The sequence below is a fragment of the Pseudochaenichthys georgianus genome, chromosome 16 (assembly GCF_902827115.2).
Source record: "Pseudochaenichthys georgianus chromosome 16, fPseGeo1.2, whole genome shotgun sequence".
In the NCBI taxonomy this organism is placed as follows: domain Eukaryota; kingdom Metazoa; phylum Chordata; class Actinopteri; order Perciformes; family Channichthyidae; genus Pseudochaenichthys; species Pseudochaenichthys georgianus.
The window spans coordinates 33165635-33237227 of NC_047518.2; the positions used below are offsets into that span (position 1 = coordinate 33165635).

At 39.8% G+C, this 71593-nt stretch overlaps 6 protein-coding genes and 2 long non-coding RNA genes across 10 annotated transcripts; 7 read left to right on the top strand and 1 right to left on the bottom strand.

Moving 5' to 3' along the window:
• The first annotated feature begins 3603 nt into the window (after positions 1-3603).
• LOC117461411 (interleukin-21 receptor-like) lies at positions 3604-8421 on the top strand. Its single transcript, XM_034103257.2, has 9 exons — positions 3604-3623; positions 3867-3960; positions 4729-4861; positions 4968-5137; positions 5380-5531; positions 5635-5803; positions 6066-6162; positions 6296-6380; positions 7433-8421. Exons 2-9 carry the CDS (start codon positions 3891-3893, stop codon positions 7907-7909), a joined length of 1353 nt encoding a protein of 450 aa, XP_033959148.2. The 5' UTR covers positions 3604-3623; positions 3867-3890; the 3' UTR covers positions 7910-8421.
• A 13783-nt stretch (positions 8422-22204) lies between these two features.
• LOC139435503 (uncharacterized) lies at positions 22205-22842 on the top strand. Its single transcript, XR_011644748.1, has 3 exons — positions 22205-22240; positions 22344-22512; positions 22775-22842. It is a non-coding gene; the product is annotated as an uncharacterized lncRNA (long non-coding RNA).
• Positions 22843-29126: 6284 nt separating this feature from the next.
• On the top strand, positions 29127-33084 carry LOC117460858 (uncharacterized). Its single transcript, XM_034102457.2, has 4 exons — positions 29127-29720; positions 30632-30931; positions 31375-31465; positions 32128-33084. Exons 1-4 carry the CDS (start codon positions 29378-29380, stop codon positions 32594-32596), a joined length of 1203 nt encoding a protein of 400 aa, XP_033958348.1. The 5' UTR covers positions 29127-29377; the 3' UTR covers positions 32597-33084.
• An 871-nt stretch (positions 33085-33955) lies between these two features.
• Positions 33956-41809, top strand: rpz (rapunzel). 2 transcript variants are annotated; one of them, XM_034101929.2, is made up of 4 exons: positions 33956-35014; positions 35884-35961; positions 38552-38639; positions 39434-41809. In XM_034101929.2, the coding sequence occupies exon 4, from the start codon at positions 39476-39478 to the stop codon at positions 40157-40159; it is 684 nt and encodes a 227-aa protein (XP_033957820.1). In that variant the 5' UTR covers positions 33956-35014; positions 35884-35961; positions 38552-38639; positions 39434-39475; the 3' UTR covers positions 40160-41809. The 2 variants fall into 2 exon arrangements, with proteins under 2 accessions (XP_033957820.1, XP_033957819.1); XM_034101928.2 differs by having other exon boundaries at positions 33956-35961.
• Positions 35968-43849, bottom strand: LOC117460491 (uncharacterized). Its single transcript, XR_004553644.2, has 4 exons — positions 43618-43849; positions 42922-43036; positions 37155-37215; positions 35968-36366 (listed from the first exon to the last, which is right to left on the bottom strand). It is a non-coding gene; the product is annotated as an uncharacterized lncRNA (long non-coding RNA).
• A 90-nt stretch (positions 43850-43939) lies between these two features.
• Positions 43940-48101, top strand: LOC117460489 (protein rapunzel-like). 2 transcript variants are annotated; one of them, XM_034101926.2, is made up of 3 exons: positions 43940-44121; positions 45424-45942; positions 46075-48101. In XM_034101926.2, exons 2-3 carry the CDS (start codon positions 45449-45451, stop codon positions 46763-46765), a joined length of 1185 nt encoding a protein of 394 aa, XP_033957817.1. In that variant the 5' UTR covers positions 43940-44121; positions 45424-45448; the 3' UTR covers positions 46766-48101. The 2 variants fall into 2 exon arrangements, with proteins under 2 accessions (XP_033957817.1, XP_033957818.1); XM_034101927.2 differs by having other exon boundaries at positions 45446-45942.
• Positions 48102-61088: 12987 nt separating this feature from the next.
• rpz5 (rapunzel 5) lies at positions 61089-65287 on the top strand. The gene is made up of 2 exons (XM_034103098.2): positions 61089-61176; positions 62760-65287. The coding sequence occupies exon 2, from the start codon at positions 62827-62829 to the stop codon at positions 64006-64008; it is 1182 nt and encodes a 393-aa protein (XP_033958989.1). The 5' UTR covers positions 61089-61176; positions 62760-62826; the 3' UTR covers positions 64009-65287.
• A 266-nt stretch (positions 65288-65553) lies between these two features.
• rpz4 (rapunzel 4) lies at positions 65554-71243 on the top strand. The gene is made up of 3 exons (XM_034103099.2): positions 65554-65659; positions 68636-68697; positions 68840-71243. The coding sequence occupies exon 3, from the start codon at positions 68866-68868 to the stop codon at positions 70039-70041; it is 1176 nt and encodes a 391-aa protein (XP_033958990.1). The 5' UTR covers positions 65554-65659; positions 68636-68697; positions 68840-68865; the 3' UTR covers positions 70042-71243.
• The last annotated feature ends 350 nt before the right edge of the window (positions 71244-71593 follow it).

Genomic DNA, 71593 nt, shown 5'->3' on the forward strand with positions numbered 1-71593 from the left:
GTAACGTTGGTGTAACATGGATGTAATTTGGGTCTAATAACGGGTGCAATAACAGTAAAATCGCTATAACATGGGTATAATATGGGTGTATAACAGGTGTAATAATATTGTAACATGGGTGTAATAATAGTGTAATATGGGAGTAATAAGAGTGAAATTACGGTGTTATTTGGGTGTTATATTGCTGTAAAATGGGTGAGATATGGGTCTAATAACAGTGTAACTATGGGCTTAGGGTGCGATGTTGGTGTAATTATGGTGTAAAATGGGTGTAATAATTGATTAATATGGCTGTAATACAGGTGTATTAATGGTGTAATAGAGGTGTATTCATGTGTTATATGGATGTATATAGAGTTTAATATGGATGCAATGTAGAAAATAGCAAGCAATAATCTTCAAAAATATTGAGTGCCCATTTAAGGTTTAAAAGATGGACATAATTGTTGACATTTCCATAAAATACACTTTGATTTGAAGTAAATTGGCAGTATCAGCTCAGCATTTACTTCTGTATACTGTTAATCAGTTAGTTGTGAACTTTGTTCTTTGTATATAGTGTGTTTCTTAAAGAAAAAGAAGCCCCCCAGGTTAGACATTTTACATTTCCAAATACAATGAACTGATTTTCCCCTTTTTTCTGCATCATTTAAAGTTATGTATTGCTTCTTTTATAAAGAAACACAATTTATTGATAGATCATAATAAAGCATCAAGAAAGAGAACATTTATTTGTGGGCACTCATAGATTCATAGATGTGTATTCAAAGTGCTGGAGGAAATGTTCTGTTTATTTTATCACTGTCTAAAGGAGCTTCATTTTCTCATTGTCTTGCATGCTTCATTCACACGCATGAATGTGGCCTTATCAAGATGTCAGATTATGTCTGTTTTTCTCGTGCATGCATTTTCTCACTAACCACTGTAACCATCCGTCCTGTTATTTTTGCAAAATCAGTAAAAAAAGCAAACTTGTAGCAAGTGTTCATTATCTGTAAAAAAAACAAGATTATTATTTCTCTGGCCTTTACCCCGTTCATCAGAAGGAAGTGGAAAAACACTGGCTTTGACAATCTATTCTTGAACATTAAGTTATGAAGAGAATATTTGCCTATTTGTTGTTGTTTTTATTACCACATGTCATGTTTCAGATGTATATAGTTAATTCACGTACACTATGGTGGAGTATTTTCGTAATTCAACTCAGGAAAGATTATTATTTATTATAGACACTGTAGTTGGTACGACAAGAGCTGCCAGCCGGCAAATTGGTGCTGTGGGAACCAACACACGGGCATCGGTCACGAGGACATCCCGCACAAACATACGTGGATGTACTCAAGAACAATGCAGGAGCACAAAGTACCAATGAACTGGCCAGATGTATGGAGAACCGGGATGACTGGAAGCGACGATGGAGGGCTCGTCTGAGGACGACCTAGAGAGACATACTGTAGGTATATTTAAGAGTTTTGCACTTTTGGTTCTGATAAACATGTTTCTAACAGTGTAAGATTATTTTTCCTACTGAAATTCCCCTTATGGTTGTTGTAGTGGGAGGGGGAACTGTTCCTCATTTACTTTCCAAGTTCAGAGTTTCCCTGACAGCTTATTGTCTGACTGTGTTGATTGTTGTTGAAATACAAGTTTGTCACCCTACAAACATTACATAACATTACATTACATGTCACTTGTTAGACGCTTTTATCCAAAGCGACTTACATACATACATACCCTACAACACTCTGCCTGCAATTCGTCTATACTTTTAATTACCTTCTGGTGCAATGAATATTGTTTTTTCATTAGTAAGATCTATATAAATATTGACACGAGTATTTAAAAACGGGGACATACAGACAAGGCAAATATCAACAATCAATTGTCAGAGGTAAGAAAACAATTTGGGTTTATATTACCTCGACAGGTTTAGGAAAAGATAAGAAGTGTTTATGTACAGATTCTTAGATGTGAAAGCGTATAGATCCCTCTTTTTGTTGTATTTGTCATACTCCAGCTTCTGATGTTGTGGTAAACTAATGTCTAAAACTCTAATAACTAATCATTCACAGTGAAGGTCAAACATACACAATAGGCAAAGCACTTCAACATTAAATGATTAGATATTGATGTAAAAATAAGGTTGAAATGCAGCTACATTTTAGTGGTCAGATCTGAAATTAATATGCAAAGAATGTGACTTTACTTTGAACAGCTGTAATTATATTACAAAATGAGTTTTAAGAGCAATGGGACGTCCTTTCCTCCGGAGCGTCACGTGAAGCGATGTCCGTTTGTGATGTTTGTGATTGCGCGTTCATGTGTGTTAGAGGAGGTGCTCTGTAAGGAAGTCTGAAGGAAGGATAACAAATATATCCAATCAATATCTTAAATCATTTGAGTCGACATTGAGAGATATGTTCCTGTGCAAAGGAATCAATATATTAATGGCTTATTATGTGACCAATGGAAAGCATGTAGATTTAGAAAGTAATGGGGCCCATAAACAACCCTTGGGGTGCACCACAAGAGAGTTTCACATGGAGAACAATTAAACTACCAAGTTAAGTGTACTGCATGTAGCCTATAAGTATATGTGTTCATAAGGTTTGTACATTGCATGATGTTGATATGTGTTTGATTACCGTCCACATATATATTATTTTGCACAGTAACGGTACGTCCACACGGTTCCGTTGCGTTGAAGCTTGCCGGTGGGCGTGTCTGGCGCAGGTGTCTCCCGCCCCGGACACACAAGCACACGGTTTGATTGGCTAGCGCTTGTACTGGCATATGATTTGATAGACTGGCGCTTCCATCGACACTTGAAAAGTTGAACTTTTCTCAACTTTTGAAGCGAGCAACGGAGGCAAAGCGATGCGACGGAACCACAATGCAGTTCACCACATTCAAATGAATGTGAAGCGTCTCCGTTGTGGACGTTACGTAATATTGGTCCAGTTGTTATTTCAGCAGAAGCTATTGCTTTCCCATAAATTCTTCTAGTTTTCTATTTCTTTAAAGCAATCAATCACTCAATAAAGAGTAAATGTAATAATGAGTTTTTTGGGTTTTTTTAGGTATTATTTGTATTACTTTTTTGTGTGTTTTGTCAGTATATGTAGGTGACAGATTAAGGAATTAATGGAGGTTTGAATTCAGATGCTCTCACAAAATTAGTTAGAATCACTGACTGGTTTGTTGAGTATTATATAAGTTATATTTTGTGCAGTACACAATTTAGTTAAAACTCTTTCCCACCTTCATCAAAACATCAAATTGAGAAATAGGCAAAGGAAGTCTGTTTTTTTGGGCTTGAAAAATCTGAAATTACAACATAAAATCCAGTACAACAAAAACATTATTACAAAGAAATGACACAAAAGGACAACCATTTAAAATAATATTAGTAAAAGGTGGCAATGCTGCAAATAAATGTTTCACTGGCATTATAATCAAAAGCAAGAGCATATGCCCATAACCACACCAAAAAGGTAGAAGATGAAAAAGAACTGTGACGTAAAAATGGTTTGACTTCCTGTGACGCTACCGGTGAATAGGTGAACCTCAGTTCCACCACTCATTCACCATCTGAGAGATCAACACGTCAAGACATCCCCGAGGTAAAAGCACTTTTCCATACACTATACATCATGGAGCACATGGCAAATGTTATATTTCTTGTCTTTTTCAAAAAATCTAAACTTGAGGTATATTCTTTTGTAAATGGGTTGTATTGAAGGTGTATACAGAGAGATATATTACTGCTAATGTTGGTGTACTGGAATGATACATGATTTGTTTTACTGATACTAATACATTCAAAAAAGACACTATAATAAGAAAAGTAAAATTCATATCCACAGTGTGATACTTTCATCAATGGAGACATGACGTGTCTGAAGCTCCTGTTCCTGTGTTGGATCTCCAGCATCTTGACAGTGACCAGCTGCATCGGAGGTACCGCTCACATGTCTGATCACATAGATGTTTTCTATTGTGGGAAATTATTTAATAAGGCAGCGTATGGCAAATTAGGGGATTTGAGGGAAATGTCAAACGTTAGAAATGATTTCATCATTATATTATCTGGCTGTCATCTATGATTAAGTGATGTGATGTGTTTTTGTTGCGTCAATGATGGGAAGTACATTTACTCAAGTAGTGTTCTTAAGAAATGACAGCTGGGTCGACAAGTTTATTTATTGAGTTACCCTACTAAAGGTTAGTCCAGAGGCTCCGACCTTTTTGGATGATGATAGTTCAAAAAGCAGTGAGTAGTTATCATATTTTAGATCTCCGTGGCATTTACCCTCTGAAGATACCTGATAGTGTCATGTAAAATAACTACACCAAAATAATACAAATGATCCAATATGGATTGCGGATACTTTTATTTTGTAGAAAATGTTCGTTTTTAATTATGTCCTACAAATAACAGAACAAATAATAACAAAGTTCATACCCATAAAATAATCATATAAGCAAAAAACGAAGGGGTAAAAGAAAAATCCAACAGATAAAAAAAACATGTCATAAACATTTTTAAAGTAAAGGGTTTGTGTAAGTCAATGTGTTATGTTGCTCTGTTGCACATGTGTGCGACAGCACTCATTTGTGTTACAGCACACAGTTGGGTAACTTCAATCCCTTTTTTTTTAATAACATAAAATGTGTCAAAATGTACATGGCGATTAAATCTTTTTTCTTCCCACTTTCATACTCTAGTTGATGGATACTCATGTGTGAGTTCCTATTGGGACACAGTTACTTGTGTCGTCAACATCACTGGTATTCCTGTGGGACAGACAAACACCAGCTACAACCTGACATTCACTGACACTGACCCTGACCCTGAGGGGTAATTGCACTTATTGCAGGATTATATGGATACATATTATCTTCTTTTTACTGCAATTATTGTTGTGCCAAATTCATACATTAATGGTCTTTTGTTGTTTTTGAAGTTCTAGGCCGACTGACCACTGTCCACTTGTGGAGAGAAATCACACTTACAGTTGTGTCTGTAAAATAACGGAAGGCTTATATATAGGCGGTGATTATTATTATGACATAGCTCTTTGTCATGAATCTGGCTGTCATCCTGTAACACAGACATTTAATCCATCTGATAACAGTAAGTATGAGTTTATTGTAACTTATAACTGATGCTAGAGTGACCCATATGTGTGTTGATGTCTTTTTTCAAACATGCCTGCGTGATATTCGAACATTACAGAACATCAAGAAACTAGGATATTTTACAGTACATTACTTATATTAGGGAGAGATACCAACATCAAATAATAGGAAATAGCTGTGTTATAAAATGGGTTGTATTGGAAGCATTCACATTTTTATAAATGTGTTTGTAATCAGTTCAGCCGACACCACCGCATAAACCTGAGGTCGAAGAAACACCAGAGACTTTCAACATCACCTGGATAAGTGGGTACGAAGATCACATGTACCTCAAAACTGTCTTTGACTTTGAACTCTTACTTCAAAGATCTCAAAGCACTGAGAGCAAGGTAAGACCAGTATCATAAATAATACTTTGACAACATGTTTTGCTATACTGTAGGATATATCTAAAAATGATTCATTTGTTGTATTGCTTTAACCCTTCCCCAGACCCTTGAAGCTACTTCACAAAAGATGTATGAACCGATTCCAAGGTCTGAACTTAAACCAGGTGCTACATATTGCATTAAAGTGAGATCTAAAACTAATCATGCTGATTATGATGGAATTTGGAGTAAATGGAGTCCATCGACATGCTGGAAAACTGAAGCAGAAGAAGGTGACATGACACTCTTTCAGTATCACAAAGGTTTTGCAGCACTGACTGTCACTGATATTCAGATATATTGTACATGTTAAGTCTGCTCTTAGCTGTATTGCGCTATGTGTATATTTTATGAATAACTTGAGTCTGAGTCTCAAAGATCTGTATCAATAGCTTTGTAGAATAATGCAAAAGATTCACCAGCCCCCTTATAGACTTACAGTCATCTCTGTAGTATGATTTACTAATTCTGTATTATTTCATTACACTTTCTCAGAACAAGATAACACATTCGTCATTTTGATCAAATCTCTGGTCCCGCTGTGTGTGGCTGTTGGAGTCATGCTGTTTTTACTCTACAGTCCCACTGCAAGGTAATGCCTCTGCACTTTCAAATGTTGGTGAAAGGAAAGTTCAAGATCATCATAATTGCCTAAATGTGCTCTGCATAGTGGTTGCAATTAGATGGAATGTACTCAATCTAATCTTATTGGATTTGTGTGACAGAAAGAAGATAAAGACATTGTCGCACACACCATCCCCAGCACCTTTCTTTCAACCTTTATTTCAACAACACGGAGGCAATCTCCAGGTGAGGTGCTAATGCAATGTCCTTATTCTTGTATTAGTGTCTTATTTAAGGAAAGTGTTAAGGAAAATCTTAACAACAGTCTCTACTTTAGGTAAGGAATGTAATCCAGAGGTCTGTTGTTAACATGACATTTAATTCAATTTCAACTTTACCACAGTGGAAATACCTTGCAATACAATGGTAAGAAATACTTGGAAACAAAATGATGCAAATTACTAAGGAAATAACAACACATAAATTATACATTTTGCAATTTCCTTTCTACTCAACTGCTGTGTTAGGTAAGAAAATGTGCATGGAAAAAGTCACAGAGAATGCCCGCAAGCATTCGGTTTACTAAAAGAGTTTGTGTAATAATCTGTAAGGTATTTCATCTTTAAAAAGACCATAGGGAAGTTAGTGTCTCTGTGAGGCTGTACTTAGACACTGCAGTGCTTTCTGCTAAATGCATTACAGTGTTACACTTCCCTGCTCAGAATGAAAATGCTAACATGCCGATGATTGGCAGTTTCACTATTCACCGTGATCATCTTAGTTTTTTGTGTTTACTTGCTAACACTAAACACCATGTCAAAGGAATGCCTTTGATTTTCTTCGTCTTTCACTATACACCCGTGTTGACCTGGATGAAAAGTCAGGGGATCATTAGCAGGGGCGGAACTGAAGTGGGCCGGTCGGACGATGTGGGCCGGTCAGAGAAGTCACTAGCCCCCCCCCCCCCCATTGACAATTTACTAGCGGTAATTACTTGCCGTACCGAAGTGGGACGGTCGAGAGTCCCGGGCTGATTTGTAGTCTCAGTCCGCCCCTGATCATTAGGGATTACCTTTAGTCCACCATGGATATGTGAACCAAATATCAGATATGTTAGTGGTTTACTGACCAACAGACAACATTGCAATATGGCTAAAAATATCAACTCAATTGATCCAATGTATTAATTATGAATATATAATTGTGATTAATGTTAACATTAGCTGTACGTTTACTACATGTTTCAGTGAAAATGACTTTATCACGCCTGATGTATCTCCATGCTTCTGATTTTTTAGGAATGGCTTTCACCTAAAGGCAAGTATGTGTTAGCATACAAAACTGAGGAGATCTTGACAACCGATGATGTGATTGTTGTGCCGAAACCCATTACAAAGGAGCCAGAAGAGAACTACCACAACCCTACAGTCCATCTGACCTTCACTCAGGGTCATAGCTCCTATGTTGGTTTACCCGGTGTGCATGAGGCTTCCCCTCCTTTAACTATGATCTATCCAGGAGACATGTCTTACACCCAGCTCCCTTCCTCTGTGTGGGGGCTCGACGTTGGAGAGAAAGATGTTGCCTCCTCTCCACCTGAAGATTTCCTAAACATCAGCTGTGCAGACTCTGGCTGTGAGGATCCGACCCAGAGCCCAGAGTGCAGTTTACCAAACAGTCCTGTGGAGGACATCCCACCACCGTGTTACTGTAATGATTACTGCATTCTCAACAAAACAGCAGAAGGCTTTGCTCCTGTTTTAGTATCCAGATGAAGCAGCAAATTGTTGATTCCCTGCAAGAAGATGAGAGTTGGTTCATCCAAATGTGTCTGACTATAATGGCTTTATATTGCATCACAGGAAAATAAATCAGTCTTGATGCTTGTGTGCCCGCATACACACGTTTGACCGCATACACACGTTTGACCTGTCCCAGATAGCACTTTTTTTATTTTGCAAGTATGTGTGTGTTTTATGGTTTGAATTTCCTGCATCATAGATGAACCAGTTGCATTTTATTGTTGTATACACTCCCTCTGCTTTGGCTTACTTACATTCGTTACACTTGCCACATTAGCAATACTGACCGCAGAATGTAATGACCTGAATGTGTGTGGTTTGAACAGCTGACTTTAAACAAAAACAAAATAGCAAAATGTTTTTTTTTTGCCTGTGATTTTACTTTATCTTCACTTATTAAAGAAGATAAACGATGAGAATAAACTACACCTTTATTTTTGACAATATGTACTGTTTTGAAGATATAATGCTCACGATAAATAGTTTTTTCCCAAGGAGATCAATAAATAATCATTTCAATCAGTCTATCAGTATTTCTGGAGGTGCTTGTATCATGTCTTTCTGATGATTGCTGGAGGGTGACCTTACACTTCTGAGTTATTATGTTGATTGTTTGGAGCATGTGATGCAAGACACATGGGAAGTTGTACCCTTATTTTAAACAATTATTCAATTATCAATTAATACCAATATTGTTTATGACTGTGATGTGCCGAAGAAGTACACGACACAGGAAGCAAACCTGCTAGTGTTGTGTTGCTGATTCAACATTAACTAAAGACACTTCTGTAGCGTTTACGCTTGTTTACACCACGGGATAGCCAACCTGTTAAGCCCTGGAGCCCCCCCACAGGGGGCCCCGCAACGGTTTTTTTCGAGACTGTGTCTCAGGGCTTCTTAACATTTATCAAACTATTAATGTGTAGCACCATATTAACGGGAAGAATCTCAGCTAACTGAAGATATGAACCATTTTTACCAAAACAAAACACAAGTCTCATAAGAAGCTAAATGACCCCTGAGCGAAAAAAATGCAAACTGACTTTGGCACAGAACTCAAGATAAAGATACCCTTATTACTTATCGTAGCTGCACATACAGATGTAGCACTCCAGATCAGACTCAAATGGGTGTGTCCCAGTCAAAAGCCCAGCGGATGCCAGTGGCTGGGGGTGTTGCCAAATTGCTAGAGGGCGTTGCCCAATTTCCCCATTTGTTCAATTACAGGATTTAACCATGAGATGGCGCTTCATTCACAAAATACACAATGGGCGTTGTAGAAACATATTTTAGATCAAATAAAGTATATAGTTTGCTTTATGCAGTATATTTCTTGTAATATTGTACAGTAGATTGAAGTAAATCAACTTATACATTAAGATAAGATAAGATGGACCTTTATTAATCCCGTGGGGAAATTCAGTAGTTCAAACAGCAACAGGGTGAGAGTGAAAAACAGGACAGCACAGATTCACACAGATTAATAAAATCAAAAATAAGATGAGCGATAAAAATAATAATAATGAGAAACTATGAAATAAGAAATGAATAAAACTAAAGTGACAGACAAACATTGAGAATTTAGATATAGTTAGATAGATTTAGAGTTTTGAAGACTCAACTATGATGAAGAGAACTCTGAACGTGAGTCAAGCTTTAAGCTTGTTTTTTGACATGGAGGAGGAGGAATCTGTGATGTTGCCCTCTGTGTCGTAGTTGACAGAAACCGCTTTGAAGCGTGGCACAGATAAAGACAGAAAAAACAGATTGTTGTACATAATGTGTATATATATATATATATATATTTGTATTATATTTATAATAACACTTTTGCCTTATCAGAATGAAATCCCATGCTACCTCAATCAAACTTTCACATTATCATAGTCACATCCCATGTATATATTTCCAGCTTTTAAATGGTTTCGTTGTGTATGTTTGTGTTATGAAAAATAAAATCATTTTCAAAATCTGTTTTTACGTTTTTTTTGTGATTTTGGGTCCAAAATGTTCATATAGTAGAAGATCACTGCTCTAAACAAAGTCAAAAATCCTACATCCAAACGAAATAAATATAATTAATTATGATGAATACGTTAAGTCTTGTTCATTGTTTTTCACTTTTATTAAATGTTTGATATTTCCGGTGGAAATGGTGGACTATCGGACATTCAAAATGCAGCATATTTTCACTCTTACACACATATATTCTCATTTTACATACATACATTTTCACTCTTACACACGGATATTCTCCTTTTGCTCTCATGCGAAATCTACTAAAACAAAGTATGTCATGTATATTTAGTTTTCGTTGATGAGACGAGACGGACTAAGGTGTTAATGGTGGACTATCGGACATTCAAAATGCAGCATATTTCCCCCAAGTGTCTGTCAAAATGCATTTTACGTTTCTAACTTGCAATATCATTATTTCCGCTCTCTTCAGAAGAGCGATCTCCCTGTGTCTCTCTGTGTGCGGGGGATCACAGGAGGGGGGAGAGCTGTGGAATGTGACACACATTCCGATGGCCAATTCGTTTTAAACAAAGGGTCCCCAACATACATATAGGACACATGGGGGTTGGGCTGGGGCTGAGGCATTTAAAAAGTGAAGACAATACATTCTGGAAATGTTCACATCAGGCACCTTCAAGTTAAACAATACTACTGTACAGTAAACAATTAACACAGTAATTTATGTGGATTAAATCACATTTATTTCGTTAAAAATAAACGAAATGACTCGGTTTGCATTCATAAAGAATGCACAAACGTGTTTAATCGTTAATGTCAGATATGTACTAAGTAAATAGCCTACATTAGTTCCTGCTCAAGATTAGATTCAACTTTATTGTTATTGCACAGATTACAGGTACTGAGACAACGAAATGCAGTTTAGCTTCTAACCAGGTGCAACAAGCAGTAAAGTGAAAAGTAATGTTCACAATCTATAGAATACAATATATAATTAATTGAATGATGAATAAACAGTGAGGGGTATGAATACACTAGATATCAGCCTGTGAGCAGTATGAACAGTGTGTTAATCGTTAATGTCAGATATGTACTAAGTAAATAGCCTACATTAATTTCATGATGGATTAAACCACATTTATTTCGTTAAAAATAAACGATGATTAAAATGATTAAATGTAGGGTGAATTGCCCTAATGTGGAACATTTTTGCATTTCAGACTTCGGGAATATATTGCGACATGAAGCCGATACAATAAATCAAAATCCAGTAACATTCTGAAATCCCCAGGATGTGTCCTAATCAAACCAAAAGAGAACATGCAGATATTAAACTCATAAAAGAAATGGTAGACATATTAGTACTCTTAGTGCCAAGTTGTCTCAGACAATCTGTTTTCCTAATGTGGGACAGTTCTGTGCAAAATGTGGGACACTGAAAAGTCTATATTAAAAAGCCTCAGTCACCTTCATTCATGTAATAAAAAAATCTCAGGCCAGTAACACTCAAAGCTACAGTAAATGTGCAATACCATGCTATGTTACTATTTATAATGTTATTGTTGTTACAACAGAAGATGTTTTTATTTAAATTGAAGTTAAATGCATCAATCTGGTGCACTGAGGGCAAAATTAGTAGATTTGTGGATACGGCTCTCAACACTCATATGAAACAGAACTGTTCTTACAATGTGTGTTGGAACTTGGAAGGTATTAAATTACTATGCATATTTTATTGTGTAAACACACAGCTGATCACCTGAGAGCTGCCGTTTCATTCAGAGCGTTTAAAAAAAACGATGGTCTGATTTCAACAACTCAATGTGTGATTATTGTAGCAGTAATATTAGACACTAATAATACAGTACACTATTAACACTGTACATATTATTGTTTGCCCGTGGGATTAGGATGATCGGTAGTGAGAGCCGCTGCATTTTCCTCCGTCGGATGTGATATAAAAACAAAGCGATTATTGTTGTTGTTGTAAACTCACGTGGATTAAATGTAGTGCATTCATTTAAACTCGCGAACATATGATACATTAAATGAATGCGAGGATGATCAAACATCGTTTGTTTGACCCTGGATGCATTTCCTGATCTAAAAACATAGCAATGGTTTTGTACTTACGCCAACGTGAATTAAACATTATTTTGTTAATAAAAACATGGTGATGTTTAGTAAATGATTACATGTCTCTTACTTAAGCACAGAATATGATCCTATCCGTGACATATATGGATCTTAACAAATATCCGCTATAGAGAGGCGAAGTCCCTCCCTTTCCGGGAGCCTCCATGGGACCCCGGAAGCGTAAAATTATACATTGAAGTCAATGGAGAGAGAAAGGTTATCTTTTGATCCCGTTTGAATTGTGCCACGAATGACACATATGATGTTTGTCAATTTAAAAGAATATTTTGCAAGTCAAAAAAATAAAAATGTGTCGTAAAACTGTGAAGTTACACATTTTTTTGTGTGAAACCGCTGAGTGAACTACAGGTCTCTCGTCTCGCACAATACGCGTCACCATCACAAAGACGGCCGTCACGTTAGCAAATTTCACCTGTTTCTTTCAGAATGAGAATAAAAGTATAAAATGAGGTGAAAATCACTACAAGTCTGGACACGTTGAGAGCTGTACATACACGAAAGGGGAGTTAGTCGGTTCTGTAAGAGCAGCGGGACCGGCTTTACAAGGTTTCGGTGAGTAATATTAGTGCAATGTGTAACGTTAATGTCAGCTAGCTAACATTAGCTAACAAGGTACACTAACGTGTTTTGTTTCAGTAACTAGTTTTCTCCTTAAGAACTTCGTGGTCTCTGTGTATGCTGTGGATAACATTAGTGTTCACAAGAACAAGGTACACTCCCGTGTTTTGTTTTAGTTGCTCTTCAGATTGAAGCGGCCAGTTTTATATCGACTATACAGGATATTCTATACTGTATGTGTGATCTCCTTTTACATCTCGTTGTGTCATTTGAGTTTATTTGCTGTGTGTAGATTCAAGGATTTTGGTGACATGAACATGACCATCGCGGAGGCAGTCCAGTTACCATCCTTCTGTCTCCGTGAGGAGGGTGGGTCATATATCACCCATACTGGCACCAGGTCCAAGGGCAGCTGCACATCACAGACCGGAGTCTCTGCTACTTTGTTGTGTGGACCACGAAGGAGGCGATCATCATCCTCATCCCCAAAGACCCTGCATGGCATGGAAATCTCCTCCTCCTGGAAAAATTCTACACCCAGCATATGCTCCCTGTGTTGGCCAGTAGAGAGGAGGACATTTAAATAAACATACTCTTAACACCCTCAGACTCTGCGTTGTGTTCCGTATGTGTGATGGGGTGTTATGCAGAGGGGAGGAAAACAGGACACAGCAGATTGGGATTGTGGTGGAGACGCTGAGCAGTTATTTCATTGTTGCATGTAATTATTATTATACTGTGTGCTTCTTAGTTATTCCATCTTTTGCTGTAACATGGATCTGTATGTAACTCTATATTTACTTGTTATCTACCACACTTCCTTCTACATCATACACCATCATTATACATGATGGTGTATATAGGATATATATATTTGTATACATTACATATCTGTAAATTGTATAATTTAATTTTTCGTATTTGGGATTGTTGGATACGTCTTTTTGATCTCTCTGTCTATAAACACAAACTGAGTAAGATTGACAATAAAGTTGACTTTGAAAATATATATATTCTTTATGAAAATAGTTGCCTGTTGGAGAAATGAATCCAAATGAAACGTTGGACTGAACTACAACTACGCCTTTAAATCTCTACGGACTGTTCTTCAGTGGGATGGCAAGTTCCTATCTTTAAACATGTATTAGTTTTTTCTCAGAACAGATTTGATTGAAGTTAATTTAACTTTGCCGACCATGTAAGGTCATTATTAAAAAGGTACAATCAATTTGTTTAGGGTTGACTAAAATAATGATAAACATTTCATTTGGATAATTTACTGACAGAATAAGAAACTCAATAATGCTCTACTCACCTGTTCCTTTTTATAAAGTGAAACAGTTGAAACGATAGATTTTTAGTAAACTTAAAAACAACCTTCTCCAAAAGCTATCAAGGAATATACCGAATACTTATTTTAGAACTTTATTACATATTATTTGTATATAGTTTGAATGATCCATAATTGACAGAAGCTTGTGTTTACACTGACCTGTTACTCATATATTAATGTCTTTGTAACTTCAGTAAACCACTACCTCACTCATTTCTTTCATTCATCACGGTTCAGTAAACTAAGTGATACATGAACCAGTTTAATCATTATAATAACGTAGGATTGCAACTCTTTGAAACTGTAGGTGGCTCTTAAAAGAGCCGTTGTGTTTGGGTGTGCTGGTCTCGGGTCAGTCTAAACCAGGGGTCTCCAACACATCGATCGCGAGCTACCGGTAGCTCGCGGGCAGCTTTTCAGTAGCTCGCCGCTCGATTATCGATTATAGCGTAGTGAGGTTGCTTCTTGATTTTTCGGCCGCGGCCGGACAATAAAGTGTTTTTATTTTAGAATTGTTTCTGTCACACGAATATCAAATTGGTCCGTGACGCAGAGATCAAGGAACAGGACGTAACATCGGCACAGCGACACCACACATGGAGCAGTCTGCTTTCTCCAGCAGCACCAGCAGAATGACCCGCTCTGAATCAGGCCGAGTCGCTGCGGCTCAGAGACACAGGGAGGGATTTGTGTTTTTGAAAAACACTCGTTATCGTAATGTCAGGTTTTTGGTGGATGTAATCAAGTCTTGGATGCAGAGTGTGAAAGTCCTCTCGCTATTTTCAGTTAAATACGCGTGTAAAGGTTGTGAAGGCAGGAGGAAAGCTTCCGTGATCACCGTCTCCTCTCGGTTCCTCCAAGCCCCGCCCCCTCCTGAAAAATAACTACTAATAAGAGTGACAGGCTGATAGAAACTTTATTATTCACTGATTGAGATATGATGAAGCTAACTTAATCTCATACATTCATGGGATTCATGTAACAGTAAGACAGAGAATGTGAGTGTGCACCCACATGCACTATTTTTGTTTGTATACTCCTGTTGTCTGCTGTGTTCAGACTCAAGTCCTGTGTGTGATGCCTCATTCAGGACATTCAGTGTCCTTTCCTTAACAGCAGGCCGTGGCTTGAAGCTGCAGCTAGACTGCAGAAGTATTAGTTTTTTGTTTTTGAGGATGGACAAATGTCACACACAGATATAGGGAGGCTAGACCTACAATTGATTAATTATGGTTTATAATTTAATGTCAAGACGAAGAAGAAGAAAAGATGGCTGCACTGTTCAGTGTCAATCCTGTGGAGATGGAGGTTATAAATCTCCAAAATCATGCTCAGCTGAAGTCTCAGCAAAACTCACAACATTTCTGGAGCCTTGTAGACCCAGACAACTATAAGAACATTCACCAAGCAGCACTGAACACGTCTGCTTTATTAGGCTCTACATCCCTTTGTGAAGCAGCTTTCTCCGGCATGAATGTCATGAAATCTAACTACAGAACAAGACTGACTGATGAACATGAAAATGACTCTATTATAGTGAACCTGAGTGGGTCCAGCATACACCTGTATGGTGACTCCATGCAGCGCCAGTCATCTCACTGACTGTAAAAAAGAGTGAATGCACTTATTTTACACACGTGCCATAAGATGCTTGCAAGGTGGTGATTAAGGCGATGTATTTACTATGTGGGCCATAAGAAGAAGTGAAAACATTGTATTTTTCTCTTGGACATTTATGTGAATCTTCAGTGAAGTACTTACTATGTTGTCCATATTAATATGTGAGAAATTGTCGTTTTCTTGGACCTTGATGTGAAGTTAAGATTTTAGATGAGCTTTAGGTTTTGCAATTTCACACAAAAGTAGCTTAATTCAACTGATGAGTGCTATGTGAATAAATGTAAGCGATGCGATGCAAGTAGCTCCTGGCCACTTTCATTTTTTCAAAGTAGCTCTCAGGTGGAGAAAGGTTGGAGACCCCTGGTCTAAACCCTCTCTCCGCGGATGCAGCTGGAAGTCCTTGGGCATGATGGTGACCCTCTTTGCTTGGTTCATCTTACTGGGGGGGCAGCTACATGGATGTCGGTGCAGTCCACAGTCATTGTGCAGTTGAAGGCAGAATGGATGAAGGCAGAATGAATGTATTATTGACTCAGAATGAAGCACAACTTCATGTCATACAATACATTGACTTTATTTGTAATTGTGTGAAAACATATGAGCATAATGATTAGCAAGCAGGACCTGCAGGAACAGAGCACGGTGATGGATGGAGCTGGGAAGAGAGAAGAATAAAGAAAACAGATCAACTTCATTTTCGGATATTAAAAATTCAATTTCAAAACAAGTTGCCGCTCCTACAGTTTTCTAGTGTGTAAAGATGATTTCACTTGACCTATGCAAAATATCACACTCAATACATGTGTGTCTCTGGGGGGTGCATTGTGCCTTTGATGTATATAAATAATATACCATAACCAAATACTATTATGCCTTTGATGTATATAAATAATATACCATAACCAAATACTATTACGTACAGTGTAAATCAGGTTGCCAGAGCAGGTCAGTGTGCATGTTCCTCAGGGTCTCAGCAGTTACAGGTGAGGGAAAGGAAATAAAAGAGAAAAAGGTCAGTAACAACATTTTAAAGTAACACAACAGTAACACTTTGAATAATTATCCCTTCTAATAATTTTCTCTCAGTAATCACTCAACTACTGTCTTTCCAACAAACAGATTGACTCACCCTTACTGTCATCACAATGAAACACGTCCAGAAGAATCTGTCATGCAAAGCTCCCTGCCTGCCTTCGACTCTCCCTGACTGCTTCCATAGCACCCGGTGGATGGCGCAGTAGGCTACTCTTCAAATGTTTCACGAAATACTTACCATCTACTCTTACTCTTACTTCATGTAATAAAATAATAACTTCATGGTAAGGCTACTAAAAATGACAAGGCTAAGTAATGTAATGCTAACTAACGTGCTCGCTACTTGTCGCTACTAGCTAGGTAGCTAACTTGACTATATGTTCCATGCACAACATGTATATTACCTGATATGTCTGATCCAGCGACTCCTGGTCCTTTCATCAGACGGCAATCGATAGAACGAGCAAGTGGTATGATCACTTATGTGATTACAACCTGGTACAAAGCACACAGGCATCTTGTAAAAGTGAATTTATTTTTAGCAATCTCTTATTTATTGGAGGGAATAAATCGGTTATGAGATCTTCTTCTTCTTCTTCGCTTTAATTACGAGTCGCAACCACTTGGAGAATTATCGCCTGTGACATCACTTACGCGAGCCAGAATGGGATTTGGGATTTGTAGTCTTTGTAGTCGCGTATTTTTCATAGTCTTATATTTCAACAGTTTTACGACAAAATGTGACTTTTTTGACATGGAACTTATTGTTTAAGATTGACAAACATCATATGTGTAGTTCGTGGCACAATTCAAACGGGATCAAAAGATACGTGTTCTCTCTCCATTTAATTCAATGTTAATTTTTCGCTTCCGGGGTCCCATGGGCCGGAAGTAGATGGGCGTGACTTTGCCTCTCTATATCAGATCCCTGTAGATCAGCTGTTTATTTCACATGAGTTTCAGTGTGGCAGCTTTTCACGGCTCCCCCTGGTGGATCCATGATCCATTGCAGCTGGTTTCATTATAATTAAATGTATGTATCAAGGGGGCGTTTCAAGTCCTGCAGGGGGGTTTTCCTTATCAGCAGGGGCCCACCCCGTGCCGATCACGGACCCGCACGGGTAGGCGTCTGAAACGAAGCGCTACATCTGTACAATATATCCGATGAAAGCTGAGACTCCACAGATTATATAGGTATAGTATCATCACTGAGCGATCCGAACTCGTGACAGGGGAAGCAAACACAGATATCACAACACGTACCTTTACGGAGGTTTTACGGGAGATCGTCTCACCGTAGCTGTCAATCTGATCAAAAGACGTGTTCAATGGCATTAAAACGAGAAAAAAACGCAGCTGAATCGGTTAATCCATAGGTTGATAATGTGTCTGTCGCTTTGAAAAAATTATTTATAATCCATAATTCAATTTTTATGTAAAAATCGGAGAAAAAAAGTTAGCTGCTAATGGTAGCCAACAGAGTGTACGCAGCTTCCGGTTTTGGCCACGTGTCACTCTCACTCCTTATTTGGTAACGTGTTTTTTTTGGTGCTAAATCTCTCTAAAAAGGTCACATTTCACTTGTTTTGCATCAATCTTGATACAGGGTACTTATTATATGTTGTACTTTGGATTCCTAAAGCTTTTAGTCTACTAACCCAGTGTTTTTCATAGTGGGGGCCCGATCCCCCGGGGGCCGCCAGGGGGGTCACGCAAAATTTGAGTTAATTTCCCTGCTTCTCGTGGTTTCCTTGCATCTCTCCATGCTTCCCTGGTGGGAGGGACTAGTCGCAGGGAAACGACGCAAGTAAGGGACGCAAGGAATCCATTTAACCGAAGTGAGAAGGGCCCCTAGTCTGTGGCCGTGGGCCCTTCTCACTTCGGTTAAATGGATTCCTTGCGAACCACGAGAAGCAGGGAAATGAGTTTTAAGAGCAATGGGACGTCCTTTCCTCCGGAGCGTCACGTGAAGCGACGTCCGTTTGTGATGTTTGTGATTGCGCGTTCATGTGTGTTGGAGGAGGTGCTCTGTAAGGAAGTCTGAAGGAAGGGGCGGATTCTTTTCGGCTGTGTACTTTCAAATTTTAGTGCACTCGAGCCGGTTTCTGAAATGTACCTACCCCACCTTTAAGTGGTCCTTGGTAAGAAAAAGTTTGAGAAACACTGCGCTTGTGGATTATCAACGGGGTGAGCCTCGCTGCAGGGAAATTATACAGATGGCTAGTCCGCCATCTGTATAGTACATTTTTATTCTGTAATCATCTCGCCACAATGGGAACCCCTGCTATACATCATAGAGCACATGGCATGTTACATTTCTTGTATTTTTCGAAATCTAAACTTGAGGTATGCCTTCATTCTTTTGTAAATGTGTTATATTTAATGTGTATACACTATACAGAGAGATACATTACTGTTAATGTTGGTGTACTGAAAATGATACATGGTTTGTTTTAATGATACTGATAATACATTAAAAAAAGACACTATAATAGAAAATGTTAAATTCATATCCACAGTGTGATACTTTCATCAATGGAGACATGAAGTGTCTGAAGCTTCTGTTCCTGTGTTGGATCTCCAGCATCCTGACAGTGACCAGCTGCATCAGAGGTACCGCTCACATGTCTGATCACATAGAGATGTTTTCTATTGTGGGAAATGATTTAACAAGAGAGTGTATGGCAAATTAGGGGATTTGAGGGAAATGTCAAACTTTTCATCATTATATTATCTGGCTGTCATCTGTAATTAACATTTCAGTCATATGTTTTTGTTGCGTCAATGATGGGAAGTACATTTACTCAAGTAGTTTTCTGAAGAAATGACAGCTGGGTTGCCTTTGACTTCTGTATTTAAAAAAATGTTTTAAACAATGACAAGTTTATTTAATGAGATACCCAAAGGTTAGTACAGAGGCTCCGACCTTTTGGATGATGATAGTTCAAAAAGCAGTGAGTAGTTATCATATTTTAGATTTCCGTGGCATTTACCCTGTGAAGATACCCGATAGTGTCCTGTAAAATAACTACACCAAATTAATAAAAATGATCCAATATATTGATTGCGGATACTTTTATTTTGTATAAAAGGTTTGTTTTTAATTATGTCCTACAAATAACAGAACACATAATAACAAAGTTCATACCCATAAAATAATCTATCCATCCATCCATCTTCTCCCGCTTATCCGTGGTCGGGTCGCGGGGGTAGCAGTTCCAGCAGAGAGCCCCAAACTTTCTTTTCCCTGGCGACATCAACCAGCTCTGACTGGGGGATCCCAAGGCGCTCCCAGGCCAGCGAAGAGATATAATCCCTCCACCTGGTCCTAGGTCTACCCCTTGGTCTCTTCCCAGCTGGACGTGCCTGGAACACCTCCCTAGGGAGGCGCCCAGGTGGCATCCTAACTAGGTGCCCGAACCACCTCAACTGGCTCCTTTCGACTCGAAGGAGGAGCGGCTCAACTCCGAGTCCCTCCCTGATGACCGAACTTCTCACCTTATCCCTAAGGGAGACACCAGCCACCCGGCGGAGAAAACCCATCTCGGCCGCTTGTATCCGCGATCTCGTTCTTTCGGTCATGACCCATCCTTCATGACCATAGGTGAGGGTAGGAACGAAAATGGCCCGGTAGACAGAGAGCTTTGCCTTCTGGCTCAGCTCCTTTTTCGTCACAACGGTGCGGTAAAGCGACTGCAATACCGCTCCCGCTGCTCCGATTCTCCGGCTCATCTCACGCTCCATTGTTCCCTCACTCGAGAACAAGACCCCGAGATACTTGAACTCCTTCACTTGGGGTAAGGACTCATTCCCTACTTGGAGTGGACAGTCCATCGGTTTCCTGCTGAGAACCATGGCCTCAGATTTGGAGGTTCTGATCCTCATCCCAGCCGCTTCACACTCGGTTGCGAACCGATCCAGTGAGTGCTGAAGGTCGCAGACCGATGAAGCCATCAGAACCACATCATCTGCAAAAAGCAGTGGTGCAATCCTTAGTCCACCGAACTGCAGACCCCCTCCCCCACGACTATGCCTCGAAATCCGATCCATGTATATTACAAACAGGATTGGTGACAAAGCGCAGCCCTGGCGGAGGCCAACCCTCACCGGAAATGGGTCCGACTTACTGCAGAGGACCCGGACACAGCTCTCGCTTTGGGAGTACAGAGATTGGATGGCCCCGAGTAGAGACCCCCTCACCCATACTCCCGCAGCACCTCCCACAGTAACTCCCTGGGAACTCGGTCATACGCCTTCTCCAAGTCTACAAAACACATGTAGACCGGATAAGTGTACTCCCAGGCCCCCTCCAGGATCCTGGCGAGAGTAAAAAGCTGATCCGTCGTTCCACGACCAGGACGGAATCCGCATTGTTCCTCCTCAATCTGAGGTTCGACAATCGGCCTGACCCTCCTTTCGAGTACCTTAGAGTAAACTTTCCCGGGGAGGCTGAGTAGTGTGATGCCTCTGTAATTGGCACACACCCTCTGATCCCCCTTTTTAAAAAGGGGAACCACCACCCCGGTCTGCCACTCCTTCGGTACTGTTTCCGACTTCCACGCAACGTTGATGAGACATAAAATAATCATATAAGCAAAAAACGAATGGGTAAAAGAAATGTCATACATTTTTTAAAGTAAAGGGTTTGTGTAAGTCAATGTTTTATGTTGCTCTGTTGCACATCTGTGTGACAGCACTCATTTGTGTTACAGCACACAGTTGGGTAACTTCAATCCCTTTTTTAATAACATAAAATGTGTCAAAATGTACATGGCGATTAAATCTTTTTTCTTCCCACTTTCATACTCTAGTTGATGGATACTCATGTGTGAGTTCCTATTGGGACACAGTTACTTGTGTCGTCAACATCACTGGTATTCCTGTGGGACAGACAAACACCAGCTACAACCTGACATTCACTGACACTGACCCTGACCCTGAGGGGTAATTGCACTTATTGCAGGATTATATGGATACATATTATCTTCTTTTTACTGCAATTATTGTTGTGCCAAATTCATACATTAATGTTCTTTTGTTGTTTTTGAAGTTCTAGGCCGACTGACCACTGTCCACTTGTGGAGAGAAATCATACAGTTGTGTCTGTAAAGTAATGGAAGGCTTATATATAGGCACTGGCAGTGATTATTATTATGACATAGCTCTTTGTCATGAATCTGGCTGTCATCCTGTAACAGAGACATTTAATCCATCTGATCACAGTAAGTATGAGTTTATTGTAACTTATAACTGATGCTAGAGTGACCCATATGTGTGTTGATGTCTTTTTTCAAACATGCCTGCGTGATATTCGAACATTACAGAACATCAAGAAACTAGGATATTTTACAGTACATTACTTATATTAGGGAGAGATACCAACATCAAATAATAGGAAATAGCTGTGTTACAAAATGGGTTGTATTGGAAGCATTAACATAGTTTATGTTTTTATAAATGTGTTTGTAATCAGTTCAGCCGACACCACCGCATAAACCTGAGGTCGAAGAAACACCAGAGACTTTCAACATCACCTGGATAAGTGGGTACGAAGATCACATGTACCTCAAACTGCCTTTGACTTTGAACTCTTACTTCAAAGATCTCAAAGCACTGAGAGCAAGGTAAGACCAGTATCATAAATAATACTTTGACAACATGTTTTGCTATACTGTAGGATATATCTAAAAATGATTCATTTGTTGTATTGCTTTAACCCTTCCCCAGACCCTTGAAGCTACTTCACAAAAGATGTATGAACCGATTCCAAGGTCTGAACTTAAACCAGGTGCTACATATTGCATTAAAGTGAGATCTAAAACTAATCATGCTGATTATGATGGAATTTGGAGTAAATGGAGTCCATCGACATGCTGGAAAACTGAAGCAGAAGAAGGTGACATGACACTCTTTCAGTATCACAAAGGTTTTGCAGCACTGACTGTCACTGATATTCAGATATATTGTACATGTTAAGTCTGCTCTTAGCTGTATTGCGCTATGTGTATATTTTATGAATAACTTGAGTCTGAGTCTCAAAGATCTGTATCAATAGCTTTGTAGAATAATGCAAAAGATTCACCAGCCCCCTTATAGACTTACAGTCATCTCTGTAGTATGATTTACTAATTCTGTATTATTTCATTACACTTTCTCAGAACAAGATAACACATTCGTCATTTTGATCAAATCTCTGGTCCCGCTGTGTGTGGCTGTTGGAGTCATGTACACCCAAGTTGTGGATTAAATAAATAAGATTTTGACCTGGATGAAAAGTCAGGGGATCATTAGGGATTACCTTTAGTCCACCATGGATATGTGAAATATCAGATATTTTCGTGGTTTACTGACCAACAGACAACATTGCAATATGGCTAAAAAATATCAACTCAATTGATCCAAAGTATTAATTATGAATATATAATTGTGATTAATGTTAACATTAGCTGTACGTTTACTACATGTTTCAGTGAAAATGACTTTATCACGCCTAATGTATCTCCATGCTTCTGATTTTTTAGGAATGGCTTTCACCTAAAGGCAAGTATGTGTTAGCATACAAAACTGAGGAGATCTTGACAACCGATGATGTGATTGTTGTGCCGAAACCCGATCAACTGGTTGACAGATGTGGAGGCGTGGCCTTCGACTGAAATACACATTTCGATCGCTTCTTCTGTCGTTTACATACATCTTTTGGTATATTTGGCTGGATAGGAACACTTTGAGGCACATTCAGTCCCAGTGTGTGAGGTTGTGGTTACGATGGCGATATCCGGACGCGAACAGCGAGGACTACAAAAAGAAAAACGAGTTGACTGGGGATGTCTGTTCAAAACATTGCGAGCTCCAATAAATCATTTAAACCAGCTATTGTTGGCAGACTTATTACTGAATATCGTTCTTAATGTGATACCAAGTCCATCTGAGACCTGTGTACACCTTCAGACAGCCTCCAAGTGAAGCACATGTTCTTTACTCACAGTTTGAAAGCAGCGTGGAGAAGTCTTCAGCTGTGTTAAACTGTGATCCGCTCGAATAAATCCTTAAAACCAGCTATTGTTGCCCGAATTATCACTGAATATCGTTCCTAATGTGATGCCAAGTCCATCTGAGACATGTGTACACCTTCAGACAGCCTCCCAGTGAAACGTACGTTGTTTACTCAGAGTTTGAAAGCAGCGTGGAGAAGTCTTCAGCTGTGTTAAACTGTGATCCTCTCAGGGAAACTGTGATTCGCCCAGGGAAAATGGGATCCGCCCAGATTAAACTGTGTTACATCTTCTGTGGCTATCTACCAGCGATCATGTTTAATATGAAAGACACACACATACATCCCTTATAAAAACGGCATTCTGCAGCACTCATCCAGATCAAATGTGACTGTTAACTCGTTTTGCAAAGATAGCAGCAGAAATGTCATTGCTGCATGTGCAGGGATATTTAGACTTTAAAATGCTGATGGGTCATTAATCTTGGTTATTAACTCATAACGTGCAGGGCTGGAGTGACTTTTGCTGTTGGGACTCGGGTTTGAGTCCAGCATGAACTTTTTTGTTATTTTTATGTCGATGGACACTGAATATTATGTAGTTTGAATAGAGGATTCCTAATATTGGATTCCTAATATTGTTTGCCGAGACCAAGATGTAAACGACAGAAGAAGCGATCGAAATGTGTATTTCAGTCGAAGGCCACATCTGTCAACCAGTTGATCGGGGAACCAGTTAAACCGGAACACCGGACGCGATGCGAATATTCGCTTCGCTCTCAACGCTCCTATCCCATCGCTCTAGTCGCTCGAGTTTCACCGCAGCTGCCAGCTGTGTTTACTCGCATCATTCAAACAAGACGCGCTGGCTCGGGAGCTACAACTACAACAACATGAACATATTTTACCGTGATTAAATTGTAATACACGTTTCTAAATGATGCCGACGTAATAACATACTGATACCGGTTAGTAACAACCATGAATTAATGCTTTGACAAGTCTGCAGACAGACGGCAGGCGAAAAACCTTTTAGAATGCTTGTTTCCTGAATGTAGCTTGGCTAAGCTAACGCTATATATGCTCCGGCCGTCCACACTCACAACAACGGCCTACAGACATAAATAAACCAGCGACTGTATTCTCCATGACACAGACAGTCTGTGGTTTGTACTTGTTTAACTTTTGTCTAGTTTCTGAACAGATCGTATCTGTCCCCGGCTGTTTGAAGAGCAAGCATGTGAAACAAAAGATAGCATTTACCTGTTTGCATCCAGCTAGCCATGTGAGAAGCCTTGTTGATACGTTTTGTCTTTTTCACGAGCTTGCTGTGATATATACAAATCGGGTTGGTCCGGTCCAAGGTCTTTAAGTATCAATTTATCTCCCAAACTTCTCCTTTCAAAAGGATTGGAGAGTAGCTCTTGGGCGGACCGAGGTTCCGGCGACTCCACCTGCACACCATTCTCATCCAAATACTGCGTCACCTTGGTCACTCACGAGTCTAAAAAACAACTCACGTCAACGCACGTAAGCAACATGGGTGCCAACGTGAGCGCCCACGTGACCAAAATATTTGACGGCGTTGATTGGCTGAAATTATGTTTCGGCGGCACAGTTTACTATTGAGACTTTTGCAACGTGCTGGTTGCTGCTGTTTGGCTCGGGGGCTCTGCCCGGTAATGATAAACTAATGATGATTTATCAGTAACTTTAGACATCGTAACACAATTTTTAAACGAGATTTTTTTTTTCTTTTTTTTGTATCTGGCAAGAGGTGGGGCGGTGCCCCTAGCGCCCCTATGGGCCGGCCGCCACTGGTTGAATACTTAAAACGAAAGTTAATATAATCACATATATTCTTGTATAACCCACAATGAAAATGCTTCATATTTTATGATTTTCTATATTTACAGTATAAACAAAACACAAGTAGTTTGCTAAATTCAGATTGAGGCCTATTATGGTTTATGGGTGTCACTGATAAGAGAAGAGAGACAGTTTCTTCCCTCTTAACCCACAGCAGTACACAGGGAGGGGGGCTCCTGACTTAAGGAGAAATAGACTGAGGCCCCAAAATGGTGTTTGTGCCATAGCCGAGAATAATATTTTCCAGTCCTGCACACTAGAGGTCATGACCTTTTTACACAAACATGGGAAGGTGTGTCTTATGCCATAGCTATAGAATATGTATGGTCATGTCCAGTCCTGTACATCAGAGGCCATGCCCAGTTTCCACAAATATGGGTATGGAAGAGGTGTCTTTAGGTTTTTATATCCTGTTTTTGAGCTGGGTTTTTGCTCTCGGTAAGGTTCTCTCAAACTTGGTAAATATCTCTCGAATTTCTTTGTTGAATGCGGAGTGAATTTCTTTGTGGAATGAATTGATGTTTGTTGAAAGTTAGTACCCTGCCACCTGTGAGGAAAGGTCCTCCGAATTCATGCGGGACTAGTTGAAATATACGAATGTGGAAATGAGCAAATTAATTGATTTGGTGAATGAAAGTTTGAATGTGCTTTTTATTACCACCGGTCGTTTATAAGGAGATGCCTCTAAATTCTATTGGGAGATTTAAATATCACAACGGAATTAGGCAGTTGAAGTTACAATTTAGTGTAATAAATGTAAAACTGTGAATTAGGGTTGCATATTAGAACATGACCACAGCATGATATGTTTTGTAGGATTGTCATGTTGTAACGAGAGAAGGTAGAAACCCTGAATAAGTGTGGACCAATTTTTCTTCAAATAAACTGATCCCACCTTTTGGATTGGGACAACTTAAAATACATCTGCGCTCTCTCTCCTGCTTAAAAGGTAAGATTGCACACTGCCACACTCACAATTAGGTAGGGCCACACCTCATTACCGATATCAAAATCCTTCGGGATCGCTTAAACAGATTTAGCGGGTCGTCTGAATTGAAACAGCAGTTAATTGAACCTGGTTCTCCAGGAGTTAATAGAGGTGAGATTTGACGTTGGTAGATCTGAGCCAAGCAGTAAACTTACATAGACTCAATAACTTCTGTTAGGTCAATTAGTAGGTCTGAGTAATTTGCCGGAATAAATTATCAGTCCTCCCGACTCCTACACCGGTGTGAATGAGGCTTCCCCTCCATGATCTATCCAGGGGACACGTCTTACACCCAGCTCCCTTCCTCTGTGTGGGGGCTCGCCGTTGGAGAGAAAGAAGTTGCCTCCTCTCCACCTGAAGATTTCCTAAACATCAGCTGTGCAGACTCTGGCTGTGAGGATCCGACCCAGAGCCCAGAGTGCAGTTTACCAAACAGTCCTGTGGAGGACATCCCACCACCGTGTTACTGTAATGATACTGCATTCTCAACAAAACAGCAGAAGGCTTTGCTCCTGTTTTAATATCCAGATGAAGCAGCAAATTGTTGATTCCCTGCAAGAAGATGAGAGTTGGTTCATCCAAATGTGTCTGACTATAATGGCTTTATATTGCATTGCAGGAAAATATAATATCAGTCTTGAGGCTTGTGTGCCCGCATCAGGGCCGTGTCTAGCTTTTTGGGGGCCCTATGCAAGATGCTGTTTGGGGGCCCTAGTTTTGACAGTTTTTTAACAACAATGGGGGGGATTACGAAGCCTTTAAGATGATCTGTGGAGATGCATCAATCTGTTACACTTTAATAGGAAAACAGGCTAATTTCACGAAAACCAAGCAATTGAAAATTACAAAAAATGATATTAAAAAGGTAAACAATAAGGCTCCTCTACTTCAATAAATGCAAGAGATGCAGCATTTTCGTTTAATTTACATTTTTCATCTTTCTCAGACGTCACTCATTGGCTGTCAGCCATGTGGAACAAAACCCGATCATGCCTCTCCCTCTCACTGTCTAAGTGAACGGTGACTATAAAAACTACACTGCGCATGCTCAGAGTATTTTCCTATTTAATGTGTGTGGCAAAAAAAATAATGACCATAGGGGCATAGAGCTGCCATCCCCACCATACGTCATCTCACATAATTCAGAGCTGATTGGCTGTAAGTACGTGTGCCGCGGAAAGTGTGGTGTGTGAAGAGGAGACGAGAGACGCGTCCTAAAACCAGGAAATAAGCTGCGCATGGCTTCCCTCCCCAAAAAAGCAATGATATTTCTCCATAGGATTTTAGAAAATAGCTGGAAATAAGATCTGTGGGAAACGTACCTGTTAGATAAATGCACGTTTTGTTCAGCCGGATAATATCCACAATACACAATACCCTACTTTTATAATTTTCTTCTTGTAGTTTCAAAAGTCTATCATAAATCTATCGATTAGATTTATGATAGACTTTTGAAACTACAAGAAGATAAGGAGGACTTTTACAAAAAAGTAATAGAGATTTTTGTCCAGAAGGATAGGCAAATGGACTTCATCTTCAAGTCTTGAAAATAAGTGTTCACAATGTTTATATGCAATTATGCATATATTATTATTATTATGAATTTGCCAAGTACATGTGTACCTATGTATATATTTATATATAGTATTTTAATTTCCAAAAAAATATAGTTGAAACTGCTATTGACATGTGCAGAAAATGACCCTATATCTAGTTTTCGTATATATATGCATAATTTATTGTTTTCCTGCCCTAACTTTTATTTAATTTCTTTGTACTCCTTCATTTCTATACGTTTTTGACGCAATAATGCCGCTGTATTAGGATGATGCACGGGAGGGCTACTTTCCACAAGCTATGCTTCAGCCCTCCCGCTTCTACTAATTGTGTTCATCTTTGTGTGTATGAATTACACTTTTTTAGTTTTTCGGATGAATAAAAAATACTTTCAGCTTTGGGGCCCCCTAGTGGCCGCGGGGGCTCTATGCCCCCGCATAGTCCGCCTATGGGAAGAAACGGCCCTGGCCCGCATACACACGTTTGAGCTGTCCCAGATAGCACTTTTTATTTTGCAAGTATGTGTGTGTTTTATGGTTTGAATGTCCTGCATCATAGATGAACCAGTTGCATTTCATTGTTGTATACACTCCCTCTGCTTTGGCTTACTTACATTCGTTACACGTGACTTGACACATTAGCAACACTGACCGCAGAATGTAATGACCTGAATGTGTGTGGTTTGAACTGCTGACTTTAAACACACACACACCTGCCTGTGATTTTACTTTATCTTCACTTATTAAAGAAGATAAACGATGAGAATAAACTACACATGTATTTTGAGAGGAAAGTACTGTTTTGAAGCTGCTCAGGATATATAATTTCCCAAGGAGATCAATAAATAATAATTTCAATCAGTCTATCAGTATTTCTGGAGGTGCTTGTATTGTATCATGTATTTTTGATGATTGCTGGAGGGTGACCTTACACTTCTGAGTTATTATGTTGATTGTTTGGAGCATGTGATGCAAAACAATGATTCAATGATTCAATTATCAATGAATACCAATAGTGTTTATGTCCATACAATCACTAATAAGGCTCTGTAATACCAGTATGAGCAGTCATACGACCCACCAGGGGGTGCTGTGTGAGACTGCGATGTGCCGAAGAAGTACACGACACAGGAAGCAAACCGTTAGTCACCAGTGTTGCTGATTCAACCGGATTCAACGTTAGCGAAAGACACATCTGTAGTGTTGACGCTTGTTTACACCACGGGAAAGCCTTTACATCTAGTTTTTAATGGGACTTTATTACCTTTAAGCAGCGTTTGTGCACGGTGTCTCATCGAGCTCAGCGTCTGATCCTCTTTGACGCTCTCCTAACAGATTTGCTAACCTGATAGTGAAGATGAATTTGGTCAAAAACAAGACTATGTACCCACACATGCACGATGAGGAAGCTCTTGTGGTGGAAAACGCCATCAGGCTGGCAGTGGACTCGATAATAAACGTGCTGTACGGTGTCAACAGCGCCAGGTCTCGGGAGTACCAGCTGACGGTGGCCGACAGGGACAAACAGATCGAGCGACTGCAGGTCAGGCTGACGGAGGTCGAGCAGGAGCTTCAAACACCCGGATGCACCTGCGGGGGGTTTGGAAAAGAGCACAGCCTCCTGGGGTCTCAGTCCTCCGGTGAACCACAGAGCTGCAACCACCCTGAGAAGAGAGCAGAGCAGCAGGAGTGTGACATATGTAAGTAAACACAAGTTCATATTCGAGTTTTAAAGTAACACCAGAGGGGGGAGAAGTACTCAGATCTTGTAAAATTAGAAGCACCTAAATGTAGGAATACTCTGTGACAAGTATAAAAATCCTGCAATCAAAAGGTTACTCTAGTAAATATACAGAAGTGTAAACATACAAAAGTATAAGCATCCAAAAGTACTTAAAGCACAGTACTTATTATGCAGATGTGCTAATTTCGGAGTAATATATTGTGTTTTGATTATAATTATTGATGCATTAAAGTGATATCCAAGCTGGTTAAGGTGCAGCTAGTTTTAATTACTTTGTGTGCTGCAGAGAAGCTTGTGAATGATACTCCAAGTGTCACTAAAGTCTTATTAATGTGTTTATATTCCACATTATTAAACCAAATGTATTGGAGTACACGTGTGTTGTGTTTTGACCTTCAGAGCCACCATACTTTGCTGTTGTAAGTCTTAGATTCATGGTTAAAATAATAATAAAATAAAATAATAATAACTACTGTAGTATGAATATTCAACATACAATCACTATGGATCAGGTTGCACTTGGAATCCCTGTCACATGACGTGGACATTTTTGAAAGAAATGGGACTTTTGATAAAAAACTGCTGAATAAAATAAAATAGAAAAAGCCTTTTATTTATTTTTTGTGAGATAAACTCATTAAGAGGAAGGCAACCTAAACTTCAGGGCAGTCTTTAGATGTTTTTTATAATATTTAATTCACGTTTTTTTTACTTTATCCAACCTTACTTCTCCCATTTGTGGAAAGTTTAGAGGTGCTACCCCTATCTTATTTACAGACTGGGCTTGACACCTGCATTGTCTGAGAACTGTGAAAAGCTCCGGATCATATTTTCAAATATAAACAATATGGCTGTTTTTCTTCACAGTGGGTCTTTTTGCCAGACCCCCCTCACACGTGTCCTCCCAAAGCCACGAGTCGGCTCTTCCATCTTCCCCCAGCAGAGTGGGTCTGGACCAGTCCTGCACATCCCACTCCTCAGAGACTTCAGGTGTGTTCGACGAAGCCAGGAATCTCCCTACATCTCCCAGCAGCCTCGTCATCAAAGAGGAGCCGTGTGATATCGACACAGTTTTAATAAACTGGGAAATTAGTGACGAGAGATTCGAGGAGCATCAGGAGAGCACAGGCAGTCAGTGTCACGAAAATGAGAGCCCAACTGAAAAAGGTAAAATACCTTTTATCCTATTTAACGTGAATATTTACAACGTTACATAATCAAAATGAACTCTCAATTCATGCTTGTTTTATGTTGCACCAATGCCACGTTTTGTAACACTGGGCATCAGACTTCCAAATAATCAAGTATTGGCATCAAAATACTTGATTACTTGAAATAATACATGACTCTCTAGTCAGATATTTCCTGACTGTAGCTTAATTTAAACTATTACATTTGTATTAAATAGGGATAGCACTCCTCACTATTGCATTCAAGAATGTTGGCTTATTGTAAAAAATATGTTTAGCAAAGTGGATTTTTAAAAACTGTATTTCTTTGAGATTATGCAAAGTTATGAATTATTTTCAAATAAGACCCAGCTCTGTGATCTGTCTTTGTCTGTGGCGTTGTATGACTGAGAAATTGTTTATTCCTTCTGATCCCTTAAGACAAAATGGAGAACACAGAAAGAAGAACGTTTGGGGAGAGACCTCATGCAGAACCAGGAGGACATTACAATCCTCACGAAGAAGACCTCAGGTGAGTTAATTAATTCAGATTAGCCAAATGAATATAAGACAATTTAACTAATTTAGATTTGTACCTAGAAGTCAACCCCAAGTCCCTGCATTTTTCTTCCTTTGGATAATTATTTCAACTATATTCTGTATACTTCTGTTTTTAATAGTTCATAGTTTTACTTTTTAAAATCAGCATGTTCAACTGTGGTACTTGAGGACTATTTTCAATACTGATATTTCATGAATAATTTATACAAACACTTTCCCATCTCAATTTGAAAGACACTTTTCAAATTCCTTTTTTATTTCTCTTATTTCAATGTATCCATATGTATTGGGCATTGTTGCCTCTATTAGATAGGACAGTTCAATAGTAGACTGTAAACAAGAGAAGATGTTTACCATGAATGTTTATTTATTACAGAACCCAAAGTTATAACATTTAAAAAAATCCTTACACATTACTTTTTTTACTCTATTTGATTAATAACTTAAATGATGACTCCATTGTTGCAGTTATCGATTTGTTTTCTCTTGATCCACTAATTGGATATTCGGCTAATCTTTTAACTATTATTAAAACATTAAAAAAAGAAATGATGACATTATATGTTATGTCACATAACAGGATGGATAAGGGTTAAAAAAACGAATCTGTGTGATCCTTTCTGACCTCCTCAGGAACAGAAATCAGGGCGTGCCAACATCTGAGCGGGAGGAGGAGGCTCAGAGACTGAAGAGGGCCGCCTGGAGAGCAGCTTCCAAACGCTACTATGCCCGGAAAGTAGCCCGCCAGCAGGCAAACCCCTCACGCTCGGGCCCCTTCCCCCCACGGCCCAACTTCCTCCCTTCACGGTCAGCCCCTTTCCCCCAAAGGTCTGGCCCCTTCGCCCACATTACCGATAACCAGTTTTCCCAGCCGATCTCTTTTGTCGATGAGGGAAGGAGGTCGCTGACTGAAGAGTCTCAGTCACTGCAGAGGGAGGCGTGGAGCACCGCATCCAGGAAGTACTATGCCCGAAAAAATGCTGACCACCAGACGGAGCCCACACAGTACCCTCACCTCCAGAACGTGGAGCCGTCCAGAGAAACACTGGGACCCAGCAGGGGAGGGTCCCACTCTAACAGTGGAGGCATCATGTGCAGCTGAGAGACAGGGAAGCTGTTGATACATTTTCTATGATCTAAATATTGATTTCATTGTGTAAAGTAAAAATACTATTTTTGACGGTTTGTACTGATGTTGATATTGGTCTCAGGTCTTCTGATATGATTCAAATAGTATGCACCCTAATGTTTGAAATCATTAATCTGTGTTTTTCTTCATAGTTGAATTCTGCCACTAACCCTAAAATCAACAGTGCATTTATGTCACTTAGATTCAAATTGATCACCCTTTTATTATTTTCTTCATTATAACATGCTTTAGTATGCTGCATTGCATGCCTGTGGGAAAGTATGACTGCAAGTGATTAAATTAATATATTCTGGGGCGATGTAAAGCTTTTTATAAGTAGTACTCATGTAACAGCATCTGCATTAATATAGCGCCCCTGGAGTCAAACATATGTAACTACAATGAAGGTAGTGCTCAAATTATGTGCTTAACATTTCTGTGTAAATAAAAAATAACAAATACTGGAAGACTAGTTTGTTTGCTTATTTTTTTTTAAACATAATTTAAATGCAATTGTTCGATAGTCTTTTAATGGCATGATGTAAAATACTTTGACATTTCTAAAAGACATTTAAAATTACTTGTCTAATGAGGACATACTTCACTGGCTTTTTTAGGATGTTTGTAATAAATAAGTGAATTATCAGATAAAACGACCGAGTATTGTGTCGAAAGAGAGGAAAGAAAGTAGTAGGCTACAGGATGTCATAGGATAGTGGCACAGAAATATGAGAAAATTATAAAAGGAAAGCATGTCAAAAAATATGAAAATGTGAGAAAAGTAATATAGCATGTTGATTTAAGTTATAGATTAGTATGTCAAAAACATAATGAAAAGGCCAAAGTATAGTATGTCACAACTTAAAAAAAAAAAACGTATAATATAGTGTTTCTAATAATTTAAACAAAATAAATGATGGTATCATATGTAGAATAAATGACAAAAAAACATAGCTTAAATTGCCGGAAAAAAAGTCTTAGTATAGTATGTTGAAAATATCTGGGAAAAAAACCGTATAGTATGTGGAATATATATATATTAAAAAAAACATAGTATGTCTTACTTACTTGATAGTATGTCGATAATATCAGTAGAAATGTACTATACTTTTAGCATATCATACCATTACTTTTTTTTACTATCATATGATTGAATACATTCTGAGGCCCTCTAAAACTAATGTACTAATGTAACAGCTTCTGTGGCAACATGCCACTTCAGATAAAAAATAAGCAAAATGACCCCTGATTAAATAAAGCTTTCTTTGTATCTTTTTCTGGAAATTCCGCACAATAAAGACAAACAGTATTTCCATATATTTATTTTCATTTTAAAATATTCACACATTTAATGAAATCCGACAATATTAGGCTTGTGTAATGTCAATTACAACAATACAGTATGCTCAGTGCTATATATTTTACCCAAATAGGCCTTCAATATAATTAACGTTAATAGGAGTATTTTGATGTATTTGTACCCACACCTCTCTCTTGTTCTGTGTATACTCACTGCCTGCAGAGATCGTTATTGATGTCAACAAAGCACTCCTCCTGCCACCAGCAGGAAAAAAAGACAGATCGTCTTGCAACAGAAGCTGTTTGTCCAACCTGAACATTACGCATTTTGACCGCCGACCGACTCACAGCTGATGTTGCACAAGTGCGGTTATTACAGCACCATATATGATCTGTGAGTAGGTTATTCATCGCACTTCAGTTTGAAATATGATCTGTTTGACAGCTGCTGCGGCAAAAAGCACAATGAGGACAGGCGCGCGTCCGGCTGGAGCTCCGGCTGTGGGAGTGTATTGACTGATGGGCTACACATGCGCCTGTTTTTTTCATTACCAAGAATACATCCGAGCATGAGTTGTGGACGGTCGTTTCTGAGCATATAACAAGGTCTTTGTCATTTCTAACGGAATTCACTCGCCTTTCATTTCAATTTTTTCTTCCACTACAAATAGCAAGGACAGTGCTTCTGTTGTGTTGCTGTTGCCTTATCTTGGCATCTCACAGGGAAAGAGATAGAGGGGACACGGGGTCTTTAACCTGCTGGAGGCTCATATCAGGTCTGGACACGCAACGAGGCAGACACCCATCATATTTGTGGCTACTACGTGTTGTTGTAATACACGACGTAAACATCACAGACATCACAGGCTCTGAGGGGAACAGGATTGTCCTTTAACGCTTTGCTGGCAGCTGCCAACATAATTTGCATAGAGGTTTATTTAGGGTAAAACAGCTTCAACCGTCGTCATCGTCATCCCCCACACAAGCATCCACTGGATTTTCTGGAGCTTTTACTATTTTTATGCTGCAGGACTGAACTACTGCTTGTTCAGGTTTGGATAAAGGACCAGACTACCTTGGCGCACTGAATGGGTGCGTTTGTAGCTCAGGTTTTGACTCTTTGGTTGCTTCTGTTGGTCCAATAGAACATAATTACAATTGTTGAGGATATGTTATAGTACTGCTAGTATTAACACAAATATATGTAAGTAATTCACAGTTTTAAACACGTTAAAGTATTTACTCTACGGTCTGTAGTGCTAGCTGCACCATTTGGTACATGTTACTCTAAAATTGACTTTAAATTCCAAAATATTTGAGTGTAGCTCTCGATTTTTTTATATAATTTGTAAGATTTAAAGAAAAGTGTTGTTATAATTATCTTTTAAGTCAGGCAAACTTACTTGTTTTCCCTCCTGAAGCCTTTAAGGGCTCTCCGTGCCTTTGGATGCACCTGCACTTTTGGAGAAGTCCATTTGGATCCAAAGAGCTCCCTTTGGCTGGTTGGATTCTACGCTCATGAAAATATTTTTCTTCCAGTTTTTTTGGTCCAGTTAACAAGAAAAGAGTCCAATTGATTCATAAATACAACCAATGGTCTATTTCTAGGCTCTACAAGACGCTCTGGGGCTTGGCAAACGTACAACAGGCAGCAAAATGCGCCTGAGAGTTCAGCTGCGCACCAACTAACAATCGCCCTTCAGTATCAACTGTATGACTACTGGATGGACCATAATAAGTGGAAAACATAGGGGTGGTACATGGTATATTTGAGGAGTGGGTTTTGCTGTTTAATGCCATTAACATGCCATTTTAAAATTTAAATATGGAGAATATTTATATTTGGTTCCAAAATGGCCATTCCTGGGTTTTGAGGTCTTTCTGGGCTCTTACAAATGAGTCAAGTTCAATTTGATCACCCCTACATGTTCAACTTACATGGAAGTGTCCTTTTTTTGCAGGGATTGCTGGGAAGAAGAAGGAGGCTGTCGAAGTAGAGACTTTGGAGAGGGAGGTTTAACCATAGCCACTCTCAAAAGGTAAGAAATCCTCTCTTCTGCTGTTACCAATGCTGCCCAATGTTGGCTTAGAGGCAGATGGAGGTTATATACTACACATTTAGAAGAAGAAAGTGAGGTTTTCAGGTATATTTTGGTGTATTTGCTGTGTAATAGATTAGGGTGGGTCAGGGCATTATGGTGTGCATTAACAAGGAAACATGGAGGCACGGCTAGGGGGAGCCATAGCTGGAGGAAGGCAGCTGCCTGAGCTGTTAGGAGAGAGGCTGTTTTATTTGTTTTAGTACTCACGAAACAGAAGAACTCCGGAAGATACTTCATTGTTGTATGTTAGTCTCATTAATATAGTTATTGTTTAAACTGCAGCAGCCTCAAGGGTGTACACTTCCTTAGTAAAAGTGTCCCAACTGCCAAACAGGCTTTGATCTGTAAAAAGAGAGCAAACTGTCATTTAACATGAAGAAGTGTGAGGAAATCATTCAAATGAGTAATGAAAACATAAAATACGCACTTTGGGAATCATTTCAAAAGAATATAATGTGTAAATGTGGATTAGCCTAGCATTGCTGCTATTTTAGAAAACATTCAAGATGGCCACTCCACTGCAGGGAAGCAGGTGAGAGCTGCCTGCCACTTCCTGATTAGACAGACTCTGTTTTATTTATACTAAGTCAAATGTTTCTCCCAATATAACTGTACATTTATATTTTCTTATGGGTGGTTGAAGCATAGAGACACAAAAATGTTGAAATCATGCAACATTTTGAGCCAAGACTTTCCTAATGCATGTGGGTGTGATGTGAAAGTGAATTCACTAAAGGCCATGTTGCTGCAGATCAGTGATTGGTTAACCCACGAAGACATGCATTTTGTTTATTTACCCTTTATTAATATAATCTCACTTAATTACAAAACCAATATGATTAAACATGAATCCTTAACTGTCTTCAGATTAATAAAAAAAATGGCACAAATTAATCAAGCAAACTCGTTAAGACATGTCTTTGAAGGTGACTATTACATTTAAACATCATTTATTTTGTAATGCAGATTAATATCAAGCTGCAGGAAGCTGTCCAAGTCACCAAAAGCTTCACCTTGTTGATATAGATATATCGAATATAATAACCAGTAGGCCTACTGTGAAAAAATATCACCATTAAATATAAGATTTTTAAATGGGTAAAATTAACTGTAATTAACCCTTTCATTACCTGCATCTCCTCCTGCAGTCTGCCGTCATCTGGTGAGACATGAGGCGGTTTCTGTCATCCTCTGTGAAAACAAGGACACATAATAGAAGTAAAACACATTGAAGTAAACATTTGTTGATCATTTTTTGGTTTTGAATTGTCAATTATTAAGCAAACACATTTTATCTGCAGTCATAATGGGAAAAAGCAAAAAAAAGAGGCATGGGCAGAGCAGATGTCTTTTAGCACAAATACTGAGAGACCGAGTTTATGATAGGACAATATTGAGCACTAGTTTTATTTTAAGAAGAATCTTACAACATTTCATAACATTACTTATGTGTAGTCAACCCCAGTGTTTGAATAAGACCAACGTGCCTATTCTTTCGTTGGATTTGTGCATTTAAACACAACATTTTGAGTCAATCAGAATCTAAAGGGTTAAATCCTGCTCCTGAGCGTCATTTCTTTCAGTCCACAGTGATGGTGCTGAAATCAGAGGGAGGACATTATGGCTGTTTAGTCGTCATAGGTAAATGACTGCCCTCTCTGGTTGACATGGGTATTTTAAAAATAGATTCTGTAAAAACAAAACAGAAACTCACACCTGTCTCCTCATTTCAGTCTCTGGTCATGTTTGAACATGCTCAGCCTGGTGGTCATCCTCTGTGTTTTTAGTATCTTTGGGAGTGTTTTGTTATCTCACAGTGGTATGTGTCTGTAGTACCAGAGCACACAGCCGAGCCATTTCTGAAGTGTAAGATAACAGAGTGTTTCACACAAACACTCTTTTCTTTTTCAGTGCTCTGAGTCCATGAACCACATCTACCTCAGTAGCTGATGTCACTGTGCTTGTGTTTGTAGGGAAATACCCCTGTATAATGCTGTTTTTACAAACACAAGTGTCAACAAGAGATTGTACTGCTCCCTCTTGTAGCCTTCAGCAGCTCACATACAGTTTACTTTAAACATCCAAATCCCTCCTCTTAACCTGCTGGTAATCATGTACCTTTTCTGTACAGTATCTATTGTGAGGTAATAAACAAGTCTTACAGCTCAGTCAGCTGTAGCACATTTGTTTTTCCAGTGTACTGCTGCAGCTCTCTGTCCATTCGCTGCTGCTAGCAACTTAACATGCCGTCACTCCTTTAGCTCGCTCCTGCTGCTGAGGAGCTATCAGCTCAGCCCATAGGAACACACAGAGAGCAGCCTGGTGCTGAAAGGCTGGAGTGCTGAATACAGCTCCGTCACACAGGAGAGGCTGTTAACTCCTTCACTGCTGAAAGCTGCAACCAGCAAGGGAGAATAATCTGTTCACTTCCTGGTTTCATAGACACAATGAGCCAAAATCCAATGTGTTGGGTATATTTGAATCATGTGAGTCTTGTGTCTGAATCTTTGTCTGTCTTTTGTTTCAGGAATCACCCTCATAAGGACCGGTGTCCCTTCTTACTGTAGCAACTGCAGGACCAGAATCCAGTGCTAGCTGAGCAGAGGAAATCTGATGTAAGATGCTCTCTTCAACTGTTACAAATCAGACTTTTTACAATATCATTTGTTTTCCATGGTGGAATATCATGTCAACCTGCTGTGAGATTTGTATTAACTATGCATCTGTCTAAGTAGTATGAAAATATATCAGTCTGAAAGGAACTGGGAGAATCAGTTACTAATTATTATAAAGCGTTAATTTGCTTTCTTCTATGAATCTGATATATACAATTGTCAAGGATTTGGAATCATCATTAGAATACTATTGTAAACTGTGATAAAAACATTCATATCTCCCAAAAAAGACAAACTTCCTTCTAACACAACATCCACAGTTAATAACAAAGCAACTGAATAAAGAACTGATAAACTAACAGTACGTCCACACCACCGTGCGTCTGGCGTGCGACAACAACCAATCACATTAATCTCCCGCCCCGGACACACAAGCACGCGGTTTGATTGGCTAGAGCTTGTACTGGCATATGATTTAATTGGCTGGCCCTTTCCTCGCTTGAAAAGTTTTCTCAACTTTTCAAGCGAGCAATGGAGGCAAAGCGACGGAACCACAATGCAGTTCGGCAAAACGTAACGTCACCCCATTCAAAGTGAATGGGAAGCGTCTCCGTTGAAGCACGCGACGCTTCCGTGTGGACGGGCCTTAACAGCTCATGTAAAAAATGTATGGAATGGCTCTTAATGCTTTGTGTCCCATAAACAACAAAAAGCCTTCTTTTGATGACTGGCTGTAGCATCCTAAAACCATCAGTAATAGTAAACTGATGTTTTCTCTCCCATATTCTCCACAGACATCCACATCTGCGCCTCAACATCTGCAGCGCGGGGACATCATGATGGAAGAGGAGATCCTTGAGGACCGGGCTAAGCTGAAACAGGGCCTGGTCAAAGTGCTCCAGTGTGTGGCCACCATCTCCTCAGCAGCAGCGGTGGTCAACCCCATTTTTGGCGTGGCAGGTTCCCTGATCCGGGTGGTGCTGCACCACGTCGACGACGAGGACATCCGCACCCTGAAGCGTGAGTTTGGCTCAGTCAACCGAGCGCTGGACGAGCTCTCTCAGATGAACCGCAACACGCTGGTTCAGATCAAGAAAGAAACGCTGGACGGCCAGTACTGCCGCGTGGAGGAGAACCTGAAGAACCAGTTCAGGAAGTTCATGGAGATGGTGGAGGCGCGGCCGGAGCACTGCGAACGCAAGAAGGGCGACTTCGAAGACAGCTATTCCAATGACTTGGGAGACCAGAACCTGCACACGCTGTACGACGGCGTGGTGGGCAAACCCAAGCTCTTCAGCAGACCCATCCTGGAGGTGTACCTGAAGCACTCGCAGGGCGACCGCCGCACCATGGAGCGCCTCTGCACACGCCTCACATATCTGTTCTGCATTGGCCTCATCGCCCTCATGGGATACGCCGCCGTCATCGGAGACGACGAGGAGGGCCTGACCGAGGAGTGGGCCGAGAAAATGGAGCACGTGCAAGAGAAGATGCAGGAGGCTCTTCGCAGGTGCAAATGAAGAAGAAGAAGAAGGAGCTGCTTTTCCTTCATATTCAGGACTCGCATGTCCACATTCCCTCTGTAACTCCGTCCTCTTAGCTTTTTTCTCTCCCAGTAAGCACTTTTCATAACATCTACGTTCACTGCTTGATAGCCCAGTGAGAAAAAGCAACAATATGCCTCATTCTTTCCTCCGCTCTTTGAGTCACAGGCATGCATGTTCTGTCCAAGGTAAAGAACTCTAAATTATGTTACTACATTTGCTATATAAAAAAAGTGATGTCATGAATTCAGAAAGCACCACAGTGGTTTGAATTGATTGAGAACACTAAGACAAATAGGACATGGGAGCATTATCATTAATCTACTCTGAAAGCAATGTAGTGACATAACAGGCTTTATATCACGCAAGATATCACAGACATCTGTAACTCAGTCTTTAACATAAATGTATGTAGATTCAGTTTGTGATATTGCAAAGCGTCCCCCGCATTATGCACTTTCTTTTCTATTACACTACAAGTTGGTTGGCATTGACAACGAGCCTGGCCATGCAAGTTTAAAGAGGAACAGGAAACAAGCTTCATTACAATGTTACTCCACTAGAGGGCGTCGTGAGATCCTCCAAGCTATATAAGGCTACATCATCTTTATGCAGATGTCGAACAACTCAACAGGTTGAGCTATCAATCAAGTTATAACAGAAAGAGCAAACAAACCAAAACATGGAACAGATATCAAAGTTTCCAGAGCTATGAATGTACCAGATATGAAATCATATAATCATTATCACACACTATAAATGATTTAATGACCTAAACATGTGCCACAGATTGTTAGTTTTCCATACATGGAGTTCAGTATACACAATGCATGATGTCACTCTCCGTGATTGATTTATATTCATAAACAGATCATTTACTTTCTAAATGTGCTATTTAAGGAAAGTGTAATATAACTGGATGAACCCTTTCACTCTTTAATTATCCATAACGTGCAAGAGGTGCACCAAGTGGGTTTTAATATATAGATACTATTATAAATTGGTTGTTTTTTGCTGTAGAGCCAAATAGACCCATAAGATTGAATATCCATTATTTGGCATTTTATATTTTATACAAAAGTTAAAAGTCACTTTCTCTTATTTAATTCCTCATCTGACCAACGTGCCTAAATGTGCAAGTTTTGTATTATTTAGGTTTTTTTATCTTAATCATTTAACTATCAGTGTGCAACACTATGTTCGGAATGGTTTATACACTACAGTGCATATGTCAAAGTCGTGGTTAAAGTCCTTTTTGTAAGTGTTTGTTTTTGGGTGTTATCAATAGTACCGGGTGGGTCAACTAAACATGTGAAACATAGTATCTGATGATCATCATGTCCTTACTTCCCCTACGTTTTTCATACTTTACACATTGCTAGTCCTTTTTACTCTCATCCCCTCAACACATAACTTCTAAGCGGTTTATTGTTCTGTGGCTTTGCGCCAACTCTCTTATTGTTACAACAGATTGAGTTTACGCCACGTGAACTCAGTCAGAATGCTGTCGATATGGAGGAATATTATGAGAACCTCAAGGCTTTTTTGAATATGTTGCCTTTTTGTTATGAATCTTTGATGTCTGGTTGTATATGTACCACTATAAATAAACATGAGTGGATATTACTGATATGGAGTTGTCAATTATGTAAGACCTGACCTCAACCCCATCCCGTCCTGGGATTCACTGAAACGCCAACTGAGTCAAATATTATACATCATTTTTGGATGGCCATTTGTATTTAGTCATATAGTATATTTAACTAAATGTAATTCCAATTAATTGCTCAAAAACATCAAAAAGCGCCAAAGATATGTTACAAGTATGGGTAGGAAAAATATTGTATAGCTATTGTGTACAGAATGTCCTCGTTTCTCAATAGAAAATGTAAAGGAATATAAACATTAAATATCTGCCTTTTTTCCGTCAGAAATGTACACACCCCCTAACAAGTATAAACCTCTACGACTAAACAAGCGTTAATCTTAAATAGTACTCTCCACTGACAAGAAAACTCATAATGGAGAAAACCCAAACAGGGAAATTAAAATAGAGAATAATGTATTTAAATGCCAAACAATTGTTATAAACCTATAAAACTATTTTTTTGGGGTAATTTGTTTTAGTTTAATTCGCTTTCATTGAAACGTGTGTTCCTCTCAATGTAAACATTTTAAGGAGCTTGTATATTATTATACTATGTGCCCAAATTCTAGTGTCGTTGGTTTCTGGAAAATCAGAAACCTTCATTAATATTAAGTGCATATCATTTTAGATAAAATGTCTACTTGTAAATGTCCCCTCTGTGGGACGAATAAAGGTATTCTGATTCTGATGTCTAAGAAGGGACGTTAAAGTGCAGTTTGCTGATGTGCACACAAGAGGGCGTGAGTACTTCGCTTGCTCCACCATTACACCTGTTTCCGCAGAACTCGCCGAGGGCTCTCGGGACTGAAGCATCACACCTGCGTCTCAGAACTGACAAGCTATTAAAGCCTACGTCCTTCTTAAGGTCCACACTAAAAGACAATCAGAACTAATTGATGAGGAGGCTCAAAGAGGGGCTAAGCCGTTGCTTCAGGTGAACTAAAATGGGCACATGGCCTAGGATAATGCCCTCATCTTTTTCCAGCTGAACAGGTTTGACAGCTTAGAGTTGGGGAACCGAAACAAGACAATGTGCATTGCAGGCGGTGGAAATGCAGATGACTGAGAAACAATGATGTAAGGTGCTTACCTGCCCCACAGACTGAGTGATGAGTGTCTCTGAAGCCACCAGAGCAGGTCTACCATGTGATTGAGCTCAGTTCTCTCTCCCTGACACGAGCTCGTTTCGGATAATCAATTTCTATCTGAAGAAAACAATTGTTTATTATAAAAAAAAAAATCATGAGTAAAGTGTAGCGCATGATTCTAAAAGAGACCATCATAGATGACGTGGGTGGGTCTCTTCGTGGTTTGGAGGAGAAACGAATGATTTTTCTTTTGAAGGGAGGTTCAGATAAGGCTCTCACAGGGTGCGTCGTGTGCGCGCAGATGGTTTTATGTAGGCTATACTCATAAAGTCCTTTGACTAATACATACAAACACTCAAATCGTTTTTAACTTCGATTTGAATGTAACATTATCGATTACATTAGTGAACATTATTGACCCTGACATAATATATGTATTCCAAATCTGGGTGGAGAGGTGGCACATCTGTAGTTATAAATAAACACTGTGTGGTTGACACATCCCTTCACATTAACATTTATATGATGAATATGATATAACATTCTGAATGCAAACGTGTATTTCACGCCAGAGCTGTGTAGCACAGCCATGTATTATTTTAGATGCAGTCATTGTAATGATAAAACAAATAAATACATCAAATCATCGTATTTTAACACTGAAAAGGCAAAATAACAATAGTTTCTCGATGTCTTACCTCAAGTTGGGATCCTACGTGGATGGAACAACAGCTAAGGCACATAATGGGAATGAGACATTAGCACCAAAAGCGCAAGAGACCTCTTAGGCAAAATCCGTCGAATATTTTTTGGAAATGATGAAAAGCAAAACATATTTATTTCTGATGTCGAGAGGAGACTGAATCCTCCTTTCGTGCTGACATGGAGACTGAGAGGAAAATGGAACCGACCACATATTTCACCTCTTGCCGTTTGCGCCTCTCTCTCTCTCTCTCCCCCTCCATTCTCTCTCTCCTTTTCTCTCTCAACGTCTCCTCTCTCTCCATTCTCTCTCTCCTTTGCAGATATTCAGTGCGCATTTCGTCTTCCTCTCTGGATCCTGTGTTTGGACCCCTGTTCAGCTCCACAGTAGATGAGAGAACCGTGGGAATTTTCTCAGACTTGAAGAAGAAAAAAAACCGACTTTTTGCAGCTGTTGTTGCTCATCCGGCGTGAAGGAGCAGCAAAGCCGTTTCGTTCAGGTACAGAACAACGCTCTTATTATAGGAATGTGATGAATGTCCTTATCTTCCATCCAAGGGGTAAATATGCTCTAAGGTGTGCCCGATGCGCTCAGGGGATTTGTGCGTAAAAGACCTGCAGTTGCGCATTTCTTTGGGTGCGCATGACAGTTAAACATGGTGCCGTTTGGACACATAACAAACCTTTTTTACGATTTTCTTTATAATGCACACTTTTTTTGAACCAACTAAAGGATTTCCAGTGGTCGTTATTTGTTACTCTTAAATATAAATATAGCATAAGAGAGATATAGTGTTGTTTTTAAACAAATGAACGCAATTGATGATCATCTGTTGAGGAGTAGGGTGACGCAGCATCTGGAGTTCATCCTCAGACAAACATCTGCACAGAGAGGAGGTCATTTATGGATGACAGGTATAGCATGGAGGATGAAAGGGGATTTAAACTGGTTTAGCCTTGCTCTACTCTGAAATGAGACACATGCAGACAAGGGCATGTCATTTTCTCATCTAGGCCCTCATTTTGTTTATATGACATCATTACCTGCAATCTTCTGGGTGGGGAGGTTTAGAATATGAATCACCGTCACAACTGACAGGGTCAAGGTAGAGATATGCTTATGCTTGAAATCTTCTCCATTTGAGCCGGACATTATTCACCTTCATATTTATCTCCCAAAGGAAGAAAAACAGATATTTTTGACAACTTCGAGTAAACATATTCCATGGCTGCGTTAATGTCTATTTTATTATTATTTGCCAATTGTTTGAATTGTATGAAATGTCCAAAAATAGTCAAAGATCAGACAAAGACAAAGAAAAACAGCAAATCCTCTCATTAGAGGAGCAGCAAGCACAGTCTGTTGACAAATTGACTAAGTATTTCAGCTCTGAAATAATGGAATAACTGTTCACCAATGTATTTTATAACTTCTGTAATAACGAGGAAAGCTTCTTCATACTACTGTTTGCTTTATGGGAAATTATCTCCAGAGAAAAATGAGATCAAGAGTCTTTGAAAATCATTTAACTTCTCTTCTATTTGGTTACTTTTAGTAAGTTGCTCTGTTACACAATTATAGTGTTGTTTATTTGGCCCTCATATTTGAACTTTGCTTTCTTTTGGTGAAATAGAGGCTAAGAGGTACAGACATAGTAGCAGTTAATAGATAAAAAACTATCTGAGGTTTTTACAGGGAAAACACTTCTTGCATTCAATTGCTCACAAAAACTGTCTTTTTTCAAGAATAAACAGAATAAGACTCCAATTGTATCACATCCTTCTTCTATGTTTGACACCAGGTGTTATTCCTATGTGTCTCAGACCATGAGCAGTCCACTTGAGAGGGCTGTGGCCCAGAAGAAGGAGGCCATCGAGGCGGTGATGGACATGTTTGAGAAGGGGTCCGAGGTGTTGGCCAGCGCTGTGGGCGAGCTCTTCCCGCTCTGTGAGGCCGCCGCTCCCGTCCTCCGCCTGGCCTTAGACAATGTCCTCAGCAAAGAGGTCTTCTACGTCAAGGAGCAGTTCCTGGCGGTGAGGAACAAGCTTGACGTGCTCTCCACACAACTGGAAGACATCGACTGCGAGATCAAGAAGGGGAGACTGGATTCCCAGTACTTCTCTGTGGAGGAGAATATTAGGAACCAGTTTCGGAAGTATATGGACATCTTGGAGGCGAAACCGCAGTTCAGGGAGGTGAAGACCAGACTTTTTGTGGAGCACTTTGCCAAAACCGGAGGAGAGAAGAACCTGTTTGTGCTGTATGATGCTCTGATGGGGACAAACAGCTTTGGAGAGTCCGTTTTAGAGTTAGTGGAAAGGTACGTTGTTATATTTGATCCTGTTTTTAATTAATTGCAGTTCTTTGGTTCTCCTATGTCTTTGTCAACAACACTGCAGGCTTCTCTGGTTGGAGCACTATATGACATGTAAATAGTTCTTTTGTTTTCCAGGTATGTAGCGAGGAACCGTCGTCTCCTGGAAGATTTCTGTGTCCGGATGAAGGAGCTCTTCTGTCTGGGCCTGATTGCTCTGCTGGGCCACTGTGCCTTAACCCAGCGACAAGATGAAGAAGATGACAAAATCCAAGAGTGGAGCAGCAAAATTGAAGAAGTAGAGTCCAGGATGAAGACCACCATCGAGTCGTGCATCGCTGCTTTCCCAGAGCAAGCACAACTAGATGCCAAACACCTCCTGCAAGAAAAGGAAGGCGATAATCTGCAAGATACAACTCAGCAGCTTCTGGAGTTCTTGGTGAAGAAGTATGATTGGGTTAGCTGGTCGGTGCGGCTCATCAACCACTCAGGAAGCACCTACCGGAACTGGAGAGCAGGGCAGCATTTCCACCACGTGGCGGGGAAGAACTGGTTCGAGGTGCTGCAGGTGAACAACATCAACCTGGTGGTGTCGTACAGCACCAAACCACAGCCGGTGCCTCAGGGCTGCATCCAGCAGGCGATGGAGGGCCAGGGGAAGAAGGGGAACGCCCCGGCCGTGGTGGAGGTGCTGGAGAAGCAGCTGTGTGGGTTTGTTGTTCACGCAGTCAGTCGCCACAAGGAGTCTGCAGCTGCGTGGAGCTTTCCGGAAGACTGTCACTACTGGGAGAGACACAAGAATGTGGCAGTGTGTGTGCACTCAGAGTAAAGCAGACAGGTGTAAAGATGGTTATACAGATGATTATCATGGCAAAACATATAGAGATAGATATGTTTGGGGAAACAAAGCAATTATGTTGTCAGTATAATTAATCGTTGACCTTGATTATTCAATCTTTTTTTAACTAATTTATTACACTTATTTGTGTGTATAGCAGGGAGACAAACTTACAATGATTTAAGATTTGAGTATTTACATACACAACATTCTGTATTATAAGTGTATTGTTCACAGAATATCAATATTTAATTTTTGAAATATCACAGTTATCAATATATATTGCAGTAAGACACCCTACTTGATACCGTCATAAATACAATTGTATTGACCTGGTGTACACATACATCATTTCACCTTTATTCAGTTGTATCTGACTGTTGACTGAATTCTGAGCACCACATTTCCTTATGTTTCCAAACACTCATAAGAATGATTCCCATCAGATCAATGCAGTGTGTTGATTTTAAATTGGGTAAAACATGCACTGGTTTCCTATCAGAAACAACTTCATTTAAGATGATTTGATCACAAAAGCAATTTCATTAGCTTTTTGGGTTGCGTCAACTCTTTATACAGTAGATATTTAAAATAAAGACATTTGATGTTAATTTATTTTATATTGCAGCTGTTTGAATATAAACTGCTAGCATGTTTGAGCTGTGTTGCTTTGTATCAATCTGTACATTATGAGTCACTAACCACTTATATAATAATGGAGAGTGTCTATGCTTTTACCTCAGCTGCATACGGTAATAATCCAGTCTCCCATGAGAAATGGCTCCTGCACCTACAGCTTTAAAGGGATGGTTTTGCTGAGGCTGCATCTACAGAGCTGTGCTCCCATTTTGTCTCTGCTGAGCAAGCTGGCCTACATAACTCTGAAAGGGGGGGGGGGGGGTAGAGGTTTCAGGCTTGGAGTTTGGCACCGGAGACTCCACAATGTGCCTTGTGTTTTAAACACATTCAAACCCCTCCAACCAAAACAACCAGACCTCACTGGTTACCAATGTTGTGCCTCAAGTTGTGCAAAGGATAAGAAGTGATTTCCTCTGCAAGATTCTCCATTTGTGCTTTTCATTTTTGTAACATTTGGTGTTAAATTATAAATGATTTGTTGTTTTCAATCCTCTGCCAAATGGGGATGTTTTTTATGATTTGTTTTGTACTAACAACTCACATTTCTTGATTATTTCATCAAACCACTGTGACTTAAAAGTTAATTGTGCACCAAAGGATTTTCTCAGAAAAGAGAAAACTATCACAACAAAGTATTCATTAATATAAAAATGTCATGTATTATTATTCAAACTATATTATGTCAATAAAATCAGTGCATGATCAATGTTTACCATAATCTTTCTCTGCCATCAAATCAAGTTTTATTTATATAGCACATTTATAAACGATTTTTGGTCGAGCCAAAGTGCTGTACATATAATATAATAAAAATAGCCTACAGTAGAGACACTTTACAGCAAATACAACAGCACAGATTGTTCAGAATATCAGTATGAGAAAAACGACACCCTCTGTCCTTAGACTCTCACATCGTACAAGGAAAAACTTCCAGAGAAAACCCACAGTTTAAGGGGAACAAATGGGAGAAACCTCAGGGAGAGCAACAGAGGAGGGATCCCTCTCCCAGGACGGACAGACGTGCAATAGATGCCGTGTGTAAATCGAAGAGATAATACATTTTACAGCATATAGACCGAATGTTAGGAAATGCATGTGTCTGTAATAAGAAGATGAATCCACGAGGATGTCAGCTACAATCCTGTGGAAGCCATCAGGGAAGCAGCATGACGAGACCCAAGGCAGGACCGCAGAGACAGGTTCAGCCACGACCCGGAGTCCACGACTTAATCCAGAACTCAGGATGGAGGATCCAAGACACAGGACTACAGCAAGAGGATCAGCCTCGACTCCGGATCCTGGCGTAGATATAGATACAAAACAAGAAAAAAGATTTGGCTGGGTTAATCGGAACAAGAGAATACACAGACACAGACAGAGAGGGAACAGGTCATTGGATAAAAGTGATTCTTGATAACCCTCTAGAAAGATCTCATGAACTTCCCCACTCAATCTATCAAGACCCCCGAGCAGTTCTATTAGATATAGGATAAGAAACAGAGATAGGGAGCACAACAACCCATCTCTTCGTCAGATGCACTCCCCCGCTTATCTAAGCGACTCTGTACCCCATTACCCTCTGTACCCCGTTACCCTCTACAAGGCCATAGACCAGCAGAGGGAACATGGGGGGTGTGTAAGGGTTTTTAAGAATAAACCGCAAGGGTCCAAAAGGGAAAAAAGATGAAATATAAAAGGTACTATATTTTAAGTAATCCTATCTACTATTCCTATATTCGAATAATGTATAAACTATTTAAAAAATACTTCATGAAATCCTATGTTATGCCATATGTCATGTAATTACCAAATGCATAGTAAATGAATGTGTAAACACGTATAATCTAATAAATGCCTCTTATTTCTTGTACAGATGTGATTTACGCAGCACTGTTAGCGGCTGTGGCCAGTAAAATGAGGCAGTGCACCCTCAGCAACAGGCACTCCCACTAATTTAATTGATATTAACACGCAAGTCAGCATTTCCTGACCGCAGCTCTTGTTTGATAGTCTATGAATAACCTTTGGCTGAGCTAATATCCTGCAGACGAGCAGCAAAGTGCTGGGCTTAGCAGGATGGTATCCGTCACAATGCCTGGTGTAGGCGCAGAGCCAGTAGAGACGGCCATCATTTCATATCTCTGTGGATCTGGAGGGTCTCTAGCTGCTTGTGAATCCAGCCTGTCAAAATCCATCAAGTGCTATCTGTAATACACAGCACAGTGCAGGAGGAAGTGTGTCGGCTCATCTGAGAGGTTTCTATGTCTGCAGTGGAAATCAGCTGCTAGTGGGAAGACACGGGTGTTGAGGATAGGAAAGACACATTTCAATTCAAAATGATCAGTTAGACTTTTTACTGGTAGACTATGTAGTTCAATCTGATTATAAGCATTCCTAAATCTCAGTAATGTTATATTCTTTCTTAATTTTATACAAACTAAATGAAGTAAAACACAACAAATTGCCAACAAGTCAAACCCCTGGTACAATGGTCAATTCTAATTGTTACACTTTCTGTAAGGATTTCACAAGGGGACCATTTCAAACTCAAGCTGGAAAACCTTCCAGAAATTATATATCATTTGTTGTTATTGGTCTCCAGCATTGTCATAAACAAATAGGCGAACTGTATTAAAGTGGTACGAGTTAAACATTGTTGTAAACATCCTGAACAAAACAAAAACAACTCTTGACACCTGACAAGAGTTTTACTCATCATTATTTAATCCAAATCAAATATGGTGGAGTACAAAACCAAAACAAAGCAAAATGCGTCACTGTCTAAATACTCGTGGACTGTAACACACAGCACTGCACCTGCTACCTTGTTGGCACAAAGCCTTTTTATAATTAGAAATCCCATACAGGTGACTAACATCCACCTTTGATATATCAGTACTTTAATCCTACGCTTAAAAACTGAAAAAGTGGAGCAGACAGACGGAAGGGTGTGCCAGACAGCGACGACTCAAACACAACGGAACCAGTCCCAGAGCACAGACCACTGACATGTTGCAACACGACAAACAAAACTCTCTAGTGTCATGGCAATAGGACTGTTCACCTCTCTATTTACAACTTATTTTAATAAAACACACTAATCTTTTCATTTTGTTTCTTTCAATCCAATGTGGAGGGTACATTTGGATGCATATTTACCACATTACCACAACAAGTGATAAATATGTCCAAGCTTTGTCTCCTGTGTAGAGCAGCCTGTTCTGTAAGCCACTGGATTCATTAGTGGTTGTGTGGGCTTTGCCTAGGTAACAACTATTGATCCAAGAGGCTCTTCCCCTGCATAAAAGGCTTTGGCTGTGGTATCCCGTCAATCCTGACTGTCATTAAGAGAAGACTAAAGCATCTGTTTACTGACAAGATCGACTGCATCCATCTCGCGCTGCAGGAGCCAGAGTTAGCTTGTTTTGTGGTTGAGGGAAGGTTAAAGAAAGCTTTTCTAAATAAAAGGGAGATCTGGTGAGGGACTGGTAACAGGGGTGGTTTGCATACAGAGGGCGCTATCAACATGCAGATCTAAAAGCCATTATGTTTGAAATGTTGCTGTGGGCCTTGTTGGTAAGCATTGAGTATTTGATGATGAGCATGAGTATTTCTGCCTGGATCAGTAATTCAAATATAAAAGTCTGCATTGCCTTGGGTTGTTCCAAGTGTTGTAGTTTAAAGGATTACCTCTCCTTTAAGGCTTCAATACACGGTTAAAAAGTAAAGTGATCGCAGTGTAACACGAAACTGCTGAGCTTTACGATTTACCGAAAAACTTACAAGGAAGCAGGTACAGCTGTTTCCCTTTTCTCTGCAGGGACTTTACTTTTAAAGAAGGAAATGTGGCACAAAAAGCAAAAGCCTTCATGGTGTAATTCTGGAAATAATATACCGATTACGTCTGCCAGAGAAAAAAGTACTTTCAGTTCACAAAACCTTTTTCCCAACATGTCTAAACGCTTTAATTTCCATCAAGCGGAATCTCCCCATCTCCAAGAGGCGATAGAAAGACAATATCAATATTTCATAAACAAATGAAACCCTGGATGGAGGCTAGCATCAGAGTGGCCCTGGAGGGGAGAGCCGATCAATGATAGCTCTGTCCGCCTGTCTGCCAATCCACAGGCCCATGCAGGATAATGCTATTACCCATCAGTCGGAGTGGACCATCAACCAGCCTGCTGCTCTTTGAGCCCACTAATCCAATACAAAGCATTAAAACATTTGTTCAGTGACACACTCGCTGCAAGTCTGAGCCCAGGAATCAGGACTGATCCTGCCTGACAAAAGACTGCAGCAGAGGGTCCCTAACTGTAAAGACCCCTAACAAGATACCTGGACCCCCCTCATTTATGGCATTGAAACAGTTTCATTATATTTAAATGTAGGAACTGAAAATAGTACAATTAATAATCTCATCACAATTACTCAGAAATGCAGGACCGAAAAGTAGAAAAGGTGTCTACTCCCTGAACAATCCTCCCACGGTGTTGTGCTACACTTTCCTGTAAAACCACCTATTGTCTAATAACAAGTATGATATTCAAATTGAAAAGAGTAGAAGTAGCATACTATTGAAACACCCACGTAAAGTAAAAGTACCCCCAAATTGAAGTTAGGTTCAGTTCTTCAATAAAAGTATTTGTTTACTTCCCCTCTTGTTCTATCAACTACTAGCCACTATTAGCTTACTATTTAGTCAGGCATAATACAGTCAAATCATACAATAAAACTAGTTTAAAGCTGACATTATCTTATTGAAAATCAGATGGGGTCTAACCGTTTTGAAATAATAACAAAACGTAGAAGAAAGTAGCTGTGCTTTCTGAATTGTTTGAATGATTGTTTTACCTTTTTAAGATGCAACCAGGTGTTTCCATGGTCAGACAAGGACACTTTACAGAGTGGTTTCTGGCTACTTCAACCATGACACAGCTCAGCCCTTGTTCATTGTATTTTACACACAGTGTAAAAAAAGAACACTGATTTATACAAAACAAAATGGCTGAATGTTTGTCAATTATCCAATCAGAACAGGTTTTAGAAGGTCAGCCTCTAAAGGAAGCAGCAGCCCCCAAAGACATTTAAAATAAAAGCACCCCCAACAAATTTCCACTAACATTTAAGTACCACACAGTCGCAATATACGATATAATAAATAAGGAAAGTTTGCATTTAAAGCCTAATTATATATTAAAAACTGGTAGCAGATGGAAGCCTTTTTCCGAAAAGGTGACATGAGTTTAGGGGCCTCAGAGGAATACATTTGGTTTTTTGTATGACAGAACGTTTTATATAATAAAAAAAGAGCTTTAACGGGCATGTTACATAATAAACACGTTCTAATATTGCTTATTTTGATAATTTCCCAGGTTGAAAATATTACACTTATTCAATTGTAGACTCCTCCTGTTACATGTTCTCACATGGAGTACTTTTACCATCAGGAGTTAATCAAGTGTTGCATGGGTTGTCCCAGTGGGAATACAGTTTTAAATCAGCACCACCTTTACCAGCTGCAACCCTAAACTTTGGCTTTAACATAATATAAATAATTATTATGAAACTGGCCATTCTGCATAATGACTCATTTGACTTTTGGTGCTTCAAAATGGAAACTATTGTGTACTTACTTTACTGTAGATTTTAACCCTTTAATGCATGGAGGTCACTATTCATGGAGGTCACAGCTATTCAAAAGGTGTTTTCTTGTATATGCATTGTTTTGTTTGCATAGTTGCACCATCACCTTATTGCATCATCCCACACACTGCTAGTCAGTGCCAAGTCAGTGTAAGTGCATGATACATGTCTCTAAACCAAGATGGACGACAGAAAGCCACATGGACCAAGTCACCCATCTATATCTTGCCAATCCTTTTATGGAAAGCGTCCCCTGCAGGTATAAAAAAGGTGGTGACATCAAGTAACAACTAAGGAATCATATAATTAATAAATTATCAAAGTATTGATTTTATGTTTGCAGGAAATCATGATTAACCACCTCTCCACTACAGTGGACGTCATGCATCACTGGCTATATATATATATATATATATACTACAATTCGTACTGGTACTGCTGCTGTTGTTCCCAGGGCCGTCCCTCCCTACAGGCAGATCATGCAGACTGTGTGGGGCCTCACCTTGTGGAGGGGGCCACACCTTGCGGAGGGGGGTCTCAACTGAGGCGCACCTATGCGCTAGCGCAATTAGGGTGGCGCGGCACGGTTTCGCCGCTGCGAGGCTACTAGCACTCATCAAATAACTGTGCGTGGGGCCTCAAATTGGCCCCTGGCGCTGGTTATTCTTGAAAATACTCCATCTGCAATATCTTTTTGGGCCGTAAATCAATATACTTATGTTATTATAATGTAATTTTCAGTGTCCTGAGTGGACATATACAAATCTATTTGAAAAAACTCGATTAAAAAAAAGTTCAAATCTTGTTTTTCATGCCCCAAGAGCAATAATAACACTTGGTAAAAAGATCCTGACTGAGGTTTTCATAATTCATGCACGAAAGACTGGTATACACTTTAAAAATGAGTGAAAGACTTGACATGTAGCAGAATATGTTGTACTGCTTCTTTTAAAATATAATATCTAAGTTGTTAGTGTAACTTGCTGTATGTAGGGCCTTCATGTGTCTGAATACATTACAACCAGTCTATGATTACAACATACTGAATACAATGTCTTGGAAATCCATCCGTCAGTGAAGCTTTTAAGTGGAAATCCACCGGGTGGTAAACACGTGTCTTGGCCATCTGCAGCGCTTTAAACTTTCCCTCATGTTTTCCATGTTGTCTCACTCAGACCCCCCTCACGCACGCACGCACGCACACACACACACACACACACACACACACACACACACACACACACACACACACACACACACACACACACACACACACACACACACACACACACACACACACACACACACACACACACACACACACACACACACACACACACACACACACACACACACACACACACACACACACACACACACACACACAGCATGAGAGGAAATTCCTCTATCTCCATTTGCAGCAGGTCGTCAACCCAAGAATATTAATCATAGTTCTTGTTTACCCCGACCTTCACTTTCCTCACTCTGTTTTTGCTCTGATTCTCCTCATTTGTAGTCCTGCAGCTCTTTACCTCTCTCTCTGTCTGTCTCTCTGTCTGTCTGTCTGTCTGTCTGTCTGTCTGTCTTTGCTCATATTTTCGTTAACAGGTAGGATAAATCCCCCTAAAAGCCTCACAATTCCTCTATGTTCTGCAAAAGAAAAAGAACAACGCTATAAACATTAGTGATTTAGGAATAATAAGTAAAAGACTGAAAGTTTATGCCAGTTCAATCTGGTAAGTGAAAGCAGCAGAAACGTTGACTATCATTATGTGAGGAACAATACACCTTGTTTTCATCAGTATCGTATACTGGTTGTGTTACACCAACGGGGGGAGGTGAAGTTGTGGATAAAGACCCCAAGGGAGAGGGAGGTGAAAGAGTAAAAGCGTGAGAAAGAGGAAATGAAAGAGAAGAGAACCAGGAAATACCATGTCACTTGAGTATATCCGTGCAGTCTGCATCTAATCCTCATGAGAACATCAACAAATACAGAGGATCAGATGCAGGAGCAGACTTAATGATTTAAAGGCCCAGAATCTGAACTGTCTGTCCTGAATGAGAAAAACCCTGTTTCCTAGATTTCAGGATTATATACCGCTCATTTGTTTTAAAACTTTGAATACATCAAGAGTAAAATGATATTGCTGCACAGACTGTGTGGAAAGTATAGTCTGGTTGATGGTGGGTCTAAAAAACGCAGAACTTTGATATTAAAGCAAGCTCTTATCGCAATTTATGTTAAGCCCAGGTCATCTGTCAATTAATTTATGATGCATTTTCCCACTTCTAAAACTTTGTATCGTCTTCTGTTCTTTGCTAGACAAAAACTGAAATGCAATTACACCTGTTATCTTTGTTTTATGCTGTAATTTGATTTGAATGTGGCTTGGAAAATCCACCTCACAATGATAAACGATTAATTCAGGCAGACTAAAATCAGAATGTGAAATACAGTAAGTGTAATTTAGCAAGTGTTGTTCATTTATTTACAACACAGTTCATGCGTTCATTGAAACCAAATATGCTTTGTTTCTGTGTTGGATTTGTTTTAGACACTTCTAATCTCCCATATTACCATATCAATATTTCCTATCATATTTGCCTTTGGCCCTCACTAACAGTTCAAACAGAGCTGATGTTTGTTCAGTGGATTATATAGCAGCCATGTTTAAAGTTAAGGCAGCAGTAGACTCTGTTGAAAGTCTAGGAATACCCAAAGGAAGATTTGAAGGATATCAAAGCTTAACAACAAACTGAATGAATGAACCCAAGATAGTTGTTGTCAAAAGAAAATGTTACGTTTAAACAAGTGTCTCATATCAAAGTAGCAACTCCTGAATCAGATTTTTTATTTGCATATTTGTGTAGGAGTTCACTCTGTAACTAACTGTGCGGTTTCCAGAAGCAACGGTATAACTTTAGGAGTGGGCCCGAGGGATGACGAAGTGTGACCTCAACATTCAGGGAGGCTCTGGGCGAGTTTCTCCCCTGAGCAGAGGCATTACAAAAGGCTAACTTCTCTGTCCACAAAAGCCTTAGTGAAATACAGATGTAATTGCTATATTGATTTGCTTCGTTATGTTCTCTCCACTGCATTCATTTCTTTTTTTTGACCCAGCAGTCTTTACAGTACACATGATGATTGTCTCTGTGAATAACTGGGCTACATGATGGCACAGACATACATTGTATTGTGGAAATAAACGTAGCTATATAATACATGATTAAGTTTGAAAATACAGTTAGATCATTTGAATTAGTTTCACTTCTGTGTGATGTATGTGCAGCCTTTTTTGGATGTTTTTGGTAAATCGGGAGTACAACAATGTGATTAAACAAAATGTCTGCCAGGAGGAGTAATTGGATTTCCAATTCACGCCGAGCTTGTAGGTGGTTTGACTCACTTGTGTAAGGGCAAACATGGACTCGGGGGTGAATTTGCTTGCAATCAATAACCCGCCTTCTCCCAGGCTCTGAACCTTTATCTGTTTCCTCAGATCTAACTGGAGCTTGTATTGATCTGTGTGAGTGACAGATGGGCTTGTATCGAGGCGGTCTGCTGGCCTTTTGCTGCCGCAGTCATTGTTGTGCATACAGATCGTTGGTGCGTGACTCCGACTGATCAAAGTTCAGTCGTGTCGTGGATCATGAGCAAACTGTACACAGCAACACGATAAAGACAAGCTAGGAAGAGATAAGTGTCGTTCCATGATACTGTAAATGTAACAATAACAGTTAAAGTGATAATTATTAGGAAATCAGCTGTTGAATGTAAAATAGTGTCTGACTTTTACCCTGTAAAAATGATCAAATCTCCTCCCTTAAAAGTGCCATCTTAATCATTGACAACTTTCAACTTTAAACCCTCAAGATATAGCACTAGATAAGCTATGAACAGTTAGCGGAGAGGAACTGATCTCACTTTTATTTTCCATGAAAACGTCCTTGAAATGAGCAAAGGAAGCACTTTCGCTCTGTCCCTGCCGTCCTATGACTTCTCTAGACCAAGTGATATTGAAATCTGTGACCAAACGCCATGTTTTCTGTGACCTGGAAACATCTGTAGGGGGGGAATACCGACATTACTCAGAATAAAAACATCACTTCGAAACCAAAACTGCAGGCTGTTGAAATACAGTGCTTCCAGACATTCTGGGCTAGTTCACTTATTCATAGAAAAACTCCTGAATGACACAAATGTAGAAACAAAGAAGAACTGGTATTTCAGTCAAAGTGTGAAGTAGGGGTTAGCTGAGTGATTCCAGGGATGTTAATCCATCCATCACGTTCATCCAGACATCTAAACAACTAATGGAAACTATTAGAAATTGTACAATGACATTCATGCTCCCCGAAAGATAAAGCACTTTGTTGATCCCCTGACACTCATTTAAATGTGCTGTTTTTAGTCAAATGTCCTTGTTAGTTAAGTGCAACGAAATGTTGGTGCAGACAATCACATTCACCTCAGGATGAATGGTAATAAATGTGGGTTCCATTAACTATTCACAGGTGTCTGTTGTTGCCGTTCATACCTGGTGTCAACATACAGTCGTTACCTGGGAACATGTCTGGGCAATGCTCTGCTTATGCCAACAGTAGAGGCAGAGTTAAGTGACCTTTGAACTTGTCAGGTGGATTTTCTTTTTAATTGTTTCCTGCATTTACTCCTGACTAGTCTGATCACAATTCGAGTCCAACCACCTTCAAATGTGTTCTGCATGCATCCCACTACAATATGTAGACAACATTTACAGACAACCTTTTAATCTCAGGGCTTAATGGGCTATATGACACCAATAATTATTTGTTTTGCATATGAAATGTCTTCTTGATGCCGATATTGAATGAATGAGTTCTGACCCTGTAATGCCTGCAATGTTCACCTTCACAAAATCACACAGTGTGGCAGCGAAAGCAGAAATAAATTCATTGTATATTCACAACGTCAAAAGGAAAAGGATGCCACAGATGTACTCTTTGAAGACACATTTTGGACAAACTGAAGAGGTATTTATCTTTCCAAAAAGCTTGCTATGAGATTATAAAATGATATCCACACGCTGCAGTGATATTATCTCATTAGTTTGCTAAACACCTCAGCAATTCTTCATCTGGATATCTTTTTTTCTTATTGCATGAAGTGCTTGTGAACACACCCCTTACTTCTATTAAAATGAAAGCCGTTTCTAGGGAGCTATTAATAGGTGAAATTGGGCATGCACCAACTTTGTATCTGCTGTTTGGGCCTCTGGCAATATTTCACAATCAACCATCCATCAAAAGGAGAATGTTTCCTTTTGAACGCTCAGCTGTGTGTAAAGAAACTGCCCACATTTATTTTCCCACGGGAGTCGAATCCTGCATGACTGCTTAATCGCATCTTTCCCAATAACTTTCTCCCTATGAAGCAACATGTCACTGCACTGATGTGATACTGAGGTGTGGAGACAATCAGAGCACATTTCTGTGAGCACATATGACTTTATAGTGTGTGTGTGTGTGTGTGTGTGTGTGTGTGTGTGTGTGTGTGTGTGTGTGTGTGGGTGTGTGTGTGTGTGTGTGTGTGTGTGTGTGTGTGTGTGTGTGTGTGTGTGTGTGTGTGTGTGTGTGTGTGTGTGTGTGTGTGTGTGTGTGTGTGTGTGTGTGTGTGTGTGTGTGTGTGTGTGTGTGTGTGTGTGTGTGTACACAGTATCTTACAGTAATTGTTTTTGCACTGCTTGTTTAGATAACAGCGTACTTAACACCAAACAAAACTAATAAGGGTGTACAGTTTGTGCAATTGAGTATTTGGCATTATATCCTTATCTAGGCAGCTCGTCAACATTTTTCATGGCTTTGTTTAAAGCTCTGCCAAAATGAAGTCTTGTATTTCAGGCTTAGCATCTTTGTGAAGTTCTGCCCTGTGAAAATGTCTCTGCATCCCTTTTGTGTGAAATAGCTTTTATTATCTGAGCTTATTAATAATACAAATCTCCTCTTATATGTGAGTGCTTTATCTCGGGTCTCAATTAGTGCCATTGACGTTTTCAAACAGACGTTTACCTTCCCAGAAGATGCTGCGTATGTTCTGTGAGAGGATGAGCCACCGGGGGCTTTTCCTGGGCTGAGGAGACATCTTGTGGTGAGGGGGAAACACTAGCCATTGGACAAGGTCAAAAAGATTAAATGTTGCTTCCTCGGACCAGGAAGTCATTTATCATGTTTAGCTTTCAGACACCAACAACAAAGATGGCACAACCTCTTGGCCTAAATACTAGAGACTTATAGAGACAAATGTATATAAAAGGAACAAAAAGGCTTGTTTTTCTTATTTTTAGCGAAAGGAGACTCATGATGCAGCTGACATTCATGAATAATTGCATGACTCTCATGAATCTCATGACTTTTCACTTCCTTTTTGTTGTTCATGAACACATTAATCATCAGCAAGGAATTAAAGTTACACCAGGACATCTTATTATAGTACTTAAAAGCATGTTTTCTTTATTATATGAGGGATTTTGTTCGGAAATGAAGATCATGATACTTGAAATATTAATGCCAACTCTATCCTATTAAATGAAAGCAGTAAAAGTTTGAAACAAATACCTCCAAGCAACTCTGGGCTACACAAAGCCATGAAAGATCCGCTCAGCGTGCCCAACATGCTGAGTCGATGCATGCTGAGTAAAGCCAGACAAAACAGCAGAAGGCACACAAACTCAGCTGGATGTCATTATCGCAAATATTTCAACCATGTTTCCACCTGGTGAGCATGAAACAACAAAGGCACATTTTTTCTACAAATGAAACACTTTTCCGTTGATGCTGCAGCCAGAGCTTCTAAAGACGGTGTTGTTTGTTTGATTCAAAGCTGTGTGTGTTTGCAGATAATTTGTACTGCCAATATAAAAAAATGCAACTCTTTAGAAAGATTTGTCTGGGAAACAAACACACAACACCAGAGAGGAAGGAAGGTCCTCCCTACTGAGTGATGTTACACTGAGGCCTTTACAGTGTGTGTTTCCCAGCGTCGGCTGTACCACCCATCACGCCACATACCGTTGAGTCCCTGCGAAAGCTCATTTCTACTTTCTGATGGTTAAACAAGTGTGAGATCTGACAGAGGGACGACACAGGAACAAGGCGGTGGCGGACGTGCTCGCCTAACCCTCCTCTGCCCGGCTGACCAGTATCAATTTGCAGCACACCTCCTTCCCTCCTCTTCCTGTTCCCGCCCCTTTATGATCCATTTAAGGGGATGGCTGACAGTGACATCGGGCTGCATCATACAGCACAAAGGCCTTGAGTGAGCTCTGACTGTCATGGTGTGTACTGGGAAACACAGACTGTCTTTCACTGGGCGGCACTGTGACCGACTGAGCGCTGCCCCTGCAGGGAAAATGACATCCCTTTTTGCAATGCTTGATTCCAACAACCAATAGCTTTGCATCCCCAATAATCAATTTCATAGTAAAGTAGGTCAGCATTTACAAAAGAATAGCTTCAACAACCGATCTTAGCCTGCTAAGTAATGGTTCATTTAGTTATGTAGGGTACTAACTTCCTGTGAATCCCAAATTGTTTGAGCACAGTGTCACAGAAGTTAGAGGACCCACTGCAGTGACCATGGCAACCTCGTTCAAGCCACAACAAGAGGGGTTTTGTCCTCGAGGGCCGCTCTAGTGAACCCTACTGCGCCTGCTCTCCTTTTTATATCTCTTTCTCACTCTGTCTCTTTTACACACACATACAGGCACACACACATACTGTATACACAGAAACCAGTTTGACTTTTTTTCCTTAATTTTCCCAGGGTGCATGGTGTGCCTGCATGGTGGAGTGTTTACGGGATGTTATCTCCGTCAGTGCCGGCCCCCCATCCCTCTGAGTGGGTTTTCTGAGGAATGCTGAAACGGGATGGAGGAGTTCCAAAGGGGGAGTGACAAGAGAGAGAGACAGGCAGACACTGGGAGGAAAGGGAGAGAGAAGGAGGGAGGGAGGGAGGGAGGGAGGGAGGGAGGGAGAGAGGTAGGGAGTCTATAAATGCATCCCAAAGAGGCTGGTGCTCACAGGCACAGCTGGACTACTGGATAACTGGACTGTAGCCCACTGGATATTTTGCTAGAAAGGTGAGTTTTTACGTTTTAATTGCTCTAATTCTTTGTTCAGCATCTCCATCATCAACTTTTACCACTTTACCATCATTTTAAATGTCCAATTAAAGGTTCAAAAAGAGTGGGAAAAGAATAATAGACTAGGAAAGCAAGAAAAAGAGAGAATGGAGGAAACAAAAACCCTCAATATGTAGTGTTGTTGTTTAGCTTATCTCACCATTGTCAAAACCGAATCTTTGAAGAAATGAATTTTACTTTTTTTCTTTAAAAAAGTCTTGTATTTCCTTAAAAGTTAAATGTTTTCAACCAAAACAGTTAAAATCTAAGTGATGTTCAAGAAGTGGAGATGAATCCTTTGGAGTATGTGGTCTTGTTAAGGCTCTGCGGATGTGGTTTTCTATTTACGCTCTTTAGCACAGCATATCACATTGAAAAGTGAGACCAGCATCAAGTGCTGTGTAGGACTCGCCTTTTTCCTTTCACAAAAATATATTCAACTTTCTTTGCTAAAAGACGACAAACTTTACACATTTTCTGAAGATATTTTCAAACACAAACCAAGATAATTACTCAGTAAGTATTTATTTCATTGTTATTTGTTTTTCATTTAAATTAGAATGGAATTTAATTATTTTATATGATTACACATTTTTATTTAAACAGTGCACTTTTGTTTTCTATCACACAGAAATGTAGAAATATTATAAAAGCACTGATGGTATGTGGCTGAATAAATTAAACGTAACGAGTGCAGTGATAGGAAAGGCTGTAAAAGGACACCACTGATCTCATCACTGCAGCAATTATTGGTGAGCCTTTTTTCTGTGGTTACACATGTAAACCTATATTTGTATATTGTTCTCATACAATAACCTCTTACAGATTTGTATGTGATTTTAATTACGGGGCTGTGATAATTAAGGAAGTGTGATTGCTTTATTGAACAAGTGCATTAAAGGGGATTTCTTGCTCTCTCAGACCTGGGTGTGCCTTTTTCTAAACTGGATATTGGCTTCAGGGAACGAGAGATTGGTTAGATCATCGCTCTTGTGTATTTTACATCGAAAATCATACTGGCGTTACCAAAGTAAAACACCCTCTTTTACCATGATGTGAACATCTGTGTTTGCTTTGGGACTTGGCTATTGTTAGAGCAGCACAAAACTAACATCCCAAAGGGCCAGTTCGGCAGTGTTGCACAATACTCACATCATAATTCATGATATTGATATTTGTTCTGAATTGCCATCCATCTGAAATGTGTGTCTCATTTGTACTTTCATTAGCTTTTTTCTGATAGCCTATGTGTCAATGGCACCAAGGCTTAAAAATGAGTCCCTGTCATTAGCTGAGGCTCTGAGGGTGCGGCATGAAACTGGATGCCTACATGTGCAGACATGACCTGCCGTTTGCTTTATGATAGGGTTTTGTTTCTCAGGAAAAAGGCCTGTGTGAAAAAAATGACTTATTGTCAGCTGTTTATGGTTTCATTGCCAACTCTGACTGAAAAAAAGAAAAAGGAGTGCGTTCATTTTGTACTGAAATGTCTTCACACTGAAATGAACTTTACAAGGGTTTCATGTTTCTTCTTCTTTCAGACACAAGCAAAGCCTCTGGAAGTGGGAACCATTTTAAATTAGTAAGTGTGAAATACATAAAATAAAGATGAACAATGTGGCAGATTGGCTCGTCCAGAACAGGGACAAGATCGAGAAAGGTGTGGAGATCATGGGGCAAGCCTCTGAGGTGCTCGCTGCCACTGTTGGCCAGCTTCACCCCATCTTAGAGGCTGTGTTCGTGGCCTCAGCCGAGATACTCAGCAACCCGGACAGCAAGGAGGCTCGCTACCTGACTCAGCAGTTCAAAATGGTCAACCAGCAACTTGAGGGAATCCAGGATGAGATCGATCAAATTGCCCTGGAGCTGCAGAAGACGTCACTGAACAAGCAGAACTTCGATCGTGAGGCGCAGATGCTCAGCCAGTATGAAAAGTTCCAAGACTTTGTCAACGCCAAGCCAAAGTTCAAGGAGAAGAAGATGGAGAAGTTCATCAGCCATTACGAGAACACCGATTCCGACTTGAACCTGGACGCCCTCTACAATGCCGTCATTGGGGAGAGCACAGCAGGAGACCCGATGCTGGAGACAGTCGTCGCCATAGAGCAGAGAAGCAGAAGGGCAGTTGAGGATTTCTGCGCCCGGCTGAAGAAGCTTTTTGTGGTCGGCATTATCTCCATCATGGGCCATTCTGCCCTCAAGGAAGGGGTGGTGGGGGAGGATATGGTGAAGAAGTGGCAGGGACGGATGGAGGATGTCGAGAAACGAATGAAAGCGGCTGTCGATGAGTGTACAGAGAACTTTGCAGATCAAGCCAAAATGGACATTGAGCACAAGCTTCTGGAGAATCCGGGCACCGTCAACCAGGACTTCACCAAATCCCTTCTGGATTCGCTTGTTAAGAAATACGACTGGGTGAACTGGTCCGTCAGGGCTTTCAGCAACAGGGAGCGCATTTTCTTTTTCAACTGGCTGGCAGGAAAGAAATGCCATGGAAGTGGAGGAGCCAACTGGTTTGACATTTTAACCAACACCAAGATTAAAGTGGTGGTCTCTTTCTGTGTTGACCCCAAGCCCATTAACAAGGGTCAGATCCTGGAGCAGATTGAGAGTCAGAAGATGAAGGGGAACATGATGGCAGTGGCTCTGGCGCTGAACAAGAGCTTTCCCAACTACCTGGTCCATGCTGTCAGCCATTACAAAGAGGTGGTGCAGTCCAACAACTTCCATGAGGACTGTTACTACTATGGGAAACACAAAAGGGCCTACCTGTGTATCCACTCTGAGTAGGCTCACAGAGAAACATAAAGTGTAGCCGCCTGCAAACAGGAAGAAATTAGCTATACATAAATTCATGAATGTCTACCAGAGCCCTGAAAATCTCTCCATTAAATATAGAAATGGATTTATAAATATTGTCTGTGTTGATCTGCCCGGTGATGTGTGAATCATTGTCTTACTCGTATCAATTTCTATTCTTTTACATAAATCTTTAATCTGTTGATACAGCAGCTTCAGGGCCGTATATCTCCATGCCAGCTTTGACTTAATGTCATAAAATGTGATACTGTCCCTAATTTGATGCTAGGATTGGGCGATATGAGAAATTACTCAAATAGCTTCAAGAAACTTTTCCATGAGTTTATTGGATTGATTCATACCATTGAGGGCAATATTGTAAACGGATTAGCAGGACTACTTTATGGCGTGATTTGATTTGTATTTGATTTTCTTTTGCATTAATGTGATGCCTTGTCCATTTGGGTTATTTTGAGCTTTACAGTTTATTATTTGCCTTTGAAAGCTGTAGAATAAGTGAATGGACTGTGAGTTGGTGCGGTTTTCTCAACTTCGGATTCTGATGTCAAAAATGTTCTTTGAAACTCAACATTTAAAGGAATACTTTTACATCCTGGGAAAAACACTCACTTACTTCCTGTCAAGAGTAAAATAACAAGATTGATACCACTGTTGTCTGTCTGTAAGATAAAATACTATAGCCAGGACGCAATAAACTCAAATTAGAAAAAAGACTTGAAACAGGAAGTCTAGGAATGTTAATTTACAGAATATCTGTAAATATTTCTTGGTGGGTGACATCCCGGATCTTGACACAAAACCTCCTGTAAAACACCAAAGTACACTTTTCTTATACAATTAAACAAACAAGATATTACTCTAAGCTTAGATAAATGCCTCCTGGCTGGAGCTTCATATAGCAAACAGACATGTTAGTGAGACGAATCAGAAGAAGTAATTTAAACTTAATTTGAGAATTTGTTGTTATGTTTTTGTTTCTCAATTGATTTTCCAGAATGTGCACCACCTAGGCATATACTTTATATCACAAATAAATGAATGACATGTACTACAGTAATTGATTATATTGATATTATCGCCTACTCCTAGATATAAATGTGTATACAATGAAAACAATTCAAAGTTTCTTGCTGCTTTTAATGCAATTCATGGCTGCAGGGCAAACGTCCAAAATCCTTATTATACAATCACTTAATCAAGACACTTGTGTATATTTTACTTTAATTTGTAATAAACAAAAATATATGAATGGTTTTGTCATCATTGGTCATTATTACTCAGCTATTTTAAAATACTTAAAAACTATTATAAATATTGAAAAGTCATGACTGATGAAGTGCATTGTTCTGCTGACAGTATTTCTACTCAGAACTAATCTCCTTCAACAGTAATCATGCTTTATTACCATGCCATTGTGTACCAAATGGGTGGAGGTAGATTTGTAATAATATCACCACATCAACAACCTATTATGCTCACAACCTTTTTTTTTTTTACCTCCACCACCCACGTTTTTTTTTCTTCTGGGTGTGCCTCTGCTCTGTAACTTGAGAGCCACATGACCAATAGGAAGACAAACACACTCTGGAAGTTAGGGTATTTCTTCCGCAAACTTTATGAGGTGAGTCCATTTCTGTTCCAAATGCTTTATAGTTGACAGGCTTACATAGGTTAACTGTGGTGGTAGCGGTAAAACACTTTAATATGAAATGATCGATTCAACTTTATCAACTCCATTTCAGACTCGTTACATAATCGAGCTTCCCCCCCCCCTCTTTAAACACACTGGAGTGCCGTTAAAACACGTCCAATACGGGTATTTTGTCAACGTAGCTTTGATTTAATAAAGTGAAGTGGGTCATTAGATGAATCTGCACTTTTAAATGCAGTTTAAACAAAAAAGAAGTGTCGATGTTCTGGGCGTTGGTTGCCAGATCTGGTGCCACCGCTTCACTTTTTCCAGGAAGTGTCAAACTTACAAGACGTTGTGTTGCGCTGTAACAAAAAAACAACTTATCTGTGGTGTTAACCTGCGATGTTTTTTTGGCACTCTGTCCCTCGGCTGTAAAATGATACAATTAGAGGCCTCGTACACGGACTGATCGATACTTTTCCATTAAGAGGGAGCATTAACAGAGCGCTTAGCTCGTCTCTCAGTGGCCAGCTGAGGGTTTGGTCATCTGTGTTCAGAGGAAGCTCTGCCACATAACATAAATGAAACATGAATCAGCTCAGCTCTTAAGAGACATTATGTGTGTCTGTTTGAAGTAGATACACTCAGATCAATACACTTCGGTATGCTATGTTTTGTTTTGAATCATTATAACAATTGCTGATATAGCCTTATAATAAAAAATATCAAGAAACAATTCAGTGGACGTGGCCTATTCTACTAATCTTTGTAAGAATACAGCAAACGCCACACTGTGATAGTAAAAGTCCAGCATTAAGAGTGTTACTTAGCCATAAGTCAGTACTTTAAGCTACAGCTGTCTGTAAATGTACTTAGGGTATATCTAAAGTAAAAAGTGTTAACATGACCAGATCACAGATACATCGATGTCGAGTATTTTACAATAGTAGGTACATTTTGAGCTATTTTAAACTGCTTTTACATTAGTAGGCCAGTGGTTTCCAAACTATAAGGTTACAAAATTAGTCTGAGGTGTCTGGAGATTATTAAAGGGGTAGGGAAGACAAAAAACAAAGCTATTCTAAACAAATCTGCTTTCTTCTTTTGTTTACTTTTCTGTAATCTTTGATTTTTTTGTAAAATACATTAATCCATTGGGCCTTTGAACAGAATTAAGTCCTAAATTAAACCAATATGTCAATGTTTCCCACTTAAATGTTGTACAGCGTAGTATAACATGGAAATATGAAGGTATCTCGAATTTGAAGTAAAGTACTTGATATATAAATTAACATTTCTGCTTCTGTGTATCACTGAATTTAAGTGGAAATCGTTGCAAAAAAACAGACGTGTTATTCTTCTCTGCAGCCTGGCATTCATACTGTATCCTCTATGGTGAGAGTTGCCCTCCCAGCTCTCTGTCTCTGAAAATGCGATTTCTTCAAGCACTTTTGTGTTTGAATTGTGTGTGTGTGAGGGTGCTTCACATGCACTCAGACTGCAGTTACATGACCCCTGGGACCCTAGAAAAAGATAGAGAACATCAGTAGGAAACAGGAATCACAATTTTAGCACGGTCAAATCAAATAAGATACAGTAACTGTAAATGTTCCGACATCCTGCCTGGATTTCCTGTTCTGTTCTCAAGTCTTACAAGGAAATCATGTAGATATGACATACTAGTATTGTACTTTTTCCACAGTATTCATAGTATGCAGGTGTTTAATGCATCAGGTTGACAAATGAGTGCCATCTTCTCTCTGCAATCTTCTGCAGTCTAGCTAAATAAACCCTGCAGAGCAGACCTCAGCAGAGAGACAACAAGCTGACAGATTATTTTCCATTGTCTTGTTGCCGTGGTTACTTGCTGAGTTTCACTGGAAAACGCACCCTTGCCCAGCAAGTTTAACCTCTTACATTAATCACTTCCCACGCCTGCTGCTCTATTATTGACTGGGCTGCAGCACTGCTGCTTCGCCGTTAGCCACAAATATTTTTTCAACTGAAGGCCAGAATCCTGATTATAAATGTGAGGCCAGCTTCATCACCTTGAGCTGTTGCATAGACAGTCATTGTGAGACAGAGTATGTGGTCATCATTTTGCAGCAAAATTAAACATTACCAGTAGAGCAAAAATGGGATATGTCTGAACATGCCTAGACAATCCATCTGGGTTACTCTCACAGTCAGCCTTTTCTCTGTTTCCTGGCCTTGAAAGAAACTATTTGTGTTTAACAGGATTTTCCAAATCCAGTGGCCCCCTTTTTCAAGTGCACAGCAGGAATTAGTTTATATTATATCAATAATGCCTAGCATATGTACTTACATCTGAATCATTTGTATTATTATGTGAGGGTAAATGATTTACCACCTGGGTGAACCTGTAGCTGACTTATTTACAGACCGACTTAGAAGAGGTTTCCATGCAGACATATTTGAGATATAGATATAAGAGTGGGCTTGATTTGCTCATTTAACTTTAGGCAAGAAAGTGTGTTTCCCAAAAACTAATACTTATATTATATATTATATTTTTTGGGACAGTCTGACAACATATAGGGGAGATAATATAATTCATTATTTCAGCCACATGCTTTAGTGTTTTCCAGACATCTTAATGTATACTGTCATTGCATGCTGTCTATATCAAAGGTGAGCTCATTGAAACTACTCCTTGTCCCATTTCAACAAGTCACACTGTACTGAGAGAAATGGTAAATTGATTGTTGAAGTAAGAGTTACTCATCTAATTATCACAATGTAAACCTAAAATAATCATTAAGCCTTTCAATGAAACTTGTTGATTTTCCAAAAGTAAACACACAAATAACAAACAAACAGTTCAACCCTTACTGGCCCTTCGTCACAGCTGAATTCCCTCTGCATTGTTGACTCATTGCTCACTGGGTGTGGCCAGCCGCCAGCACTGAAGCTCACTTGGCTGTTTCTCTCTTTCCTTATCAGTTTTGCTGTGTTGTAAGCGGCGCAAAGGAGCAGGCCGTAATCCAACAACACTGAAACAAACGGTAAGTAAATCTAGAAAACCCAACATTATTTTCTGTCAGTGATTTGTGTTCAGTGTTTTACCTGTATGTTTGTTTTTAAAAGATATTTCCATGTCTAAATATCACACCAGAAAATGTCTAACCTGTCCATATTTGTTTTCAGAATCAGTCCAAGAGACAACAGCAAAGATGGCAAACCAGCTACAGAAGCTTGTAGCGGAAAGGAAGGATATGGTGGAGACCGTGATGGATGTCTTTGAACAGGGGGCTGAAGTGGTGGCCAGCATCGTCGGCGACCTTTTCCCCATTTTCTCCATCGCTGCTCCAATTGTTAGACTGGCTCTGGACAATGTGGAAAGCAAAGAAGCTGTGTTCATGAAGGAGCAGTTTCAGAAGGTTCGAGATCATCTGGAGGTGATATCAGAGGAGATTCAGCAGATAAACGATGAGATCAAGAAGAGCGGATTGGATGCTGTGTATTTCCCAATAGAGGAGAACATCACTAACCAGTTCAGGAAGTACATGGACATCCTCAACGCCAAACCCAAGTTCAGGGAGGTCAAGAAAAAGCTTTTCTTGGATCATTTTGCCAAGACCGGCGGTGACAAAAACCTTATCACCCTCTACAACTCTGTCACGGGAGATAACTTCTCTGGGGAATCTGTGCTGGAGATCACCCTGAACTACGAGGAGAAAAGTCGCCGGCCGGTTGAAGACTTCTGCGCCAGACTAAAGAAACTCTTCTGCATCGGGCTCATCGCACTTCTGGGCCACGCCGCTCTGAAGGGATACGACGAGGAAGACGCACTTCTGAAAGACTGGGGTGAGAAGATGAAGACTGTCCAGACTAAAATGAATGCCGTGATCGAAGACTGCATCGTCAGCTTCCCCAAACAGGCTGAGAGTGATAGCTGTCGTCTGGTGCGTGACGAGTCAAACCTAACCAACCAGCAGCTAGCTGACGCCATCATAGAGAAACTGAAGAAGAAGTATGACTGGGTGGGCTGGTCCGTGCGTGTATTCAAGTCCCCTTCAGGCCTGTTCGCCAGCAAGAAGGATTACCACTGCCCCACAGGGAAGAGTCGCTTCCAGATCCCTTCATCAGACGAGAAGCTCAACGTCTGGGTGTCCTACAGCTCCTCGCCCGAGCCTGTGGACAAGAATCACATCCAGCAGCTGATCCAGAGTCAGAAGAAAGTCACCACAGTCAGTGTATCAGAGGTCCTGTTTGAGAAGTTGCCCGGAGCCTGCGTGGTCCACACGGTCAAAACCAGCAAAGACCTGGCCTGCTCCTGGAGCTTCTCAGGTGACCTGCACTACTGGGAGGAGCACAAAAACTTCTACGTCGCCGTCCACTCGGCCTGAAATTTTAGATGGTGAAAAAGACTCTGAAAAGTCAGTCATTCTGTGATTGTTGGTTACTTCATATTAACATGGATAATCATAGTCTATGCCTCTCTGCCTGGCCTTAGCAGTGAAATACTACAGAGTATGTGCCTTAATTGAATTTCTCTATTAGCCTTTTTATACTGACGAATTCCCTTTTTCAAAATGTGTAGCGCTGATGGTTTCTTGCATCATATCAAGTAACAAAGGTGCCTTAATTGGGATCTTCAATCCGTATGGAACAATACAATTGACCCTTGATTTGAAGAAGGATTGGAAATTATTTAATGGGGAAAAAATAAAAAATCTCAGGGAGGATCCCTCTTCCAGGACTGACAGAAATGCAATAGCTTTCAGATTACTTTACTAAGAATAATGACCTTTTTGTTACAATACAGCTGTGTTTTGTTTATTTCTCAAAGCAGACAAATGAGCTCATCCCTTTTGTTTAGACTGTATTATATCCCAGTTTCTCTTTTTGTTAGAAAAAACGTAATATGTCAATGTTAATTTCAGGAGGTTGTTTTGTTTTGGGGGAAGTTGTTGACCTAGAATCCAGCTGTCATACAGAGATTATGTGTTGCTGGTAGTGATAAGGCTTGACCTCGCCTTCTTGAGGACAAACACAACAAGGCTGTGTGAGAAAAATGTCTCAAAAATGTACAGAGACAGTGACAGAAACCTTATTATTGATTGCACTCCTACTCATCTGATTAAAAAGAACCCTTGTTACAAGAGACAAGGCCTCGAACAACAGTAACTCATCAAACTTTATTTACAAACCCTGCCAAGGACATGCAGAGGCGTAGTGACGGCAATACTTTGTTTACATACAGATGCCTAGCATAGCTATTCTTGGGTGGTTAGGGTTAGATTTCAACACTATGCTGGGAGAATATAATTATGTCACGGAGACACCACTGACTTGTTCTAATTGTTGCACATTATTTGTTTTACATTGTAAACCGCTGTAATCTGTGTGTTTCTCCTTTGTTGTGTGTTTTTTTCACCAATAAATGTTTTGGAACATTTTATTTGACCAACACATGCCCTGTATTTACTGTAGTATTGATGATGTTCTATTTTATACAATTTCTTTTTCCATACAGTTTATTTAGAGTCTTATATTCAATTCCTGTTAGTACACCAAAGCAATGAATGTAATAAATCTTCCAAATACACTCATTTGTTTGTATATTTTTTGTGAATTACTTGCGGTTTGGCTGACTCACACAATCTCCTCACTTTGATAAGACAAGCATTTGTATTACTTGTCTTATTTTTGAATAATTGGTCATGTTTTTGTAGTGGTGTTAAAAGTAAAATAAGACAAGTTGCCATACTTGTCTTACAGGAAATGCTAAAATGCAATATTATTTATGATTTTATTTACAGTTACAACAGTTTAGGTTGATAAAATTGGTGGTTATTCTCATCCAAAAAAGCAAAATGTCTCAATGTTGCTAAAAGTTCAACATTAAATTATTAGTTGTCAACAATAAATAAATATCTTAGCTGTCATTGAGTGAGA

What these genes read in the sequence shown, in the direction of transcription:
- LOC117461411 (XM_034103257.2), top strand. Translation starts at nt 3,891, where the DNA reads ATGACGTGTCTGAAGCTCCTGTTCCTGTGTTGGATCTCCAGCATCTTG. An exon ending in ACTGACCCTGACCCTGAGGG is followed by an intron (nt 4,862 to 4,967) that starts GTAATTGCACTT and finishes TTGTTTTTGAAG; the next exon opens with TTCTAGGCCGACTGACCACT. An exon ending in ATTTAATCCATCTGATAACA is followed by an intron (nt 5,138 to 5,379) that starts GTAAGTATGAGT and finishes GTTTGTAATCAG; the next exon opens with TTCAGCCGACACCACCGCAT.
- LOC117460858 (XM_034102457.2), top strand. Translation starts at nt 29,378, where the DNA reads ATGAATTTGGTCAAAAACAAGACTATGTACCCACACATGCACGATGAG. An exon ending in GCAGCAGGAGTGTGACATAT is followed by an intron (nt 29,721 to 30,631) that starts GTAAGTAAACAC and finishes TTTTCTTCACAG; the next exon opens with TGGGTCTTTTTGCCAGACCC. An exon ending in CCTCACGAAGAAGACCTCAG is followed by an intron (nt 31,466 to 32,127) that starts GTGAGTTAATTA and finishes TGACCTCCTCAG; the next exon opens with GAACAGAAATCAGGGCGTGC.
- rpz (XM_034101928.2), top strand. Translation starts at nt 39,476, where the DNA reads ATGATGGAAGAGGAGATCCTTGAGGACCGGGCTAAGCTGAAACAGGGC.
- LOC117460489 (XM_034101926.2), top strand. Translation starts at nt 45,449, where the DNA reads ATGAGCAGTCCACTTGAGAGGGCTGTGGCCCAGAAGAAGGAGGCCATC. An exon ending in GTTTTAGAGTTAGTGGAAAG is followed by an intron (nt 45,943 to 46,074) that starts GTACGTTGTTAT and finishes TTTGTTTTCCAG; the next exon opens with GTATGTAGCGAGGAACCGTC.
- rpz5 (XM_034103098.2), top strand. Translation starts at nt 62,827, where the DNA reads ATGAACAATGTGGCAGATTGGCTCGTCCAGAACAGGGACAAGATCGAG.
- rpz4 (XM_034103099.2), top strand. Translation starts at nt 68,866, where the DNA reads ATGGCAAACCAGCTACAGAAGCTTGTAGCGGAAAGGAAGGATATGGTG.